This window comes from Corythoichthys intestinalis, chromosome 14 (assembly GCF_030265065.1).
Source record: "Corythoichthys intestinalis isolate RoL2023-P3 chromosome 14, ASM3026506v1, whole genome shotgun sequence".
NCBI classification, from domain to species: Eukaryota; Metazoa; Chordata; class Actinopteri; order Syngnathiformes; family Syngnathidae; genus Corythoichthys; species Corythoichthys intestinalis.
The window spans coordinates 54,155,100-54,227,188 of record NC_080408.1 but is presented as its reverse complement, the minus strand read 5'-3'; positions in this window follow the sequence as shown (position 1 = coordinate 54,227,188).

Sequence of the window (72,089 nt, the reverse complement as noted above, 5' to 3'; positions counted from 1 at the left end):
CATTTAAGCCTTTTCACAGTGAGATCTATGCGATATGGCCGAGAAATGTAATTTTGATGTTAACTCCCAAACCGCTGCGCAGAAGTCAACCAAACTTCACCCATTAGTGTATTGTATCACAATCTAGTAGTTACATGTGGAAATTTGGTTCTAGGACATTTGATTTGAGCGCAATCCTCAAACTTAGGTCAAAAAAGCTATTTAAGCCTTTTCACAGTGAGATCTATGCGATATGGCCGAGAAATGTAATTTTGATGTTAACTCCCAAACCGCTGCGCAGAAGTAAACCAAACTTCACCCATTAGTGTATTGTATCACAATCTAGTAGTTACATGTGGAAATTTGGTTCTAGGACATTTGATTTGAGCGCAATCCTCAAACTTAGGTCAAAAAAGCCATTTAAGCCTTTTCACAGTGAGATCTATGCGATATGGCCGAGAAATGTAATTTTGATGTTAACTCCCAAACCGCTGCGCAGAAGTCAACCAAACTTCACCCAATAGTGTATTGTATCACATTCTAGTACTTACATTTGGAAATTTGGTTCTAGGACATTTGATTTGAGCGCAATCCTCAAACTTAGGTCAAAAAAGCCATTTAAGCCTTTTCACAGTGAGATCTATGCGATATGGCCGAGAAATGTAATTTTGATGTTAACTCCCAAACCGCTGCGCAGAAGTAAACCAAACTTCACCCAATAGTGTATTGTATCACAATCTAGTAGTTACATGTGGAAATTTGGTTCTAGGACATTTGATTTGAGCGCAATCCTCAAACTTAGGTCAAAAAAGCCATTTAAGCCTTTTCACAGTGAGATCTATGCGATATGGCCGAGAAATGTAATTTTGATGTTAACTCCCAAACCGCTGCGCAGAAGTCAACCAAACTTCACCCAATAGTGTATTGTATCACAATCTAGTAGTTACATTTGAAAATTTTGTTCTAGGACATTTTGTTTGAACGCAATCATCAAACTTAATTAAAAAGTCATTTAAGCCTTTTCACAGTGAGATCTATGCGATATGGCCGAGAAATGTAATTTTGATGTTAACTCCCAAACCGCTGCGCAGAAGTCAACCAAACTTCACCCAATAGTGTATTGTATCACAATCTAGTAGTTACATTTGGAAATTTAGTTCTAGGACATTTGGTTTGAGCGCAATCTTCAAACAATTAAAAAAAGTCATTTAAGCCTTTTCACAGTGAGATCTATGCGATATGGCCGAGAAATGTAATTTTGATGTTAACTCCCAAACCGCTGCGCAGAAGTCAACCAAACTTCACCCAAGAGTGTATTTTATCACAATCTAGTAGTTACATTTGGAAATTTAGTTCTAGGACATTTGATTTGAGCGCAATCTTCAAACTTAATTAAAAAAAGTCATTTAAGCGTTTTCACAGTGAGATCTATGCGATATGGCCGAGAAATGTAATTTTGATGTTCACTCCCAAACCGCTGCGCAGAAGTCAACCAAACTTCACCCATTAGTGTATTGTATCACAATCTAGTAGTTACATGTGGAAATTTGGTTCTAGGACATTTGATTTGAGCGCAATCCTCAAACTTAGGTCAAAAAAGCCATTTAAGCCTTTTCACAGTGAGATCTATGCGATATGGCCGAGAAATGTAATTTTGATGTTAACTCCCAAACCACTGCGCAGAATTAAACCAAACTTCACCCATTAGTGTATTGTATCACAATCTAGTAGTTACATGTGGAAATTTGGTTCTAGGACATTTGATTTGAGCGCAATCCTCAAACTTAGGTCAAAAAAGCCATTTAAGCCTTTTCACAGTGAGATCTATGCGATATGGCCGAGAAATGTAATTTTGATGTTAACTCCCAAACCGCTGCGCAGAAGTCAACCAAACTTCACCCAATAGTGTATTGTATCACATTCTAGTACTTACATTTTGAAATTTGGTTCTAGGACATTTGATTTGAGCGCAATCCTCAAACTTAGGTCAAAAAAGCCATTTAAGCCTTTTCACAGTGAGATCTATGCGATATGGCCGAGAAATGTAATTTTGATGTTAACTCCCAAACCGCTGCGCAGAAGTAAACCAAACTTCACCCAATAGTGTATTGTATCACAATGTAGTAGTTACATGTGGAAATTTGATTCTAGGACATTTGATTTGAGCGCAATCCTCAAACTTAGGTCAAAAAAGCCATTTAAGCCTTTTCACAGTGAGATCTATGCGATATGGCCGAGAAATGTAATTTTGATGTTAACTCCCAAACCGCTGCGCAGAAGTCAACCAAACTTCACCCAATAGTGTATTGTATCACAATCTAGTAGTTACATTTGAAAATTTTGTTCTAGGACATTTTGTTTGAACGCAATCATCAAACTTAATTAAAAAAGTCATTTAAGCCTTTTCACAGTGAGATCTATGCGATATGGCCGAGAAATGTAATTTTGATGTTAACTCCCAAACGGCTGCGCAGAAGTCAACCAAACTTCACCCAATAGTGTATTGTATCACAATCTAGTAGTTACATTTGGAAATTTAGTTCTAGGACATTTGGTTTGAGCGCAATCTTCAAACAATTAAAAAAAGTCATTTAAGCCTTTTCACAGTGAGATCTATGCGATATGGCCGAGAAATGTAATTTTGATGTTAACTCCCAAACCGCTGCGCAGAAGTCAACCGAACTTCACCCAATAGTGTATTTTATCACAATCTAGTAGTTACATTTGGAAATTTAGTTCTAGGACATTTGGTTTGAGCGCAATCTTCAAACTTAATTAAAAAAAGTCATTTAAGGCTTTTCACAGTGAGATCTTCAAACTTAATTAAAAAAAGTCATTTAAGGCTTTTCACAGTGAGATCTATGCGATATGGCCGAGAAATGTAATTTTGATGTTAACTCCCAAACCGCTGCGCAGAAGTCAACCAAACTTCACCCAATAGTGTATTTTATCACAATCTAGTAGTTACATTTGGAAATTTAGTTCTAGGACATTTGATTTGAGCGCAATCTTCAAACTTAATTAAAAAAAGTCATTTAAGCGTTTTCACAGTGAGATCTATGCGATATGGCCGAGAAATGTAATTTTGATGTTCACTCCCAAACCGCTGCGCAGAAGTCAACCAAACTTCACCCAATAGTGTATTTTATCACAATCTAGTAGTTACATGTGGAAATTTGGTTCTAGGACATTTGATTTGAGCGCAATCCTCAAACTTAGGTCAAAAAAGCCATTTAAGCCTTTTCACAGTGAGATCTATGCGATATGGCCGAGAAATGCAATTTTGATGTTAACTCCCAAACCGCTGCGCAGAAGTAAACCAACCTTCACCCAATAGTGTATTGTATCACAATCTAGTAGTTACATTTGAAAATTTTGTTCTCGGACATTTTGTTTGAGCGCAATCATCAAACTTAATTAAAAAAGTCATTTAAGCCTTTTCACAGTGAGATCTATGCGATATGGCCGAGAAATGTAATTTTGATGTTAACTCCCAAACCGCTGCGCAGAAGTCAACCAAACTTCACCCAATAGTGTATTGTATCACAATCTAGTAGTTACATTTGAAAATTTTGTTCTAGGACATTTTGTTTGAGCGCAATCATCAAACTTTATTAAAAAAGTGATTTAAGCCTTTTCACAGTGAGATCTATGCGATATGGCCGAGAAATGTAAATTTGATGTTAACTCCCAAACCGCTGCGCAGAAGTCAACCAAACTTCACCCAATAGTGTATTGTATCACATTCTAGTAGTTACATTTAAAAATTTCGTTCTAGGACATTTGGTTTGAGCGCAATCATTAAACTTAATTAAAAAAGTCATTTAAGCCTTTTCACAGTGAGATCTATGCGATATGGCCGAGAAATGTAATTTTGATGTTAACTCCCAAACCGCTGCGCAGAAGTAAACCAAACTTCACCCATTAGTGTATTGTATCACAATCTAGTAGTTACATGTGGAAATTTGGTTCTAGGACATTTGATTTGAGCGCAATCCTCAAACTTAGGTCAAAAAAGCCATTTAAGCCTTTTCACAGTTAGATCTATGCGATATGGCCGAGAAATGTAATTTTGATGTTAACTCCCAAACCGCTGCGCAGAAGTAAACCAAACTTCACCCATTAGTGTATTGTATCACAATCTAGTAGTTACATGTGGAAATTTGGTTCTAGGACATTTGATTTGAGCGCAATCCTCAAACTTAGGTCAAAAAACCCATTTAAGCCTTTTCACAGTGAGATCTATGCGATATGGCCGAGAAATGTAATTTTGATGTTAACTCCCAAACCGCTGCGCAGAAGTAAACCAAACTTCACCCAATAGTGTATTGTATCACATTCTAGTAGTTACATTTAAAAATTTCGTTCTAGGACATTTGGTTTGAGCGCAATCATTAAACTTAATAAAAAAGTCATTTAAGCCTTTTCACAGTGAGATCTATGCGATATGGCCGAGAAATGTAATTTTGATGTTAACTCCCAAACCGCTGCGCAGAAGTCAACCAAACTTCACCCAATAGTGTATTGTATCACAATCTAGTAGTTACATTTCAAAATGTTGTTCTAGGACATTTTTTTTGAGCGCAATCATCAAACTTTATTAAAAAAGTCATTTAAGCCTTTTCACAGTGAGATCTATGCGATATGGCCGAGAAATGTAAATTTCATGTTAACTCCCAAACCGCTGCGCAGAAGTCAACCAAACTTCACCCAATAGTGTATTGTATCACATTCTAGTAGTTACATTTAAAAATTTCGTTCTAGGACATTTGGTTTGAGCGCAATCATTAAACTTAATTAAAAAAGTCATTTAAGCCTTTTCACAGTGAGATCTATGCGATATGGCCGAGAAATGTAATTTTGATGTTAACTCCCAAACCGCTGCGCAGAAGTCAACCAAACTTCACCCAATAGTGTATTGTATCACAATCTAGTAGTTACATGTGGAAATTTGGTTCTAGGACATTTGATTTGAGCGCAATCCTCAAACTTAGGTCAAAAAAGCCATTTAAGCCTTTTCACAGTGAGATCTATGCGATATGGCCGAGAAATGTAATTTTGATGTTAACTCCCAAACCGCTGCGCAGAAGTAAACCAAACTTCACCCATTAGTGTATTGTATCACAATCTAGTAGTTACATGTGGAAATTTGGTTCTAGGACATTTGATTTGAGCGCAATCCTCAAACTTAGGTCAAAAAAGCCATTTAAGCCTTTTCACAGTGAGATCTATGCGATATGGCCGAGAAATGTAATTTTGATGTTAACTCCCAAACCGCTGCGCAGAAGTAAACCAAACTTCACCCATTAGTGTATTGTATCACAATCTAGTAGTTACATGTGGAAATTTGGTTCTAGGACATTTGATTTGAGCGCAATCCTCAAACTTAGGTCAAAAAAGCCATTTAAGCCTTTTCACAGTGAGATCTATGCGATATGGCCGAGAAATGTAATTTTGATGTTAACTCCCAAACCGCTGCGCAGAAGTCAACCAAACTTCACCCAATAGTGTATTGTATCACAATCTAGTAGTTACATTTGAAAATTTTGTTCTAGGACATTTTTTTTTAGCGCAATCATCAAACTTTATTAAAAAAGTCATTTAAGCCTTTTCACAGTGAGATCTATGCGATATGGCCGAGAAATGTAAATTTCATGTTAACTCCCAAACCGCTGCGCAGAAGTCAACCAAACTTCACCCAATAGTGTATTGTATCACATTCTAGTAGTTACATTTAAAAATTTCGTTCTAGGACATTTGGTTTGAGCGCAATCATTAAACTTAATTAAAAAAGTCATTTAAGCCTTTTCACAGTGAGATCTATGCGATATGGCCGAGAAATGTAATTTTGATGTTAACTCCCAAACCGCTGCGCAGAAGTCAACCAAACTTCACCCAATAGTGTATTGTATCACAATCTAGTAGTTACATTTGAAAATTTCGTTCTAGGACATTTGGTTTGAGCGCAATCATCAAACTTAATTAAAAAAGCCATTTAAGCCTTTTCACAGTGAGATCTATGCGATATGGCCGAGAAATGTAATTTTGATGTTAACTCCCAAACCGCTGCGCAGAAGTCAACCAAACTTCACCCAATAGTGTATTGTATCACAATCTATTAGTTACATGTGGAAATTTGGTTCTAGGACATTTGGTTTGAGCGCAATCTTCAAACTTAATTAAAAAAAGTCATTTAAGCCTTTTCACAGTGAGATCTATGCGATATGGCTGAGTAATGTAATTTTGATGTTAACTCCCAAACCGCTGCGCAGAAGTCAACCAAACTTCACCCAATAGTGTATTTTATCACAATCTAGTAGTTACAATTGGAAATTTAGTTCTAGGACATTTGGTTTGAGCACAATAATCAAATTTAATTAAAAAAGTCATTTAAGCCTTTTCACAGTGAGATCTACGCGATATGGCCGAGAAATGTAATTTTGATGTTAACTCCCAAACCGCTGCGCACAAGTCAACCAAACGTCACCCAATAGTGTATTGTATCACAATCTAGTAGTTACATTTGAAAATTTCGTTCGAGGACATTTGGTTTGAGCGCAATCATCAAACTTAATTAAAAAAGTCATTTAAGCCTTTTCACAGTGAGATCTATGCGATATGGCCGAGAAATGTAATTTTGATGTTAACTCCCAAACCGCTGCGCAGAAGTCAACCAAACTTCACCCAATAGTGTATTTTATCACAATCTATTAGTTACATTTGGAAATTTAGTTCTAGGACATTTGGTTTGAGCGCAATCTTCAAACTTAATTAAAAAAAGTCATTTAAGCCTTTTCACAGTGAGATCTATGCGATATGGCTGAGTAATGTAATTTTGATGTTAACTCCCAAACCGCTGCGCAGAAGTCAACCAAACTTCACCCAATAGTGTATTTTATCACAATCTAGTAGTTACATTTGGAAATTTAGTTCTAGGACATTTGGTTTGAGCGCAATAATCAAACTTAATTAAAAAAGTCATTTAAGCCTTTTCACAGTGAGATCTACGCGATATGGCCGAGAAATGTAATTTTGATGTTAACTCCCAAACCGCTGCGCAGAAGTCAACCAAACTTCACCCAATAGTGTATTGTATCACAATCTAGTAGTTACATTTGAAAATTTCGTTCTAGGACATTTGGTTTGAGCGCAATCTTCAAACTTAATTAAAAAAAGTCATTTAAGCCTTTTCTAGTTCTATGCGATATGGCCGAGAAATGTAATTTTGATGTTCACTCCCAAACCGCTGCGCAGAAGTCAACCAAACTTCACCCAATAGTGTATTGTATCACAATCTAGTAGTTACATGTGGAAATTTGGTTCTAGGACATTTGATTTGAGCGCAATCCTCAAACTTAGGTCAAAAAAGCCATTTAAGCCTTTTCACAGTGAGATCTATGCGATATGGCCGAGAAATGTAATTTTGATGTTAACTCCCAAACCGCTGCGCAGAAGTCAACCAAACTTCACCCATTAGTGTATTGTATCACAATCTAGTAGTTACATGTGGAAATTTGGTTCTAGGACATTTGATTTGAGCGCAATCCTCAAACTTAGGTCAAAAAAGCTATTTAAGCCTTTTCACAGTGAGATCTATGCGATATGGCCGAGAAATGTAATTTTGATGTTAACTCCCAAACCGCTGCGCAGAAGTAAACCAAACTTCACCCATTAGTGTATTGTATCACAATCTAGTAGTTACATGTGGAAATTTGGTTCTAGGACATTTGATTTGAGCGCAATCCTCAAACTTAGGTCAAAAAAGCCATTTAAGCCTTTTCACAGTGAGATCTATGCGATATGGCCGAGAAATGTAATTTTGATGTTAACTCCCAAACCGCTGCGCAGAAGTCAACCAAACTTCACCCAATAGTGTATTGTATCACATTCTAGTACTTACATTTGGAAATTTGGTTCTAGGACATTTGATTTGAGCGCAATCCTCAAACTTAGGTCAAAAAAGCCATTTAAGCCTTTTCACAGTGAGATCTATGCGATATGGCCGAGAAATGTAATTTTGATGTTAACTCCCAAACCGCTGCGCAGAAGTAAACCAAACTTCACCCAATAGTGTATTGTATCACAATCTAGTAGTTACATGTGGAAATTTGGTTCTAGGACATTTGATTTGAGCGCAATCCTCAAACTTAGGTCAAAAAAGCCATTTAAGCCTTTTCACAGTGAGATCTATGCGATATGGCCGAGAAATGTAATTTTGATGTTAACTCCCAAACCGCTGCGCAGAAGTCAACCAAACTTCACCCAATAGTGTATTGTATCACAATCTAGTAGTTACATTTGAAAATTTTGTTCTAGGACATTTTGTTTGAACGCAATCATCAAACTTAATTAAAAAGTCATTTAAGCCTTTTCACAGTGAGATCTATGCGATATGGCCGAGAAATGTAATTTTGATGTTAACTCCCAAACCGCTGCGCAGAAGTCAACCAAACTTCACCCAATAGTGTATTGTATCACAATCTAGTAGTTACATTTGGAAATTTAGTTCTAGGACATTTGGTTTGAGCGCAATCTTCAAACAATTAAAAAAAGTCATTTAAGCCTTTTCACAGTGAGATCTATGCGATATGGCCGAGAAATGTAATTTTGATGTTAACTCCCAAACCGCTGCGCAGAAGTCAACCAAACTTCACCCAAGAGTGTATTTTATCACAATCTAGTAGTTACATTTGGAAATTTAGTTCTAGGACATTTGATTTGAGCGCAATCTTCAAACTTAATTAAAAAAAGTCATTTAAGCGTTTTCACAGTGAGATCTATGCGATATGGCCGAGAAATGTAATTTTGATGTTCACTCCCAAACCGCTGCGCAGAAGTCAACCAAACTTCACCCATTAGTGTATTGTATCACAATCTAGTAGTTACATGTGGAAATTTGGTTCTAGGACATTTGATTTGAGCGCAATCCTCAAACTTAGGTCAAAAAAGCCATTTAAGCCTTTTCACAGTGAGATCTATGCGATATGGCCGAGAAATGTAATTTTGATGTTAACTCCCAAACCACTGCGCAGAATTAAACCAAACTTCACCCATTAGTGTATTGTATCACAATCTAGTAGTTACATGTGGAAATTTGGTTCTAGGACATTTGATTTGAGCGCAATCCTCAAACTTAGGTCAAAAAAGCCATTTAAGCCTTTTCACAGTGAGATCTATGCGATATGGCCGAGAAATGTAATTTTGATGTTAACTCCCAAACCGCTGCGCAGAAGTCAACCAAACTTCACCCAATAGTGTATTGTATCACATTCTAGTACTTACATTTTGAAATTTGGTTCTAGGACATTTGATTTGAGCGCAATCCTCAAACTTAGGTCAAAAAAGCCATTTAAGCCTTTTCACAGTGAGATCTATGCGATATGGCCAAGAAATGTAATTTTGATGTTAACTCCCAAACCGCTGCGCAGAAGTAAACCAAACTTCACCCAATAGTGTATTGTATCACAATGTAGTAGTTACATGTGGAAATTTGATTCTAGGACATTTGATTTGAGCGCAATCCTCAAACTTAGGTCAAAAAAGCCATTTAAGCCTTTTCACAGTGAGATCTATGCGATATGGCCGAGAAATGTAATTTTGATGTTAACTCCCAAACCGCTGCGCAGAAGTCAACCAAACTTCACCCAATAGTGTATTGTATCACAATCTAGTAGTTACATTTGAAAATTTTGTTCTAGGACATTTTGTTTGAACGCAATCATCAAACTTAATTAAAAAAGTCATTTAAGCCTTTTCACAGTGAGATCTATGCGATATGGCCGAGAAATGTAATTTTGATGTTAACTCCCAAACGGCTGCGCAGAAGTCAACCAAACTTCACCCAATAGTGTATTGTATCACAATCTAGTAGTTACATTTGGAAATTTAGTTCTAGGACATTTGGTTTGAGCGCAATCTTCAAACAATTAAAAAAAGTCATTTAAGCCTTTTCACAGTGAGATCTATGCGATATGGCCGAGAAATGTAATTTTGATGTTAACTCCCAAACCGCTGCGCAGAAGTCAACCGAACTTCACCCAATAGTGTATTTTATCACAATCTAGTAGTTACATTTGGAAATTTAGTTCTAGGACATTTGGTTTGAGCGCAATCTTCAAACTTAATTAAAAAAAGTCATTTAAGGCTTTTCACAGTGAGATCTTCAAACTTAATTAAAAAAAGTCATTTAAGGCTTTTCACAGTGAGATCTATGCGATATGGCCGAGAAATGTAATTTTGATGTTAACTCCCAAACCGCTGCGCAGAAGTCAACCAAACTTCACCCAATAGTGTATTTTATCACAATCTAGTAGTTACATTTGGAAATTTAGTTCTAGGACATTTGATTTGAGCGCAATCTTCAAACTTAATTAAAAAAAGTCATTTAAGCGTTTTCACAGTGAGATCTATGCGATATGGCCGAGAAATGTAATTTTGATGTTCACTCCCAAACCGCTGCGCAGAAGTCAACCAAACTTCACCCAATAGTGTATTTTATCACAATCTAGTAGTTACATGTGGAAATTTGGTTCTAGGACATTTGATTTGAGCGCAATCCTCAAACTTAGGTCAAAAAAGCCATTTAAGCCTTTTCACAGTGAGATCTATGCGATATGGCCGAGAAATGCAATTTTGATGTTAACTCCCAAACCGCTGCGCAGAAGTAAACCAACCTTCACCCAATAGTGTATTGTATCACAATCTAGTAGTTACATTTGAAAATTTTGTTCTCGGACATTTTGTTTGAGCGCAATCATCAAACTTAATTAAAAAAGTCATTTAAGCCTTTTCACAGTGAGATCTATGCGATATGGCCGAGAAATGTAATTTTGATGTTAACTCCCAAACCGCTGCGCAGAAGTCAACCAAACTTCACCCAATAGTGTATTGTATCACAATCTAGTAGTTACATTTGAAAATTTTGTTCTAGGACATTTTGTTTGAGCGCAATCATCAAACTTTATTAAAAAAGTGATTTAAGCCTTTTCACAGTGAGATCTATGCGATATGGCCGAGAAATGTAAATTTGATGTTAACTCCCAAACCGCTGCGCAGAAGTCAACCAAACTTCACCCAATAGTGTATTGTATCACATTCTAGTAGTTACATTTAAAAATTTCGTTCTAGGACATTTGGTTTGAGCGCAATCATTAAACTTAATTAAAAAAGTCATTTAAGCCTTTTCACAGTGAGATCTATGCGATATGGCCGAGAAATGTAATTTTGATGTTAACTCCCAAACCGCTGCGCAGAAGTAAACCAAACTTCACCCATTAGTGTATTGTATCACAATCTAGTAGTTACATGTGGAAATTTGGTTCTAGGACATTTGATTTGAGCGCAATCCTCAAACTTAGGTCAAAAAAGCCATTTAAGCCTTTTCACAGTTAGATCTATGCGATATGGCCGAGAAATGTAATTTTGATGTTAACTCCCAAACCGCTGCGCAGAAGTAAACCAAACTTCACCCATTAGTGTATTGTATCACAATCTAGTAGTTACATGTGGAAATTTGGTTCTAGGACATTTGATTTGAGCGCAATCCTCAAACTTAGGTCAAAAAACCCATTTAAGCCTTTTCACAGTGAGATCTATGCGATATGGCCGAGAAATGTAATTTTGATGTTAACTCCCAAACCGCTGCGCAGAAGTAAACCAAACTTCACCCAATAGTGTATTGTATCACATTCTAGTAGTTACATTTAAAAATTTCGTTCTAGGACATTTGGTTTGAGCGCAATCATTAAACTTAATAAAAAAGTCATTTAAGCCTTTTCACAGTGAGATCTATGCGATATGGCCGAGAAATGTAATTTTGATGTTAACTCCCAAACCGCTGCGCAGAAGTCAACCAAACTTCACCCAATAGTGTATTGTATCACAATCTAGTAGTTACATTTCAAAATGTTGTTCTAGGACATTTTTTTTGAGCGCAATCATCAAACTTTATTAAAAAAGTCATTTAAGCCTTTTCACAGTGAGATCTATGCGATATGGCCGAGAAATGTAAATTTCATGTTAACTCCCAAACCGCTGCGCAGAAGTCAACCAAACTTCACCCAATAGTGTATTGTATCACATTCTAGTAGTTACATTTAAAAATTTCGTTCTAGGACATTTGGTTTGAGCGCAATCATTAAACTTAATTAAAAAAGTCATTTAAGCCTTTTCACAGTGAGATCTATGCGATATGGCCGAGAAATGTAATTTTGATGTTAACTCCCAAACCGCTGCGCAGAAGTCAACCAAACTTCACCCAATAGTGTATTGTATCACAATCTAGTAGTTACATGTGGAAATTTGGTTCTAGGACATTTGATTTGAGCGCAATCCTCAAACTTAGGTCAAAAAAGCCATTTAAGCCTTTTCACAGTGAGATCTATGCGATATGGCCGAGAAATGTAATTTTGATGTTAACTCCCAAACCGCTGCGCAGAAGTAAACCAAACTTCACCCATTAGTGTATTGTATCACAATCTAGTAGTTACATGTGGAAATTTGGTTCTAGGACATTTGATTTGAGCGCAATCCTCAAACTTAGGTCAAAAAAGCCATTTAAGCCTTTTCACAGTGAGATCTATGCGATATGGCCGAGAAATGTAATTTTGATGTTAACTCCCAAACCGCTGCGCAGAAGTAAACCAAACTTCACCCATTAGTGTATTGTATCACAATCTAGTAGTTACATGTGGAAATTTGGTTCTAGGACATTTGATTTGAGCGCAATCCTCAAACTTAGGTCAAAAAAGCCATTTAAGCCTTTTCACAGTGAGATCTATGCGATATGGCCGAGAAATGTAATTTTGATGTTAACTCCCAAACCGCTGCGCAGAAGTCAACCAAACTTCACCCAATAGTGTATTGTATCACAATCTAGTAGTTACATTTGAAAATTTTGTTCTAGGACATTTTTTTTTAGCGCAATCATCAAACTTTATTAAAAAAGTCATTTAAGCCTTTTCACAGTGAGATCTATGCGATATGGCCGAGAAATGTAAATTTCATGTTAACTCCCAAACCGCTGCGCAGAAGTCAACCAAACTTCACCCAATAGTGTATTGTATCACATTCTAGTAGTTACATTTAAAAATTTCGTTCTAGGACATTTGGTTTGAGCGCAATCATTAAACTTAATTAAAAAAGTCATTTAAGCCTTTTCACAGTGAGATCTATGCGATATGGCCGAGAAATGTAATTTTGATGTTAACTCCCAAACCGCTGCGCAGAAGTCAACCAAACTTCACCCAATAGTGTATTGTATCACAATCTAGTAGTTACATTTGAAAATTTCGTTCTAGGACATTTGGTTTGAGCGCAATCATCAAACTTAATTAAAAAAGCCATTTAAGCCTTTTCACAGTGAGATCTATGCGATATGGCCGAGAAATGTAATTTTGATGTTAACTCCCAAACCGCTGCGCAGAAGTCAACCAAACTTCACCCAATAGTGTATTGTATCACAATCTATTAGTTACATGTGGAAATTTGGTTCTAGGACATTTGGTTTGAGCGCAATCTTCAAACTTAATTAAAAAAAGTCATTTAAGCCTTTTCACAGTGAGATCTATGCGATATGGCTGAGTAATGTAATTTTGATGTTAACTCCCAAACCGCTGCGCAGAAGTCAACCAAACTTCACCCAATAGTGTATTTTATCACAATCTAGTAGTTACAATTGGAAATTTAGTTCTAGGACATTTGGTTTGAGCGCAATAATCAAATTTAATTAAAAAAGTCATTTAAGCCTTTTCACAGTGAGATCTACGCGATATGGCCGAGAAATGTAATTTTGATGTTAACTCCCAAACCGCTGCGCACAAGTCAACCAAACGTCACCCAATAGTGTATTGTATCACAATCTAGTAGTTACATTTGAAAATTTCGTTCGAGGACATTTGGTTTGAGCGCAATCATCAAACTTAATTAAAAAAGTCATTTAAGCCTTTTCACAGTGAGATCTATGCGATATGGCCGAGAAATGTAATTTTGATGTTAACTCCCAAACCGCTGCGCAGAAGTCAACCAAACTTCACCCAATAGTGTATTTTATCACAATCTATTAGTTACATTTGGAAATTTAGTTCTAGGACATTTGGTTTGAGCGCAATCTTCAAACTTAATTAAAAAAAGTCATTTAAGCCTTTTCACAGTGAGATCTATGCGATATGGCTGAGTAATGTAATTTTGATGTTAACTCCCAAACCGCTGCGCAGAAGTCAACCAAACTTCACCCAATAGTGTATTTTATCACAATCTAGTAGTTACATTTGGAAATTTAGTTCTAGGACATTTGGTTTGAGCGCAATAATCAAACTTAATTAAAAAAGTCATTTAAGCCTTTTCACAGTGAGATCTACGCGATATGGCCGAGAAATGTAATTTTGATGTTAAGTCCCAAACCGCTGCGCAGAAGTCAACCAAACTTCACCCAATAGTGTATTGTATCACAATCTAGTAGTTACATGTGGAAATTTGGTTCTAGGACATTTGATTTGAGCGCAATCCTCAAACTTAGGTTAAAAAAGCCATTTAAGCCTTATCACAGTGAGATCTATGCGATATGTAAGAGAAATGTAATGTTGATGTTAACTCCCAAACCGCTGCGCAGAAGTCAACCAAACTTCACCCAATAGTGTATTGTATCACAATCTAGTAGTTACATTTGGAAATTTAGTTCTAGGACATTTGGTTTGAGCGCAATCTTCAAACTTAATTAAAAAAAGTCATTTAAGCCTTTTCACAGTGAGATCTATGCGATATGGCCGAGAAATGTAATTTTGATGTTCACTCCCAAACCGCTGCGCAGAAGTCAACCAAACTTCACCCAATAGTGTATTGTATCACAATCTGGTAGTTACATGTGGAAATTTGGTTCTAGGACATTTGATTTGAGCGCAATCCTCAAACTTAGGTCAAAAAAGCCATTTAAGCCTTTTCACAGTGAGATCTATGCGATATGGCCGAGAAATGTAATTTTGATGTTAACTCCCAAACCGCTGCGCAGAAGTCAACCAAACTTCACCCAATAGTGTATTGTATCACAATCTAGTAGTTACATTTGGAAATTTCGTTCTAGGACATTTGGTTTGAGCGCAATCATCAAACTTAATTAAAAAAGTCATTTAAGCCTTTTCACAGTGAGATCTATGCGATATTTCCGAGAAATGTAATTTTGATGTTAACTCCCAAACCGCTGCGCAGAAGTCAACCAAACTTCACCCAATAGTGTATTTTATCACAATCTAGTAGTTACATTTAGAAATTTAGTTCTAGGACATTTGGTTTGAGCGCAATCTTCAAACTTAATTAAAAAAAGTCATTTAAGCCTTTTCACAGTGAGATCTATGCGATATTGCCTAGAAATGTAATTTTGATGTTCACTCCCAAACCGCTGCGCAGAAGTCAACCAAACTTCACCCAAGAGTGTATTGTATCACAATCTAGTAGTTAAATTTAGAAATTTGGTTCTAGGACATTTGGTTTGAGCGCAATCCTCAAACTTAGGTCAAAAAAGCCATTTAAGCCTTTTCACAGTGAGATCTATGCGATATGGCCGAGAAATGTAATTTTGATGTTAACTCCCAAACCGCTGCGCAGAAGTCAACCAAACTTCACCCAATAGTGTATTGTATCACAATCTAGTAGTTACATGTAAAAATTTGGTTCTAGGACATTTGATTTGAGCGCAATCCTCAAACTTAGGTCAAAAAAGCCATTTAAGCCTTTTCACAGTGAGATCTACGCGATATGGACGAGAAATGTAATTTTGATGTTAACTCCCAAACCGCTGCGCAGAAGTCAACCAAACTTCACCCAATAGTGTATTGTATCACAATCTAGTAGTTACATGTGGAAATTTGGTTCTAGGACATTTGATTTGAGCGCAATCCTCAAACTTAGGTCAAAAAAGCCATTTAAGCCTTTTCACAGTGAGATCTATGCGATATGGCCGAGAAATGTAATTTTGATGTTAACTCCCAAACCGCTGCGCAGAAGTCAACCAAACTTCACCCAATAGTGTATTGTATCACAATCTAGTAGTTACATTTGGAAATTTGGTTCTAGGACATTTGGTTTGAGCGCAATCATCAAACTTAATTAAAAAAGTCATTTAAGCCTTTTCACAGTGAGATCTACGCGATATGGCCGAGAAATGTAATTTTGATGTTAACTCCCAAACCGCTGCGCAGAAGTCAACCAAACTTCACCCAATAGTGTATTGTATCACAATCTAGTAGTTACATGTGGAAATTTGGTTCTAGAACATTTGATTTGAGCGCAATCCTCAAACTTAGGTCAAAAAAGCCATTTAAGCCTTTTCACAGTGAGATCTATGCGATATGGCCGAGAAATGTAATTTTGATGTTAACTCCCAAACCGCTGCGCAGAAGTAAACCAAACTTCACCCAATAGTGTATTGTATCACAATCTAGTAGTTACATGTGGAAATTTGGTTCTAGGACATTTGATTTGAGCGCAATCCTCAAATTTAGGTCAAAAAAGCCATTTAAGCCTTTTCACAGTGAGATCTACGCGATATGGCCGAGAAATGTAATTTTGATGTTAACTCCCAAACCGCTGCGCAGAAGTCAACCAAGCTTCACCCAATAGTGTATTTTATCACAATCTATTAGTTACATTTGGAAATTTAGTTCTAGGACATTTGGTTTGAGCGCAATCTTCAAACTTAATTAAAAAAAGTCATTTAAGCCTTTTCACAGTGAGATCTATGCGATATGGCTGAGTAATGTAATTTTGATGTTAACTCCCAAACCGCTGCGCAGAAGTCAACCAAACTTCACCCAATAGTGTATTTTATCACAATCTAGTAGTTACATTTGGAAATTTAGTTCTAGGACATTTGGTTTGAGCGCAATAATCAAACTTAGGTCAAAAAAGCCATTTAAGCCTTTTCACAGTGAGATCTATGCGATATGGCCGAGAAATGTAATTTTGATGTTAAGTCCCAAACCGCTGTGCAGAAGTCAACCAAACTTCACCCAATAGTGTATTGTATCACAATCTAGTAGTTACATGTGGAAATTTGTTTCTAGGACATTTGATTTGAGCGCAATCCTCAAACTTAGGTTAAAAAAGCCATTTAAGCCTTATCACAGTGAGATCTATGCGATATGTCCGAGAAATGTAATTTTGATGTTAACTCCCAAACCGCTGCGCAGAAGTCAACCAAACTTCACCCAATAGTGTATTGTATCACAATCTAGTAGTTACATTTGGAAATTTAGTTCTAGGACATTTGGTTTGAGCGCAATCTTCAAACTTAATTAAAAAAAGTCATTTAAGCCTTTTCACAGTGAGATCTATGCGATATGGCCGAGAAATGTAATTTTGATGTTCACTCCCAAACCGCTGCGCAGAAGTCAACCAAACTTCACCCAATAGTGTATTGTATCACAATCTGGTAGTTACATGTGGAAATTTGGTTCTAGGACATTTGATTTGAGCGCAATCCTCAAACTTAGGTCAAAAAAGCCATTTAAAGGGGATGTTTCGGCAAAGGGGGTGTGAGACATCAATAGAACCGTTATGCGCCAGGATAACAAATATTGATAAAGTTAACAAAAAAATCAATCACATTAATGAGCAATTATCGAAAATAGATCGAAAATGACGAACACTACTGAAAGTGTTCCGGAAACAGCCGAATGGGGCGGCGACGTCACGACAAGTGATTGAAAGTCGAGGCGGAGCTAGGTGCCATTGTTTTTTAACGACGAGAGAGTAGCGTTGGGGTTTGTTTGACCAAAACATCACAACAATGGTTCAAAACTGCTGTGCTATGTGGTGTACAAATAGTTGTTTATCGGAATATAGTATCCATGAGTTCCTGAACGCGAAAAAAAAAGCTGGACTACACAGAAAATGGGTAAAGTTCGTCCGTGCAAAGAGGGTTAATTTTCTAGACACAGCCTCCGGCACGCTTTTCTGTGGTGCGCATTTTCCAACTGAAAGCTTCTCGAACTATGGACAAGAGAAATCGGGTTTTGCTAAAAGATTGCTGCTCAAAGGAGATGCGGTGCCGACCATAGATGCACAGCCACCTAAATGTCCCGAGATATCAAGAGAGAGACGATGACTGCTAAAGGAGGCTAAAGCTACGCAAAGAAGGGAGCAGCCAAGCTTGAAATGGCCAGAGTGAGTACTCTTTTATAATTAATAAAAAAAAATGTCACGCCTTTGGATACAGGACTCGACACATGTATAAATGATCGTTCGTAAAATATATAGAACAAATCCTCTGATCCCGTTCATATTTGTGTCTGTTGGCAGAGCGAAAAGCTATGATAGCGCAATAAATTATAATTATTCTATGCATTCCTTTATTTTGCAGTCACGGTGTATCAGCTTCACAAAAAGAAATGCTAAACAAATCATTGGTGTTTCCCACACGATCTGCTGCCGATGTTTCATCAGTGTCATTGCTCCCCTCAATGACCGTTTCATTACGCTGCATTGGCGTTCGTTTGGGCTCAAATTGGTCACCTATAACACCGATTAAAGCTTTGCAACTCTCCTCGTCACCATTAGATGAACATTCGTTACGTCCTTCTACGTCGGATTCGTCGCTGAAACTAGAAACGAAATTGTCTGCCATCATCGCCGCCATTCAGTATTAAAGCACTGAGCCTTTTTCTTGTTGAAGAAACAGCCCTCACTGCCAACTCTGAATTCTCTTTTATTGACAACGAGCGGTGTTTCTTCATGAGGGAACCTGGAATATGTGCAGGACGAACACAATGCATCAGCATAAACAGCTCAAAACACCCCTAATTCTCCCCACACTAGAAGGAATTATATTGATGCAGACAGGCGCTGCCCCCCTAGTGGCCGGTGGCACTCTCTTCACTTGACGTGACGTCACGCACACAATCTGCCAGATCTCGGGCGCCGGTCGTTTTAGCTTGACAATCGAGCCAAATTTCTCTCATTTTCTTGTGTGTAATTACACGAAGTGGCATGATATGAATACAAAAGGCATGCGTTTATGGATAAATGATGGAATATCAAAATTTTCCCAGGGCGCTACATCCCCTTTAAGCCTTTTCACAGTGAGATCTATGCGATATGGCCGAGAAATGTAATTTTGATGTTAACTCCCAAACCGCTGCGCAGAAGTCAACAAAACTTCACGCAATAGTGTATTGTATCACAATCTAGTAGTTACATTTGGAAATTTCGTTCTAGGACATTTGGTTTGAGCGCAATCATCAAACTTAATTAAAAAAGTCATTTAAGCCTTTTCACAGTGAGATCTATGCGATATGGCCGAGAAATGTAATTTTGATGTTAACTCCCAAACCGCTGCGCAGAAGTCAACCAAACTTCACCCAATAGTGTATTTTATCACAATCTAGTAGTTACATTTAGAAATTTAGTTCTAGGACATTTGGTTTGAGCGCAATCTTCAAACTTAATTAAAAAAAGTCATTTAAGCCTTTTCACAGTGAGATCTATGCGATATTGCCTAGAAATGTAATTTTGATGTTCACTCCCAAACCGCTGCGCAGAAGTCAACCAAACTTCACCCAATAGTGTATTGTATCACAATCTAGTAGTTAAATTTAGAAATTTGGTTCTAGGACATTTGGTTTGAGCGCAATCCTCAAACTTAGGTCAAAAAAGCCATTTAAGCCTTTTCACAGTGAGATCTATGCGATATGGCCGAGAAATGTAATTTTGATGTTAACTCCCAAACCGCTGCGCAGAAGTCAACCAAACTTCACCCAATATTGTATTGTATCACAATCTAGTAGTTACATGTAAAAATTTGGTTCTAGGACATTTGATTTGAGCGCAATCCTCAAACTTAGGTCAAAAAAGCCATTTAAGCCTTTTCACAGTGAGATCTACGCGATATGGCCGAGAAATGTAATTTTGATGTTAACTCCCAAACCGCTGCGCAGAAGTCAACCAAACTTCACCCAATAGTGTATTGTATCACAATCTAGTAGTTACATGTGGAAATTTGGTTCTAGGACATTTGATTTGAGCGCAATCCTCAAACTTAGGTCAAAAAAGCCATTTAAGCCTTTTCACAGTGAGATCTATGCGATATGGCCGAGAAATGTAATTTTGATGTTAACTCCCAAACCGCTGCGCAGAAGTCAACCAAACTTCACCCAATAGTGTATTGTATCACAATCTAGTAGTTACATTTGGAAATTTGGTTCTAGGACATTTGGTTTGAGCGCAATCATCAAACTTAATTAAAAAAGTCATTTAAGCCTTTTCACAGTGAGATCTACGCGATATGGCCGAGAAATGTAATTTTGATGTTAACCCCCAAACCGCTGCGCAGAAGTCAACCAAACTTCACCCAATAGTGTATTGTATCACAATCTAGTAGTTACATGTGGAAATTTGGTTCTAGAACATTTGATTTGAGCGCAATCCTCAAACTTAGGTCAAAAAAGCCATTTAAGCCTTTTCACAGTGAGATCTATGCGATATGGCCGAGAAATGTAATTTTGATGTTAACTCCCAAACCGCTGCGCAGAAGTAAACCAAACTTCACCCAATAGTGTATTGTATCACAATCTAGTAGTTACATGTGGAAATTTGGTTCTAGGACATTTGATTTGAGCGCAATCCTCAAATTTAGGTCAAAAAAGCCATTTAAGCCTTTTCACAGTGAGATCTACGCGATATGGCCGAGAAATGTAATTTTGATGTTAACTCCCAAACCGCTGCGCAGAAGTCAACCAAGCTTCACCCAATAGTGTATTGTATCACAATCTAGTAGTTACATTTGGAAATTTGGTTCTAGGACATTTGATTTGAGCGCAATCCTCAAACTTAGGTCAAAAAAGCCATTTAAGCCTTTTCACAGTGAGATCTACGCGATATGGCTGAGAAATGTAATTTTGATGTTAACTCCCAAACCGCTGCGCAGAAGTCAACCAAACTTCACCCAATAGTGTATTGTATCACAATCTAGTAGTTACATTTGGAAATTTCGTTCTAGGACATTTGGTTTGAGCGCAATCATCAAACTTAATTAAAAAAGTCATTTAAGCCTTTTCACAGTGAGATCTATGCGATATGGCCGAGAAATGTAATTTTGATGTTAACTCCCAAACCGCTGCGCAGAAGTCAACCAAACTTCACCCAATAGTGTATTTTATCACAATCTAGTAGTTACATTTAGAAATTTAGTTCTAGGACATTTGGTTTGAGCGCAATCTTCAAACTTAATTAAAAAAAGTCATTTAAGCCTTTTCACAGTGAGATCTATGCGATATTGCCTAGAAATGTAATTTTGATGTTCACTCCCAAACCGCTGCGCAGAAGTCAACCAAACTTCACCCAATAGTGTATTGTATCACAATCTAGTAGTTAAATTTAGAAATTTGGTTCTAGGACATTTGGTTTGAGCGCAATCCTCAAACTTAGGTCAAAAAAGCCATTTAAGCCTTTTCACAGTGAGATCTATGCGATATGGCCGAGAAATGTAATTTTGATGTTAACTCCCAAACCGCTGCGCAGAAGTCAACCAAACTTCACCCAATAGTGTATTGTATCACAATCTAGTAGTTACATGTAAAAATTTGGTTCTAGGACATTTGATTTGAGCGCAATCCTCAAACTTAGGTCAAAAAAGCCATTTAAGCCTTTTCACAGTGAGATCTACGCGATATGGCTGAGAAATGTAATTTTGATGTTAACTCCCAAACCGCTGCGCAGAAGTCAACCAAACTTCACCCAATAGTGTATTGTATCACAATCTAGTAGTTACATTTGGAAATTTCGTTCTAGGACATTTGGTTTGAGCGCAATCATCAAACTTAATTAAAAAAGTCATTTAAGCCTTTTCACAGTGAGATCTATGCGATATGGCCGAGAAATGTAATTTTGATGTTAACTCCCAAACCGCTGCGCAGAAGTCAACCAAACTTCACCCAATAGTGTATTTTATCACAATCTAGTAGTTACATTTAGAAATTTAGTTCTAGGACATTTGGTTTGAGCGCAATCTTCAAACTTAATTAAAAAAAGTCATTTAAGCCTTTTCACAGTGAGATCTATGCGATATTGCCTAGAAATGTAATTTTGATGTTCACTCCCAAACCGCTGCGCAGAAGTCAACCAAACTTCACCCAATAGTGTATTGTATCACAATCTAGTAGTTAAATTTAGAAATTTGGTTCTAGGACATTTGGTTTGAGCGCAATCCTCAAACTTAGGTCAAAAAAGCCATTTAAGCCTTTTCACAGTGAGATCTATGCGATATGGCCGAGAAATGTAATTTTGATGTTAACTCCCAAACCGCTGCGCAGAAGTCAACCAAACTTCACCCAATAGTGTATTGTATCACAATCTAGTAGTTACATGTAAAAATTTGGTTCTAGGACATTTGATTTGAGCGCAATCCTCAAACTTAGGTCAAAAAAGCCATTTAAGCCTTTTCACAGTGAGATCTACGCGATATGGCCGAGAAATGTAATTTTGATGTTAACTCCCAAACCGCTGCGCAGAAGTAAACCAAACTTCACCCAATAGTGTATTGTATCACAATCTAGTAGTTACATGTGGAAATTTGGTTCTAGAACATTTGATTTGAGCGCAATCCTCAAACTTAGGTCAAAAAAGCCATTTAAGCCTTTTCACAGTGAGATCTATGCGATATGGCCGAGAAATGTAATTTTGATGTTAACTCCCAAACCGCTGCGCAGAAGTAAACCAAACTTCACCCAATAGTGTATTGTATCACAATCTAGTAGTTACATGTGGAAATTTGGTTCTAGGACATTTGATTTGAGCGCAATCCTCAAATTTAGGTCAAAAAAGCCATTTAAGCCTTTTCACAGTGAGATCTACGCGATATGGCCGAGAAATGTAATTTTGATGTTAACTCCCAAACCGCTGCGCAGAAGTGAACCAAGATTCACCCAATAGTGTATTTTATCACAATCTATTAGTTACATTTGGAAATTTAGTTCTAGGACATTTGGTTTGAGCGCAATCTTCAAACTTAATTAAAAAAAGTCATTTAAGCCTTTTCACAGTGAGATCTATGCGATATGGCTGAGTAATGTAATTTTAATGTTAACTCCCAAACCGCTGCGCAGAAGTCAACCAAACTTCACCCAATAGTGTATTGTATCACAATCTAGTAGTTACATGTGGAAATTTGGTTCTAGGACATTTGATTTGAGCGCAATCCTCAAACTTAGGTTAAAAAAGCCATTTAAGCCTTATCACAGTGAGATCTATGCGCTATGTCCGAGAAATGTAATTTTGATGTTAACTCCCAAACCGCTGCGCAGAAGTCAACCAAACTTCACCCAATAGTGTATTGTATCACAATCTAGTAGTTACATTTGGAAATTTAGTTCTAGGACATTTGGTTTGAGCGCAATCTTCAAACTTAATTAAAAAAAGTCATTTAAGCCTTTTCACAGTGAGATCTATGCGATATGGCCGAGAAATGTAATTTTGATGTTCACTCCCAAACCGCTGCGCAGAAGTCAACCAAACTTCACCCAATAGTGTATTGTATCACAATCTGGTAGTTACATGTGGAAATTTGGTTCTAGGACATTTGATTTGAGCGCAATCCTCAAACTTAGGTCAAAAAAGCCATTTAAGCCTTTTCACAGTGAGATCTATGCGATATGGCCGAGAAATGTAATTTTGATGTTAACTCCCAAACCGCTGCGCAGAAGTCAACCAAACTTCACCCAATAGTGTATTGTATCACAATCTAGTAGTTACATTTGGAAATTTCGTTCTAGGACATTTGGTTTGAGCGCAATCATCAAACTTAATTAAAAAAGTCATTTAAGCCTTTTCACAGTGAGATCTATGCGATATGGCCGAGAAATGTAATTTTGATGTTAACTCCCAAACCGCTGCGCAGAAGTCAACCAAACTTCACCCAATAGTGTATTTTATCACAATCTAGTAGTTACATTTAGAAATTTAGTTCTAGGACATTTGGTTTGAGCGCAATCTTCAAACTTAATTAAAAAAAGTCATTTAAGCCTTTTCACAGTGAGATCTATGCGATATTGCCTAGAAATGTAATTTTGATGTTCACTCCCAAACCGCTGCGCAGAAGTCAACCAAACTTCACCCAATAGTGTATTGTATCACAATCTAGTAGTTACATGTGGAAATTTGGTTCTAGGACATTTGATTTGAGCGCAATCCTCAAACTTAGGTCAAAAAAGCCATTTAAGCCTTTTCACAGTGAGATCTATGCGATATGGCCGAGAAATGTAATTTTGATGTTAACTCCCAAACCGCTGCGCAGAAGTCAACCAAACTTCACCCAATAGTGTATTGTATCACAATCTAGTAGTTACATTTGGAAATTTGGTTCTAGGACATTTGGTTTGAGCGCAATCCTCAAACTTAGGTCAAAAAAGCCATTTAAGCCTTTTCACAGTGAGATCTATGCGATATGGCCGAGAAATGTAATTTTGATGTTAACTCCCAAACCGCTGCGCAGAAGTAAACCAAACTTCACCCAATAGTGTATTGTATCACAATCTAGTAGTTACATGTGGAAATTTCGTTCTAGGACATTTGATTTGAGCGCAATCCTCAAATTTAGGTCAAAAAAGCCATTTAAGCCTTTTCACAGTGAGATCTACGCGATATGGCCGAGAAATGTAATTTTGATGTTAACTCCCAAACCGCTGCGCAGAAGTCAACCAAGCTTCACCCAATAGTGTATTGTATCACAATCTAGTAGTTACATTTGGAAATTTGGTTCTAGGACATTTGATTTGAGCGCAATCCTCAAACTTAGGTCAAAAAAGCCATTTAAGCCTTTTCACAGTGAGATCTACGCGATATGGCTGAGAAATGTAATTTTGATGTTAACTCCCAAACCGCTGCGCAGAAGTCAACCAAACTTCACCCAATAGTGTATTTTATCACAATCTAGTAGTTACATTTGGAAATTTAGTTCTAGGACATTTGGTTTGAGCGCAATCATCAAACTTAATTAAAAAAGTCATTTAAGCTTTTTCACAGTGAGATCTACGCGATATGGCCGAGAAATGTAATTTTGATGTTAACTCCCAAACCGCTGCGCAGAAGTCAACCAAACTTCACCCAATAGTGTATTGTATCACAATCTAGTAGTTACATGTGGAAATTTTGTTCTAGGACATTTGATTTGAGCGCAATCCTCAAACTTAGGTAAAAAAAGCCATTTAAGCCTTTTCACAGTGAGATCTATGCGATATGGCCGAGAAATGTAATTTTGATGTTAACTCCCAAATCGCTGCGCAGAAGTCAACCAAACTTCACTCAATAGTGTATTGTATCACAATCTAGTAGTTACATGTAAAAATTTGGTTCTAGGACATTTGATTTGAGCGCAATCCTCAAACTTAGGTCAAAAAAGCCATTTAAGCCTTTTCACAGTGAGATCTACGCGATATGGCCGAGAAATGTAATTTTGATGTTAACTCCCAAACCGCTGCGCAGAAGTCAACCAAACTTCACCCAATAGTGTATTGTATCACAATCTAGTAGTTACATGTGGAAATTTGGTTCTAGGACATTTGATTTGAGCGCAATCCTCAAACTTAGGTCAAAAAAGCCATTTAAGCCTTTTCACAGTGAGATCTACGCGATATGGCCGAGAAATGTAATTTTGATGTTAACTCCCAAACCGCTGCGCAGAAGTCAACCAAACTTCACCCAATAGTGTATTGTATCACAATCTAGTAGTTACATGTGGAAATTTGGTTCTAGGACATTTGATTTGAGCGCAATCCTCAAACTTAGGTCAAAAAAGCCATTTAAGCCTTTTCACAGTGAGATCTATGCGATATGGCCGAGAAATGTAATTTTGATGTTAACTCCCAAACCGCTGCGCAGAAGTCAACCAAACTTCACCCAATAGTGTATTGTATCACAATCTAGTAGTTACATTTGGAAATTTGGTTCTAGGACATTTGGTTTGAGCGCAATCATCAAACTTAATTAAAAAAGTCATTTAAGCCTTTTCACAGTGAGATCTACGCGATATGGCCGAGAAATGTAATTTTGATGTTAACCCCCAAACCGCTGCGCAGAAGTCAACCAAACTTCACCCAATAGTGTATTGTATCACAATCTAGTAGTTACATGTGGAAATTTGGTTCTAGAACATTTGATTTGAGCGCAATCCTCAAACTTAGGTCAAAAAAGCCATTTAAGCCTTTTCACAGTGAGATCTATGCGATATGGCCGAGAAATGTAATTTTGATGTTAACTCCCAAACCGCTGCGCAGAAGTAAACCAAACTTCACCCAATAGTGTATTGTATCACAATCTAGTAGTTACATGTGGAAATTTGGTTCTAGGACATTTGATTTGAGCGCAATCCTCAAATTTAGGTCAAAAAAGCCATTTAAGCCTTTTCACAGTGAGATCTACGCGATATGGCCGAGAAATGTAATTTTGATGTTAACTCCCAAACCGCTGCGCAGAAGTCAACCAAGCTTCACCCAATAGTGTATTGTATCACAATCTAGTAGTTACATTTGGAAATTTGGTTCTAGGACATTTGATTTGAGCGCAATCCTCAAACTTAGGTCAAAAAAGCCATTTAAGCCTTTTCACAGTGAGATCTACGCGATATGGCTGAGAAATGTAATTTTGATGTTAACTCCCAAACCGCTGCGCAGAAGTCAACCAAACTTCACCCAATAGTGTATTGTATCACAATCTAGTAGTTACATTTGGAAATTTCGTTCTAGGACATTTGGTTTGAGCGCAATCATCAAACTTAATTAAAAAAGTCATTTAAGCCTTTTCACAGTGAGATCTATGCGATATGGCCGAGAAATGTAATTTTGATGTTAACTCCCAAACCGCTGCGCAGAAGTCAACCAAACTTCACCCAATAGTGTATTTTATCACAATCTAGTAGTTACATTTAGAAATTTAGTTCTAGGACATTTGGTTTGAGCGCAATCTTCAAACTTAATTAAAAAAAGTCATTTAAGCCTTTTCACAGTGAGATCTATGCGATATTGCCTAGAAATGTAATTTTGATGTTCACTCCCAAACCGCTGCGCAGAAGTCAACCAAACTTCACCCAATAGTGTATTGTATCACAATCTAGTAGTTAAATTTAGAAATTTGGTTCTAGGACATTTGGTTTGAGCGCAATCCTCAAACTTAGGTCAAAAAAGCCATTTAAGCCTTTTCACAGTGAGATCTATGCGATATGGCCGAGAAATGTAATTTTGATGTTAACTCCCAAACCGCTGCGCAGAAGTCAACCAAACTTCACCCAATAGTGTATTGTATCACAATCTAGTAGTTACATGTAAAAATTTGGTTCTAGGACATTTGATTTGAGCGCAATCCTCAAACTTAGGTCAAAAAAGCCATTTAAGCCTTTTCACAGTGAGATCTACGCGATATGGCTGAGAAATGTAATTTTGATGTTAACTCCCAAACCGCTGCGCAGAAGTCAACCAAACTTCACCCAATAGTGTATTGTATCACAATCTAGTAGTTACATTTGGAAATTTCGTTCTAGGACATTTGGTTTGAGCGCAATCATCAAACTTAATTAAAAAAGTCATTTAAGCCTTTTCACAGTGAGATCTATGCGATATGGCCGAGAAATGTAATTTTGATGTTAACTCCCAAACCGCTGCGCAGAAGTCAACCAAACTTCACCCAATAGTGTATTTTATCACAATCTAGTAGTTACATTTAGAAATTTAGTTCTAGGACATTTGGTTTGAGCGCAATCTTCAAACTTAATTAAAAAAAGTCATTTAAGCCTTTTCACAGTGAGATCTATGCGATATTGCCTAGAAATGTAATTTTGATGTTCACTCCCAAACCGCTGCGCAGAAGTCAACCAAACTTCACCCAATAGTGTATTGTATCACAATCTAGTAGTTAAATTTAGAAATTTGGTTCTAGGACATTTGGTTTGAGCGCAATCCTCAAACTTAGGTCAAAAAAGCCATTTAAGCCTTTTCACAGTGAGATCTATGCGATATGGCCGAGAAATGTAATTTTGATGTTAACTCCCAAACCGCTGCGCAGAAGTCAACCAAACTTCACCCAATAGTGTATTGTATCACAATCTAGTAGTTACATGTAAAAATTTGGTTCTAGGACATTTGATTTGAGCGCAATCCTCAAACTTAGGTCAAAAAAGCCATTTAAGCCTTTTCACAGTGAGATCTACGCGATATGGCCGAGAAATGTAATTTTGATGTTAACTCCCAAACCGCTGCGCAGAAGTAAACCAAACTTCACCCAATAGTGTATTGTATCACAATCTAGTAGTTACATGTGGAAATTTGGTTCTAGAACATTTGATTTGAGCGCAATCCTCAAACTTAGGTCAAAAAAGCCATTTAAGCCTTTTCACAGTGAGATCTATGCGATATGGCCGAGAAATGTAATTTTGATGTTAACTCCCAAACCGCTGCGCAGAAGTAAACCAAACTTCACCCAATAGTGTATTGTATCACAATCTAGTAGTTACATGTGGAAATTTGGTTCTAGGACATTTGATTTGAGCGCAATCCTCAAATTTAGGTCAAAAAAGCCATTTAAGCCTTTTCACAGTGAGATCTACGCGATATGGCCGAGAAATGTAATTTTGATGTTAACTCCCAAACCGCTGCGCAGAAGTGAACCAAGATTCACCCAATAGTGTATTTTATCACAATCTATTAGTTACATTTGGAAATTTAGTTCTAGGACATTTGGTTTGAGCGCAATCTTCAAACTTAATTAAAAAAAGTCATTTAAGCCTTTTCACAGTGAGATCTATGCGATATGGCTGAGTAATGTAATTTTAATGTTAACTCCCAAACCGCTGCGCAGAAGTCAACCAAACTTCACCCAATAGTGTATTGTATCACAATCTAGTAGTTACATGTGGAAATTTGGTTCTAGGACATTTGATTTGAGCGCAATCCTCAAACTTAGGTTAAAAAAGCCATTTAAGCCTTATCACAGTGAGATCTATGCGCTATGTCCGAGAAATGTAATTTTGATGTTAACTCCCAAACCGCTGCGCAGAAGTCAACCAAACTTCACCCAATAGTGTATTGTATCACAATCTAGTAGTTACATTTGGAAATTTAGTTCTAGGACATTTGGTTTGAGCGCAATCTTCAAACTTAATTAAAAAAAGTCATTTAAGCCTTTTCACAGTGAGATCTATGCGATATGGCCGAGAAATGTAATTTTGATGTTCACTCCCAAACCGCTGCGCAGAAGTCAACCAAACTTCACCCAATAGTGTATTGTATCACAATCTGGTAGTTACATGTGGAAATTTGGTTCTAGGACATTTGATTTGAGCGCAATCCTCAAACTTAGGTCAAAAAAGCCATTTAAGCCTTTTCACAGTGAGATCTATGCGATATGGCCGAGAAATGTAATTTTGATGTTAACTCCCAAACCGCTGCGCAGAAGTCAACCAAACTTCACCCAATAGTGTATTGTATCACAATCTAGTAGTTACATTTGGAAATTTCGTTCTAGGACATTTGGTTTGAGCGCAATCATCAAACTTAATTAAAAAAGTCATTTAAGCCTTTTCACAGTGAGATCTATGCGATATGGCCGAGAAATGTAATTTTGATGTTAACTCCCAAACCGCTGCGCAGAAGTCAACCAAACTTCACCCAATAGTGTATTTTATCACAATCTAGTAGTTACATTTAGAAATTTAGTTCTAGGACATTTGGTTTGAGCGCAATCTTCAAACTTAATTAAAAAAAGTCATTTAAGCCTTTTCACAGTGAGATCTATGCGATATTGCCTAGAAATGTAATTTTGATGTTCACTCCCAAACCGCTGCGCAGAAGTCAACCAAACTTCACCCAATAGTGTATTGTATCACAATCTAGTAGTTACATGTGGAAATTTGGTTCTAGGACATTTGATTTGAGCGCAATCCTCAAACTTAGGTCAAAAAAGCCATTTAAGCCTTTTCACAGTGAGATCTATGCGATATGGCCGAGAAATGTAATTTTGATGTTAACTCCCAAACCGCTGCGCAGAAGTCAACCAAACTTCACCCAATAGTGTATTGTATCACAATCTAGTAGTTACATTTGGAAATTTGGTTCTAGGACATTTGGTTTGAGCGCAATCCTCAAACTTAGGTCAAAAAAGCCATTTAAGCCTTTTCACAGTGAGATCTATGCGATATGGCCGAGAAATGTAATTTTGATGTTAACTCCCAAACCGCTGCGCAGAAGTAAACCAAACTTCACCCAATAGTGTATTGTATCACAATCTAGTAGTTACATGTGGAAATTTCGTTCTAGGACATTTGATTTGAGCGCAATCCTCAAATTTAGGTCAAAAAAGCCATTTAAGCCTTTTCACAGTGAGATCTACGCGATATGGCCGAGAAATGTAATTTTGATGTTAACTCCCAAACCGCTGCGCAGAAGTCAACCAAGCTTCACCCAATAGTGTATTGTATCACAATCTAGTAGTTACATTTGGAAATTTGGTTCTAGGACATTTGATTTGAGCGCAATCCTCAAACTTAGGTCAAAAAAGCCATTTAAGCCTTTTCACAGTGAGATCTACGCGATATGGCTGAGAAATGTAATTTTGATGTTAACTCCCAAACCGCTGCGCAGAAGTCAACCAAACTTCACCCAATAGTGTATTTTATCACAATCTAGTAGTTACATTTGGAAATTTAGTTCTAGGACATTTGGTTTGAGCGCAATCATCAAACTTAATTAAAAAAGTCATTTAAGCTTTTTCACAGTGAGATCTACGCGATATGGCCGAGAAATGTAATTTTGATGTTAACTCCCAAACCGCTGCGCAGAAGTCAACCAAACTTCACCCAATAGTGTATTGTATCACAATCTAGTAGTTACATGTGGAAATTTTGTTCTAGGACATTTGATTTGAGCGCAATCCTCAAACTTAGGTAAAAAAAGCCATTTAAGCCTTTTCACAGTGAGATCTATGCGATATGGCCGAGAAATGTAATTTTGATGTTAACTCCCAAATCGCTGCGCAGAAGTCAACCAAACTTCACTCAATAGTGTATTGTATCACAATCTAGTAGTTACATGTAAAAATTTGGTTCTAGGACATTTGATTTGAGCGCAATCCTCAAACTTAGGTCAAAAAAGCCATTTAAGCCTTTTCACAGTGAGATCTACGCGATATGGCCGAGAAATGTAATTTTGATGTTAACTCCCAAACCGCTGCGCAGAAGTCAACCAAACTTCACCCAATAGTGTATTGTATCACAATCTAGTAGTTACATGTGGAAATTTGGTTCTAGGACATTTGATTTGAGCGCAATCCTCAAACTTAGGTCAAAAAAGCCATTTAAGCCTTTTCACAGTGAGATCTATGCGATATGGCCGAGAAATGTAATTTTGATGTTAACTCCCAAACCGCTGCGCAGAAGTAAACCAAACTTCACCCAATAGTGTATTTTATCACAATCTAGTAGTTACATTTGAAAATTTCGTTCTAGGACATTTGGTTTGAGCGCAATCATCAAACTTAATTAAAAAAGTCATTTAAGCCTTTTCACAGTGAGATCTATGCGATATGGCCGAGAAATGTAATTTTGATGTTAACTCCCAAACCGCTGCGCAGAAGTCAACCAAACTTCACCCAATAGTGTATTTTATCACAATCTATTAGTTACATTTGGAAATTTAGTTCTAGGACATTTGGTTTGAGCGCAATCTTCAAACTTAATTAAAAAAAGTCATTTAAGCCTTTTCACAGTGAGATCTATGCGATATGGCTGAGTAATGTAATTTTGATGTTAACTCCCAAACCGCTGCGCAGAAGTCAACCAAACTTCACCCAATAGTGTATTTTATCACAATCTAGTAGTTACATTTGGAAATTTAGTTCTAGGACATTTGGTTTGAGCGCAATAATCAAACTTAATTAAAAAAGTCATTTAAGCCTTTTCACAGTGAGATCTACGCGATATGGCTGAGAAATGTAATTTTGATGTTAACTCCCAAACCGCTGCGCAGAAGTCAACCAAACTTCACCCAATAGTGTATTGTATCACAATCTAGTAGTTACATGTGGAAATTTGGTTCTAGGACATTTGATTTGAGCGCAATCCTCAAACTTAGGTCAAAAAAGCCATTTAAGCCTTTTCACAGTGAGATCTACGCGATATGGCTGAGAAATGTAATTTTGATGTTAACTCCCAAACCGCTGCGCAGAAGTCAACCAAACTTCACCCAATAGTGTATTTTATCACAATCTAGTAGTTACATTTGGAAATTTAGTTCTAGGACATTTGGTTTGAGCGCAATCATCAAACTTAATTAAAAAAGTCATTTAAGCTTTTTCACAGTGAGATCTACGCGATATGGCCGAGAAATGTAATTTTGATGTTAACTCCCAAACCGCTGCGCAGAAGTCAACCAAACTTCACCCAATAGTGTATTTTATCACAATCTAGTAGTTACATTTGGAAATTTAGTTCTAGGACATTTGGTTTGAGCGCAATCATCAAACTTAATTAAAAAAGTCATTTAAGCTTTTTCACAGTGAGATCTACGCGATATGGCCGAGAAATGTAATTTTAATGTTAACTCCCAAACCGCTGCGCAGAAGTCAACCAAACTTCACCCAATAGTGTATTGTATCACAATCTAGTAGTTACATGTGGAAATTTGGTTCTAGGACATTTGATTTGAGCGCAATCCTCAAACTTAGGTTAAAAAAGCCATTTAAGCCTTATCACAGTGAGATCTATGCGCTATGTCCGAGAAATGTAATTTTGATGTTAACTCCCAAACCGCTGCGCAGAAGTCAACCAAACTTCACCCAATAGTGTATTGTATCACAATCTAGTAGTTAAATTTAGAAATTTGGTTCTAGGACATTTGGTTTGAGCGCAATCCTCAAACTTAGGTCAAAAAAGCCATTTAAGCCTTTTCACAGTGAGATCTATGCGATATGGCCGAGAAATGTAATTTTGATGTTAACTCCCAAACCGCTGCGCAGAAGTCAACCAAACTTCACCCAATAGTGTATTGTATCACAATCTAGTAGTTACATGTAAAAATTTGGTTCTAGGACATTTGATTTGAGCGCAATCCTCAAACTTAGGTCAAAAAAGCCATTTAAGCCTTTTCACAGTGAGATCTACGCGATATGGCTGAGAAATGTAATTTTGATGTTAACTCCCAAACCGCTGCGCAGAAGTCAACCAAACTTCACCCAATAGTGTATTGTATCACAATCTAGTAGTTACATTTGGAAATTTCGTTCTAGGACATTTGGTTTGAGCGCAATCATCAAACTTAATTAAAAAAGTCATTTAAGCCTTTTCACAGTGAGATCTATGCGATATGGCCGAGAAATGTAATTTTGATGTTAACTCCCAAACCGCTGCGCAGAAGTCAACCAAACTTCACCCAATAGTGTATTTTATCACAATCTAGTAGTTACATTTGGAAATTTAGTTCTAGGACATTTGGTTTGAGCGCAATCATCAAACTTAATTAAAAAAGTCATTTAAGCTTTTTCACAGTGAGATCTACGCGATATGGCCGAGAAATGTAATTTTGATGTTAACTCCCAAACCGCTGCGCAGAAGTCAACCAAACTTCACCCAATAGTGTATTGTATCACAATCTAGTAGTTACATGTAAAAATTTGGTTCTAGGACATTTGATTTGAGCGCAATCCTCAAACTTAGGTCAAAAAAGCCATTTAAGCCTTTTCACAGTGAGATCTACGCGATATGGCCGAGAAATGTAATTTTGATGTTAACTCCCAAACCGCTGCGCAGAAGTCAACCAAACTTCACCCAATAGTGTATTGTATCACAATCTAGTAGTTACATGTGGAAATTTGGTTCTAGGACATTTGATTTGAGCGCAATCCTCAAACTTAGGTCAAAAAAGCCATTTAAGCCTTTTCACAGTGAGATCTATGCGATATGGCCGAGAAATGTAATTTTGATGTTAACTCCCAAACCGCTGCGCAGAAGTCAACCAAACTTCACCCAATAGTGTATTGTATCACAATCTAGTAGTTACATTTGGAAATTTGGTTCTAGGACATTTGGTTTGAGCGCAATCATCAAACTTAATTAAAAAAGTCATTTAAGCCTTTTCACAGTGAGATCTACGCGATATGGCCGAGAAATGTAATTTTGATGTTAACCCACAAACCGCTGCGCAGAAGTCAACCAAACTTCACCCAATAGTGTATTGTATCACAATCTAGTAGTTACATGTGGAAATTTGGTTCTAGAACATTTGATTTGAGCGCAATCCTCAAACTTAGGTCAAAAAAGCCATTTAAGCCTTTTCACAGTGAGATCTATGCGATATGGCCGAGAAATGTAATTTTGATGTTAACTCCCAAACCGCTGCGCAGAAGTAAACCAAACTTCACCCAATAGTGTATTGTATCACAATCTAGTAGTTACATGTGGAAATTTGGTTCTAGGACATTTGATTTGAGCGCAATCCTCAAATTTAGGTCAAAAAAGCCATTTAAGCCTTTTCACAGTGAGATCTACGCGATATGGCCGAGAAATGTAATTTTGATGTTAACTCCCAAACCGCTGCGCAGAAGTCAACCAAGCTTCACCCAATAGTGTATTGTATCACAATCTAGTAGTTACATTTGGAAATTTGGTTCTAGGACATTTGATTTGAGCGCAATCCTCAAACTTAGGTCAAAAAAGCCATTTAAGCCTTTTCACAGTGAGATCTACGCGATATGGCTGAGAAATGTAATTTTGATGTTAACTCCCAAACCGCTGCGCAGAAGTCAACCAAACTTCACCCAATAGTGTATTGTATCACAATCTAGTAGTTACATTTGGAAATTTCGTTCTAGGACATTTGGTTTGAGCGCAATCATCAAACTTAATTAAAAAAGTCATTTAAGCCTTTTCACAGTGAGATCTATGCGATATGGCCGAGAAATGTAATTTTGATGTTAACTCCCAAACCGCTGCGCAGAAGTCAACCAAACTTCACCCAATAGTGTATTTTATCACAATCTAGTAGTTACATTTAGAAATTTAGTTCTAGGACATTTGGTTTGAGCGCAATCTTCAAACTTAATTAAAAAAAGTCATTTAAGCCTTTTCACAGTGAGATCTATGCGATATTGCCTAGAAATGTAATTTTGATGTTCACTCCCAAACCGCTGCGCAGAAGTCAACCAAACTTCACCCAATAGTGTATTGTATCACAATCTAGTAGTTAAATTTAGAAATTTGGTTCTAGGACATTTGGTTTGAGCGCAATCCTCAAACTTAGGTCAAAAAAGCCATTTAAGCCTTTTCACAGTGAGATCTATGCGATATGGCCGAGAAATGTAATTTTGATGTTAACTCCCAAACCGCTGCGCAGAAGTCAACCAAACTTCACCCAATAGTGTATTGTATCACAATCTAGTAGTTACATGTAAAAATTTGGTTCTAGGACATTTGATTTGAGCGCAATCCTCAAACTTAGGTCAAAAAAGCCATTTAAGCCTTTTCACAGTGAGATCTACGCGATATGGCCGAGAAATGTAATTTTGATGTTAACTCCCAAACCGCTGCGCAGAAGTCAACCAAACTTCACCCAATAGTGTATTGTATCACAATCTAGTAGTTACATGTGGAAATTTGGTTCTAGGACATTTGATTTGAGCGCAATCCTCAAACTTAGGTCAAAAAAGCCATTTAAGCCTTTTCACAGTGAGATCTATGCGATATGGCCGAGAAATGTAATTTTGATGTTAACTCCCAAACCGCTGCGCAGAAGTCAACCAAACTTCACCCAATAGTGTATTGTATCACAATCTAGTAGTTACATTTGGAAATTTGGTTCTAGGACATTTGGTTTGAGCGCAATCATCAAACTTAATTAAAAAAGTCATTTAAGCCTTTTCACAGTGAGATCTACGCGATATGGCCGAGAAATGTAATTTTGATGTTAACTCCCAAACCGCTGCGCAGAAGTCAACCAAACTTCACCCAATAGTGTATTGTATCACAATCTAGTAGTTACATGTGGAAATTTGGTTCTAGAACATTTGATTTGAGCGCAATCCTCAAACTTAGGTCAAAAAAGCCATTTAAGCCTTTTCACAGTGAGATCTATGCGATATGGCCGAGAAATGTAATTTTGATGTTAACTCCCAAACCGCTGCGCAGAAGTAAACCAAACTTCACCCAATAGTGTATTGTATCACAATCTAGTAGTTACATGTGGAAATTTGGTTCTAGGACATTTGATTTGAGCGCAATCCTCAAATTTAGGTCAAAAAAGCCATTTAAGCCTTTTCACAGTGAGATCTACGCGATATGGCCGAGAAATGTAATTTTGATGTTAACTCCCAAACCGCTGCGCAGAAGTCAACCAAGCTTCACCCAATAGTGTATTGTATCACAATCTAGTAGTTACATTTGGAAATTTGGTTCTAGGACATTTGATTTGAGCGCAATCCTCAAACTTAGGTCAAAAAAGCCATTTAAGCCTTTTCACAGTGAGATCTACGCGATATGGCTGAGAAATGTAATTTTGATGTTAACTCCCAAACCGCTGCGCAGAAGTCAACCAAACTTCACCCAATAGTGTATTTTATCACAATCTAGTAGTTACATTTGGAAATTTAGTTCTAGGACATTTGGTTTGAGCGCAATCATCAAACTTAATTAAAAAAGTCATTTAAGCTTTTTCACAGTGAGATCTACGCGATATGGCCGAGAAATGTAATTTTGATGTTAACTCCCAAACCGCTGCGCAGAAGTCAACCAAACTTCACCCAATAGTGTATTTTATCACAATCTAGTAGTTACATTTGGAAATTTAGTTCTAGGACATTTGGTTTGAGCGCAATCATCAAACTTAATTAAAAAAGTCATTTAAGCTTTTTCACAGTGAGATCTACGCGATATGGCCGAGAAATGTAATTTTGATGTTAACTCCCAAACCGCTGCGCAGAAGTCAACCAAACTTCACCCAATAGTGTATTGTATCACAATCTAGTAGTTACATGTGGAAATTTGGTTCTAGAACATTTGATTTGAGCGCAATCCTCAAACTTAGGTCAAAAAAGCCATTTAAGCCTTTTCACAGTGAGATCTATGCGATATGGCCGAGAAATGTAATTTTGATGTTAACTCCCAAACCGCTGCGCAGAAGTAAACCAAACTTCACCCAATAGTGTATTGTATCACAATCTAGTAGTTACATGTGGAAATTTGGTTCTAGGACATTTGATTTGAGCGCAATCCTCAAATTTAGGTCAAAAAAGCCATTTAAGCCTTTTCACAGTGAGATCTACGCGATATGGCCGAGAAATGTAATTTTGATGTTAACTCCCAAACCGCTGCGCAGAAGTCAACCAAGATTCACCCAATAGTGTATTTTATCACAATCTATTAGTTACATTTGGAAATTTAGTTCTAGGACATTTGGTTTGAGCGCAATCTTCAAACTTAATTAAAAAAAGTCATTTAAGCCTTTTCACAGTGAGATCTATGCGATATGGCTGAGTAATGTAATTTTAATGTTAACTCCCAAACCGCTGCGCAGAAGTCAACCAAACTTCACCCAATAGTGTATTGTATCACAATCTAGTAGTTACATGTGGAAATTTGGTTCTAGGACATTTGATTTGAGCGCAATCCTCAAACTTAGGTTAAAAAAGCCATTTAAGCCTTATCACAGTGAGATCTATGCGCTATGTCCGAGAAATGTAATTTTGATGTTAACTCCCAAACCGCTGCGCAGAAGTCAACCAAACTTCACCCAATAGTGTATTGTATCACAATCTAGTAGTTACATTTGGAAATTTAGTTCTAGGACATTTGGTTTGAGCGCAATCTTCAAACTTAATTAAAAAAAGTCATTTAAGCCTTTTCACAGTGAGATCTATGCGATATGGCCGAGAAATGTAATTTTGATGTTCACTCCCAAACCGCTGCGCAGAAGTCAACCAAACTTCACCCAATAGTGTATTGTATCACAATCTGGTAGTTACATGTGGAAATTTGGTTCTAGGACATTTGATTTGAGCGCAATCCTCAAACTTAGGTCAAAAAAGCCATTTAAGCCTTTTCACAGTGAGATCTATGCGATATGGCCGAGAAATGTAATTTTGATGTTAACTCCCAAACCGCTGCGCAGAAGTCAACCAAACTTCACCCAATAGTGTATTGTATCACAATCTAGTAGTTACATTTGGAAATTTCGTTCTAGGACATTTGGTTTGAGCGCAATCATCAAACTTAATTAAAAAAGTCATTTAAGCCTTTTCACAGTGAGATCTATGCGATATGGCCGAGAAATGTAATTTTGATGTTAACTCCCAAACCGCTGCGCAGAAGTCAACCAAACTTCACCCAATAGTGTATTTTATCACAATCTAGTAGTTACATTTAGAAATTTAGTTCTAGGACATTTGGTTTGAGCGCAATCTTCAAACTTAATTAAAAAAAGTCATTTAAGCCTTTTCACAGTGAGATCTATGCGATATTGCCTAGAAATGTAATTTTGATGTTCACTCCCAAACCGCTGCGCAGAAGTCAACCAAACTTCACCCAATAGTGTATTGTATCACAATCTAGTAGTTAAATTTAGAAATTTGGTTCTAGGACATTTGGTTTGAGCGCAATCCTCAAACTTAGGTCAAAAAAGCCATTTAAGCCTTTTCACAGTGAGATCTATGCGATATGGCCGAGAAATGTAATTTTGATGTTAACTCCCAAACCGCTGCGCAGAAGTCAACCAAACTTCACCCAATAGTGTATTGTATCACAATCTAGTAGTTACATGTAAAAATTTGGTTCTAGGACATTTGATTTGAGCGCAATCCTCAAACTTAGGTCAAAAAAGCCATTTAAGCCTTTTCACAGTGAGATCTACGCGATATGGCCGAGAAATGTAATTTTGATGTTAACTCCCAAACCGCTGCGCAGAAGTCAACCAAACTTCACCCAATAGTGTATTGTATCACAATCTAGTAGTTACATGTGGAAATTTGGTTCTAGGACATTTGATTTGAGCGCAATCCTCAAACTTAGGTCAAAAAAGCCATTTAAGCCTTTTCACAGTGAGATCTATGCGATATGGCCTAGAAATGTAATTTTGATGTTAACTCCCAAACCGCTGCGCAGAAGTCAACCAAACTTCACCCAATAGTGTATTGTATCACAATCTAGTAGTTACATTTGGAAATTTGGTTCTAGGACATTTGGTTTGAGCGCAATCCTCAAACTTAGGTCAAAAAAGCCATTTAAGCCTTTTCACAGTGAGATCTATGCGATATGGCCGAGAAATGTAATTTTGATGTTAACTCCCAAACCGCTGCGCAGAAGTAAACCAAACTTCACCCAATAGTGTATTGTATCACAATCTAGTAGTTACATGTGGAAATTTGGTTCTAGGACATTTGATTTGAGCGCAATCCTCAAATTTAGGTCAAAAAAGCCATTTAAGCCTTTTCACAGTGAGATCTACGCGATATGGCCGAGAAATGTAATTTTGATGTTAACTCCCAAACCGCTGCGCAGAAGTCAACCAAGCTTCACCCAATAGTGTATTGTATCACAATCTAGTAGTTACATTTGGAAATTTGGTTCTAGGACATTTGATTTGAGCGCAATCCTCAAACTTAGGTCAAAAAAGCCATTTAAGCCTTTTCACAGTGAGATCTACGCGATATGGCTGAGAAATGAAATTTTGATGTTAACTCCCAAACCGCTGCGCAGAAGTCAACCAAACTTCACCCAATAGTGTATTTTATCACAATCTAGTAGTTACATTTGGAAATTTAGTTCTAGGACATTTGGTTTGAGCGCAATCATCAAACTTAATTAAAAAAGTCATTTAAGCTTTTTCACAGTGAGATCTACGCGATATGGCCGAGAAATGTAATTTTGATGTTAACTCCCAAACCGCTGCGCAGAAGACAACCAAACTTCACCCAATAGTGTATTGTATCACAATCTAGTAGTTACATGTGGAAATTTGGTTCTAGAACATTTGATTTGAGCGCAATCCTCAAACTTAGGTCAAAAAAGCCATTTAAGCCTTTTCACAGTGAGATCTATGCGATATGGCCGAGAAATGTAATTTTGATGTTAACTCCCAAACCGCTGCGCAGAAGTCAACCAAACTTCACCCAATAGTGTATTGTATCACAATCTAGTAGTTACATTTGGAAATTTCGTTCTAGGACATTTGGTTTGAGCGCAATCATCAAACTTAATTAAAAAAGTCATTTAAGCCTTTTCACAGTGAGATCTATGCGATATGGCCGAGAAATGTAATTTTGATGTTAACTCCCAAAGCGCTGCGCAGAAGTCAACCAAACTTCACCCAATAGTGTATTTTATCACAATCTAGTAGTTACATTTAGAAATTTAGTTCTAGGACATTTGGTTTGAGCGCAATCTTCAAACTTAATTAAAAAAAGTCATTTAAGCCTTTTCACAGTGAGATCTATGCGATATTGCCTAGAAATGTAATTTTGATGTTCACTCCCAAACCGCTGCGCAGAAGTCAACCAAACTTCACCCAATAGTGTATTGTATCACAATCTAGTAGTTAAATTTAGAAATTTGGTTCTAGGACATTTGGTTTGAGCGCAATCCTCAAACTAAGGTCAAAAAAGCCATTTAAGCCTTTTCACAGTGAGATCTATGCGATATGGCCGAGAAATGTAATTTTGATGTTAACTCCCAAACCGCTGCGCAGAAGTCAACCAAACTTCACCCAATAGTGTATTGTATCACAATCTAGTAGTTACATGTAAAAATTTGGTTCTAGGACATTTGATTTGAGCGCAATCCTCAAACTTAGGTCAAAAAAGCCATTTAAGCCTTTTCACAGTGAGATCTACGCGATATGGCCGAGAAATGTAATTTTGATGTTAACTCCCAAACCGCTGCGCAGAAGTCAACCAAACTTCACCCAATAGTGTATTGTATCACAATCTAGTAGTTACATGTGGAAATTTGGTTCTAGGACATTTGATTTGAGCGCAATCCTCAAACTTAGGTCAAAAAAGCCATTTAAGCCTTTTCACAGTGAGATCTATGCGATATGGCCGAGAAATGTAATTTTGATGTTAACTCCCAAACCGCTGCGCAGAAGTCAACCAAACTTCACCCAATAGTGTATTGTATCACAATCTAGTAGTTACATTTGGAAATTTGGTTCTAGGACATTTGGTTTGAGCGCAATCATCAAACTTAATTAAAAAAGTCATTTAAGCCTTTTCACAGTGAGATCTACGCGATATGGCCGAGAAATGTAATTTTGATGTTAACTCCCAAACCGCTGCGCAGAAGTCAACCAAACTTCACCCAATAGTGTATTGTATCACAATCTAGTAGTTACATGTGGAAATTTGGTTCTAGAACATTTGATTTCAGCGCAATCCTCAAACTTAGGTCAAAAAAGCCATTTAAGCCTTTTCACAGTGAGATCTATGCGATATGGCCGAGAAATGTAATTTTGATGTTAACTCCCAAACCGCTGCGCAGAAGTCAACCAAACTTCACCCAATAGTGTATTTTATCACAATCTAGTAGTTACATTTGGAAATTTAGTTCTAGGACATTTGGTTTGAGCGCAATCATCAAACTTAATTAAAAAAGTCATTTAAGCTTTTTCACAGTGAGATCTACGCGATATGGCCGAGAAATGTAATTTTGATGTTAACTCCCAAACCGCTGCGCAGAAGTCAACCAAACTTCACCCAATAGTGTATTGTATCACAATCTAGTAGTTACATGTGGAAATTCTGTTCTAGGACATTTGATTTGAGCGCAATCCTCAAACTTAGGTCAAAAAAGCCATTTAAGCCTTTTCACAGTGAGATCTATGCGATATGGCCGAGAAATGTAATTTTGATGTTAACTCCCAAACCGCTGCGCAGAAGTCAACCAAACTTCACCCAATAGTGTATTGTATCACAATCTAGTAGTTACATGTAAAAATTTGGTTCTAGGACATTTGATTTGAGCGCAATCCTCAAACTTAGGTCAAAAAAGCCATTTAAGCCTTTTCACAGTGAGATCTACGCGATATGGCCGAGAAATGTAATTTTGATGTTAACTCCCAAACCGCTGCGCAGAAGTCAACCAAACTTCACCCAATAGTGTATTGTATCACAATCTAGTAGTTACATGTGGAAATTTGGTTCTAGGACATTTGATTTGAGCGCAATCCTCAAACTTAGGTCAAAAAAGCCATTTAAGCCTTTTCACAGTGAGATCTATGCGATATGGCCGAGAAATGTAATTTTGATGTTAACTCCCAAACCGCTGCGCAGAAGTAAACCAAACTTCACCCAATAGTGTATTGTATCACAATCTAGTAGTTACATGTGGAAATTTCGTTCTAGGACATTTGATTTGAGCGCAATCCTCAAACTTAGGTCAAAAAAGCCATTTAAGCCTTTTCACAGTGAGATCTACGCGATATGGCCGAGAAATGTAATTTTGATGTTAACTCCCAAACCGCTGCGCAGAAGTCAACCAAACTTCACCCAATAGTGTATTGTATCACAATCTAGTAGTTACATTTGGAAATTTGGTTCTAGGACATTTGATTTGAGCGCAATCCTCAAACTTAGGTCAAAAAAGCCATTTAAGCCTTTTCACAGTGAGATCTACGCGATATGGCCGAGAAATGTAATTTTGATGTTAACTCCCAAACCGCTGCGCAGAAATCAACCAAACTTCACCCAATAGTGTATTGTATCACAATCTAGTAGTTACATGTGGAAATTTGGTTCTAGGACATTTGATTTGAGCGCAATCCTCAAACTTAGGTCAAAAAAGCCATTTAAGCCTTTTCACAGTGAGATCCACGCGATATGGCCGAGAAATGTAATTTTGATGTTAACTCCCAAACCGCTGCGCAGAAGTCAACCAAGCTTCACCCAATAGTGTATTGTATCACAATCTAGTAGTTACATTTGGAAATTTGGTTCTAGGACATTTGATTTGAGCGCAATCCTCAAACTTAGGTCAAAAAAGCCATTTAAGCCTTTTCACAGTGAGATCTACGCGATATGGCTGAGAAATGAAATTTTGATGTTAACTCCCAAACCGCTGCGCAGAAGTCAACCAAACTTCACCCAATAGTGTATTGTATCACAATCTAGTAGTTACATTTGGAAATTTCGTTCTAGGACATTTGGTTTGAGCGCAATCATCAAACTTAATTAAAAAAGTCATTTAAGCCTTTTCACAGTGAGATCTATGCGATATGGCCGAGAAATGTAATTTTGATGTTAACTCCCAAAGCGCTGCGCAGAAGTCAACCAAACTTCACCCAATAGTGTATTTTATCACAATCTAGTAGTTACATTTAGAAATTTGGTTCTAGGACATTTGGTTTGAGCGCAATCCTCAAACTAAGGTCAAAAAAGCCATTTAAGCCTTTTCACAGTGAGATCTATGCGATATGGCCGAGAAATGTAATTTTGATGTTAACTCCCAAACCGCTGCGCAGAAGTCAACCAAACTTCACCCAATAGTGTATTGTATCACAATCTAGTAGTTACATGTAAAAATTTGGTTCTAGGACATTTGATTTGAGCGCAATCCTCAAACTTAGGTCAAAAAAGCCATTTAAGCCTTTTCACAGTGAGATCTACGCGATATGGCCGAGAAATGTAATTTTGATGTTAACTCCCAAACCGCTGCGCAGAAGTCAACCAAACTTCACCCAATAGTGTATTGTATCACAATCTAGTAGTTACATGTGGAAATTTGGTTCTAGGACATTTGATTTGAGCGCAATCCTCAAACTTAGGTCAAAAAAGCCATTTAAGCCTTTTCACAGTGAGATCTATGCGATATGGCCGAGAAATGTAATTTTGATGTTAACTCCCAAACCGCTGCGCAGAAGTCAACCAAACTTCACCCAATAGTGTATTGTATCACAATCTAGTAGTTACATTTGGAAATTTGGTTCTAGGACATTTGGTTTGAGCGCAATCATCAAACTTAATTAAAAAAGTCATTTAAGCCTTTTCACAGTGAGATCTACGCGATATGGCCGAGAAATGTAATTTTGATGTTAACTCCCAAACCGCTGCGCAGAAGTCAACCAAACTTCACCCAATAGTGTATTGTATCACAATCTAGTAGTTACATGTGGAAATTTGGTTCTAGAACATTTGATTTCAGCGCAATCCTCAAACTTAGGTCAAAAAAGCCATTTAAGCCTTTTCACAGTGAGATCTATGCGATATGGCCGAGAAATGTAATTTTGATGTTAACTCCCAAACCGCTGCGCAGAAGTCAACCAAACTTCACCCAATAGTGTATTTTATCACAATCTAGTAGTTACATTTGGAAATTTAGTTCTAGGACATTTGGTTTGAGCGCAATCATCAAACTTAATTAAAAAAGTCATTTAAGCTTTTTCACAGTGAGATCTACGCGATATGGCCGAGAAATGTAATTTTGATGTTAACTCCCAAACCGCTGCGCAGAAGTCAACCAAACTTCACCCAATAGTGTATTGTATCACAATCTAGTAGTTACATGTGGAAATTTGGTTCTAGGACATTTGATTTGAGCGCAATCCTCAAACTTAGGTCAAAAAAGCCATTTAAGCCTTTTCACAGTGAGATCTATGCGATATGGCCGAGAAATGTAATTTTGATGTTAACTCCCAAACCGCTGCGCAGAAGTCAACCAAACTTCACCCAATAGTGTATTGTATCACAATCTAGTAGTTACATGTAAAAATTTGGTTCTAGGACATTTGATTTGAGCGCAATCCTCAAACTTAGGTCAAAAAAGCCATTTAAGCCTTTTCACAGTGAGATCTACGCGATATGGCCGAGAAATGTAATTTTGATGTTAACTCCCAAACCGCTGCGCAGAAGTCAACCAAACTTCACCCAATAGTGTATTGTATCACAATCTAGTAGTTACATGTGGAAATTTGGTTCTAGGACATTTGATTTGAGCGCAATCCTCAAACTTAGGTCAAAAAAGCCATTTAAGCCTTTTCACAGTGAGATCTATGCGATATGGCCGAGAAATGTAATTTTGATGTTAACTCCCAAACCGCTGCGCAGAAGTAAACCAAACTTCACCCAATAGTTTATTGTATCACAATCTAGTAGTTACATGTGGAAATTTCGTTCTAGGACATTTGATTTGAGCGCAATCCTCAAACTTAGGTCAAAAAAGCCATTTAAGCCTTTTCACAGTGAGATCTACGCGATATGGCCGAGAAATGTAATTTTGATGTTAACTCCCAAACCGCTGCGCAGAAGTCAACCAAACTTCACCCAATAGTGTATTGTATCACAATCTAGTAGTTACATTTGGAAATTTGGTTCTAGGACATTTGATTTGAGCGCAATCCTCAAACTTAGGTCAAAAAAGCCATTTAAGCCTTTTCACAGTGAGATCTACGCGATATGGCCGAGAAATGTAATTTTGATGTTAACTCCCAAACCGCTGCGCAGAAATCAACCAAACTTCACCCAATAGTGTATTGTATCACAATCTAGTAGTTACATGTGGAAATTTGGTTCTAGGACATTTGATTTGAGCGCAATCCTCAAACTTAGGTCAAAAAAGCCATTTAAGCCTTTTCACAGTGAGATCCACGCGATATGGCCGAGAAATGTAATTTTGATGTTAACTCCCAAACCGCTGCGCAGAAGTCAACCAAACTTCACCCAATAGTGTATTGTATCACAATCTAGTAGTTACATTTGAAATTTTCGTTCTAGGACATTTGGTTTGAGCGCAATCATCAAACTTAATTAAAAAAGTCATTTAAGCCTTTTCACAGTGAGATCTATGCGATATGGCCGAGAAATGTAATTTTGATGTTAACTCCCAAACCGCTGCGCAGAAGTCAACCAAACTTCACCCAATTGTGTATTTTATCACAATCTATTAGTTACATTTGGAAATTTAGTTCTAGGACATTTGGTTTGAGCGCAATAATCAAACTTAATTAAAAAAGTCATTTAATCCTTTTCACAGTGAGATCTACGCGATATGGCCGAGAAATGTAATTTTGATGTTAACTCCCAAACCGCTGCGCAGAAGTCAACCAAACTTCACCCAATAGTGTATTGTATCACAATCTAGTAGTTACATGTGGAAATTTGGTTCTAGGACATTTGATTTGAGCGCAATCCTCAAACTTAGGTCAAAAAAGCCTTTTAAGCCTTTTCACAGTGAGATCTATGCGATATGGCCGAGAAATGTAATTTTGATGTTAACTCCCAAACCGCTGCGCAGAAGTCAACCAAACTTCACCCAATAGTGTATTGTATCACAATCTAGTAGTTACATTTGGAAATTTCGTTCTAGGACATTTGGTTTGAGCGCAATCATCAAACTTAATTAAAACAGTCATTTAAGCCTTTTCACAGTGAGATCTATGCGATATGGCCGAGAAATGTAATTTTGATGTTAACTCCCAAACCGCTGCGCAGAAGTCAACCAAACTTCACCCAATAGTGTATTTTATCATAATCTAGTAGTTACATTTAGAAATTTAGTTCTAGGACATTTGGTTTGAGCGCAATCTTCAAACTTAATTAAAAAAAGTCATTTAAGCCTTTTCACAGTGAGATCTATGCGATATTGCCTAGAAATGTAATTTTGATGTTCACTCCCAAACCGCTGCGCAGAAGTCAACCAAACTTCACCCAATAGTGTATTGTATCACAATCTAGTAGTTAAATTTAGAAATTTGGTTCTAGGACATTTGGTTTGAGCGCAATCCTCAAACTTAGGTCAAAAAAGCCATTTAAGCCTTTTCACAGTGAGATCTATGCGATATGGCCGAGAAATGTAATTTTGATGTTAACTCCCAAACCGCTGCGCAGAAGTCAACCAAACTTCACCCAATAGTGTATTGTATCACAATCTAGTAGTTACATGTAAAAATTTGGTTCTAGGACATTTGATTTGAGCGCAATCCTCAAACTTAGGTCAAAAAAGCCATTTAAGCCTTTTCACAGTGAGATCTACGCGATATGGCTGAGAAATGTAATTTTGATGTTAACTCCCAAACCGCTGCGCAGAAGTCAACCAAACTTCACCCAATAGTGTATTGTATCACAATCTAGTAGTTACATTTGGAAATTTGGTTCTAGGACATTTGGTTTGAGCGCAATCATCAAACTTAATTAAAAAAGTCATTTAAGCCTTTTCACAGTGAGATCTACGCGATATGGCCGAGAAATGTATTTTTGATGTTAACTCCCAAACCGCTGCGCAGAAGTCAACCAAACTTCACCCAATAGTGTATTGTATCACAATCTAGTAGTTACATGTAAAAATTTGGTTCTAGGACATTTGATTTGAGCGCAATCCTCAAACTTAGGTCAAAAAAGCCATTTAAGCCTTTTCACAGTGAGATCTACGCGATATGGCTGAGAAATGTAATTTTGATGTTAACTCCCAAACCGCTGCGCAGAAGTCAACCAAACTTCACCCAATAGTGTATTGTATCACAATCTAGTAGTTACATTTGGAAATTTCGTTCTAGGACATTTGGTTTGAGCGCAATCATCAAACTTAATTAAAAAAGTCATTTAAGCCTTTTCACAGTGAGATCTATGCGATATGGCCGAGAAATGTAATTTTGATGTTAACTCCCAAACCGCTGCGCAGAAGTCAACCAAACTTCACCCAATAGTGTATTTTATCACAATCTAGTAGTTACATTTAGAAATTTAGTTCTAGGACATTTGGTTTGAGCGCAATCTTCAAACTTAATTAAAAAAAGTCATTTAAGCCTTTTCACAGTGAGATCTATGCGATATTGCCTAGAAATGTAATTTTGATGTTCACTCCCAAACCGCTGCGCAGAAGTCAACCAAACTTCACCCAATAGTGTATTGTATCACAATCTAGTAGTTAAATTTAGAAATTTGGTTCTAGGACATTTGGTTTGAGCGCAATCCTCAAACTTAGGTCAAAAAAGCCATTTAAGCCTTTTCACAGTGAGATCTATGCGATATGGCCGAGAAATGTAATTTTGATGTTAACTCCCAAACCGCTGCGCAGAAGTCAACCAAACTTCACCCAATAGTGTATTGTATCACAATCTAGTAGTTACATGTAAAAATTTGGTTCTAGGACATTTGATTTGAGCGCAATCCTCAAACTTAGGTCAAAAAAGCCATTTAAGCCTTTTCACAGTGAGATCTACGCGATATGGCCGAGAAATGTAATTTTGATGTTAACTCCCAAACCGCTGCGCAGAAGTCAACCAAACTTCACCCAATAGTGTATTGTATCACAATCTAGTAGTTACATGTGGAAATTTGGTTCTAGGACATTTGATTTGAGCGCAATCCTCAAACTTAGGTCAAAAAAGCCATTTAAGCCTTTTCACAGTGAGATCTATGCGATATGGCCGAGAAATGTAATTTTGATGTTAACTCCCAAACCGCTGCGCAGAAGTCAACCAAACTTCACCCAATAGTGTATTGTATCACAATCTAGTAGTTACATTTGGAAATTTGGTTCTAGGACATTTGGTTTGAGCGCAATCATCAAACTTAATTAAAAAAGTCATTTAAGCCTTTTCACAGTGAGATCTACGCGATATGGCCGAGAAATGTAATTTTGATGTTAACCCACAAACCGCTGCGCAGAAGTCAACCAAACTTCACCCAATAGTGTATTGTATCACAATCTAGTAGTTACATGTGGAAATTTGGTTCTAGAACATTTGATTTGAGCGCAATCCTCAAACTTAGGTCAAAAAAGCCATTTAAGCCTTTTCACAGTGAGATCTATGCGATATGGCCGAGAAATGTAATTTTGATGTTAACTCCCAAACCGCTGCGCAGAAGTAAACCAAACTTCACCCAATAGTGTATTGTATCACAATCTAGTAGTTACATGTGGAAATTTGGTTCTAGGACATTTGATTTGAGCGCAATCCTCAAATTTAGGTCAAAAAAGCCATTTAAGCCTTTTCACAGTGAGATCTACGCGATATGGCCGAGAAATGTAATTTTGATGTTAACTCCCAAACCGCTGCGCAGAAGTCAACCAAGCTTCACCCAATAGTGTATTGTATCACAATCTAGTAGTTACATTTGGAAATTTGGTTCTAGGACATTTGATTTGAGCGCAATCCTCAAACTTAGGTCAAAAAAGCCATTTAAGCCTTTTCACAGTGAGATCTACGCGATATGGCTGAGAAATGTAATTTTGATGTTAACTCCCAAACCGCTGCGCAGAAGTCAACCAAACTTCACCCAATAGTGTATTGTATCACAATCTAGTAGTTACATTTGGAAATTTCGTTCTAGGACATTTGGTTTGAGCGCAATCATCAAACTTAATTAAAAAAGTCATTTAAGCCTTTTCACAGTGAGATCTATGCGATATGGCCGAGAAATGTAATTTTGATGTTAACTCCCAAACCGCTGCGCAGAAGTCAACCAAACTTCACCCAATAGTGTATTTTATCACAATCTAGTAGTTACATTTAGAAATTTAGTTCTAGGACATTTGGTTTGAGCGCAATCTTCAAACTTAATTAAAAAAAGTCATTTAAGCCTTTTCACAGTGAGATCTATGCGATATTGCCTAGAAATGTAATTTTGATGTTCACTCCCAAACCGCTGCGCAGAAGTCAACCAAACTTCACCCAATAGTGTATTGTATCACAATCTAGTAGTTAAATTTAGAAATTTGGTTCTAGGACATTTGGTTTGAGCGCAATCCTCAAACTTAGGTCAAAAAAGCCATTTAAGCCTTTTCACAGTGAGATCTATGCGATATGGCCGAGAAATGTAATTTTGATGTTAACTCCCAAACCGCTGCGCAGAAGTCAACCAAACTTCACCCAATAGTGTATTGTATCACAATCTAGTAGTTACATGTAAAAATTTGGTTCTAGGACATTTGATTTGAGCGCAATCCTCAAACTTAGGTCAAAAAAGCCATTTAAGCCTTTTCACAGTGAGATCTACGCGATATGGCCGAGAAATGTAATTTTGATGTTAACTCCCAAACCGCTGCGCAGAAGTCAACCAAACTTCACCCAATAGTGTATTGTATCACAATCTAGTAGTTACATGTGGAAATTTGGTTCTAGGACATTTGATTTGAGCGCAATCCTCAAACTTAGGTCAAAAAAGCCATTTAAGCCTTTTCACAGTGAGATCTATGCGATATGGCCGAGAAATGTAATTTTGATGTTAACTCCCAAACCGCTGCGCAGAAGTCAACCAAACTTCACCCAATAGTGTATTGTATCACAATCTAGTAGTTACATTTGGAAATTTGGTTCTAGGACATTTGGTTTGAGCGCAATCATCAAACTTAATTAAAAAAGTCATTTAAGCCTTTTCACAGTGAGATCTACGCGATATGGCCGAGAAATGTAATTTTGATGTTAACTCCCAAACCGCTGCGCAGAAGTCAACCAAACTTCACCCAATAGTGTATTGTATCACAATCTAGTAGTTACATGTGGAAATTTGGTTCTAGAACATTTGATTTGAGCGCAATCCTCAAACTTAGGTCAAAAAAGCCATTTAAGCCTTTTCACAGTGAGATCTATGCGATATGGCCGAGAAATGTAATTTTGATGTTAACTCCCAAACCGCTGCGCAGAAGTAAACCAAACTTCACCCAATAGTGTATTGTATCACAATCTAGTAGTTACATGTGGAAATTTGGTTCTAGGACATTTGATTTGAGCGCAATCCTCAAATTTAGGTCAAAAAAGCCATTTAAGCCTTTTCACAGTGAGATCTACGCGATATGGCCGAGAAATGTAATTTTGATGTTAACTCCCAAACCGCTGCGCAGAAGTCAACCAAGCTTCACCCAATAGTGTATTGTATCACAATCTAGTAGTTACATTTGGAAATTTGGTTCTAGGACATTTGATTTGAGCGCAATCCTCAAACTTAGGTCAAAAAAGCCATTTAAGCCTTTTCACAGTGAGATCTACGCGATATGGCTGAGAAATGTAATTTTGATGTTAACTCCCAAACCGCTGCGCAGAAGTCAACCAAACTTCACCCAATAGTGTATTTTATCACAATCTAGTAGTTACATTTGGAAATTTAGTTCTAGGACATTTGGTTTGAGCGCAATCATCAAACTTAATTAAAAAAGTCATTTAAGCTTTTTCACAGTGAGATCTACGCGATATGGCCGAGAAATGTAATTTTGATGTTAACTCCCAAACCGCTGCGCAGAAGTCAACCAAACTTCACCCAATAGTGTATTTTATCACAATCTAGTAGTTACATTTGGAAATTTAGTTCTAGGACATTTGGTTTGAGCGCAATCATCAAACTTAATTAAAAAAGTCATTTAAGCTTTTTCACAGTGAGATCTACGCGATATGGCCGAGAAATGTAATTTTGATGTTAACTCCCAAACCGCTGCGCAGAAGTCAACCAAACTTCACCCAATAGTGTATTGTATCACAATCTAGTAGTTACATGTGGAAATTTGGTTCTAGAACATTTGATTTGAGCGCAATCCTCAAACTTAGGTCAAAAAAGCCATTTAAGCCTTTTCACAGTGAGATCTATGCGATATGGCCGAGAAATGTAATTTTGATGTTAACTCCCAAACCGCTGCGCAGAAGTAAACCAAACTTCACCCAATAGTGTATTGTATCACAATCTAGTAGTTACATGTGGAAATTTGGTTCTAGGACATTTGATTTGAGCGCAATCCTCAAATTTAGGTCAAAAAAGCCATTTAAGCCTTTTCACAGTGAGATCTACGCGATATGGCCGAGAAATGTAATTTTGATGTTAACTCCCAAACCGCTGCGCAGAAGTCAACCAAGATTCACCCAATAGTGTATTTTATCACAATCTATTAGTTACATTTGGAAATTTAGTTCTAGGACATTTGGTTTGAGCGCAATCTTCAAACTTAATTAAAAAAAGTCATTTAAGCCTTTTCACAGTGAGATCTATGCGATATGGCTGAGTAATGTAATTTTAATGTTAACTCCCAAACCGCTGCGCAGAAGTCAACCAAACTTCACCCAATAGTGTATTGTATCACAATCTAGTAGTTACATGTGGAAATTTGGTTCTAGGACATTTGATTTGAGCGCAATCCTCAAACTTAGGTTAAAAAAGCCATTTAAGCCTTATCACAGTGAGATCTATGCGCTATGTCCGAGAAATGTAATTTTGATGTTAACTCCCAAACCGCTGCGCAGAAGTCAACCAAACTTCACCCAATAGTGTATTGTATCACAATCTAGTAGTTACATTTGGAAATTTAGTTCTAGGACATTTGGTTTGAGCGCAATCTTCAAACTTAATTAAAAAAAGTCATTTAAGCCTTTTCACAGTGAGATCTATGCGATATGGCCGAGAAATGTAATTTTGATGTTCACTCCCAAACCGCTGCGCAGAAGTCAACCAAACTTCACCCAATAGTGTATTGTATCACAATCTGGTAGTTACATGTGGAAATTTGGTTCTAGGACATTTGATTTGAGCGCAATCCTCAAACTTAGGTCAAAAAAGCCATTTAAGCCTTTTCACAGTGAGATCTATGCGATATGGCCGAGAAATGTAATTTTGATGTTAACTCCCAAACCGCTGCGCAGAAGTCAACCAAACTTCACCCAATAGTGTATTGTATCACAATCTAGTAGTTACATTTGGAAATTTCGTTCTAGGACATTTGGTTTGAGCGCAATCATCAAACTTAATTAAAAAAGTCATTTAAGCCTTTTCACAGTGAGATCTATGCGATATGGCCGAGAAATGTAATTTTGATGTTAACTCCCAAACCGCTGCGCAGAAGTCAACCAAACTTCACCCAATAGTGTATTTTATCACAATCTAGTAGTTACATTTAGAAATTTAGTTCTAGGACATTTGGTTTGAGCGCAATCTTCAAACTTAATTAAAAAAAGTCATTTAAGCCTTTTCACAGTGAGATCTATGCGATATTGCCTAGAAATGTAATTTTGATGTTCACTCCCAAACCGCTGCGCAGAAGTCAACCAAACTTCACCCAATAGTGTATTGTATCACAATCTAGTAGTTAAATTTAGAAATTTGGTTCTAGGACATTTGGTTTGAGCGCAATCCTCAAACTTAGGTCAAAAAAGCCATTTAAGCCTTTTCACAGTGAGATCTATGCGATATGGCCGAGAAATGTAATTTTGATGTTAACTCCCAAACCGCTGCGCAGAAGTCAACCAAACTTCACCCAATAGTGTATTGTATCACAATCTAGTAGTTACATGTAAAAATTTGGTTCTAGGACATTTGATTTGAGCGCAATCCTCAAACTTAGGTCAAAAAAGCCATTTAAGCCTTTTCACAGTGAGATCTACGCGATATGGCCGAGAAATGTAATTTTGATGTTAACTCCCAAACCGCTGCGCAGAAGTCAACCAAACTTCACCCAATAGTGTATTGTATCACAATCTAGTAGTTACATGTGGAAATTTGGTTCTAGGACATTTGATTTGAGCGCAATCCTCAAACTTAGGTCAAAAAAGCCATTTAAGCCTTTTCACAGTGAGATCTATGCGATATGGCCGAGAAATGTAATTTTGATGTTAACTCCCAAACCGCTGCGCAGAAGTCAACCAAACTTCACCCAATAGTGTATTGTATCACAATCTAGTAGTTACATTTGGAAATTTGGTTCTAGGACATTTGGTTTGAGCGCAATCCTCAAACTTAGGTCAAAAAAGCCATTTAAGCCTTTTCACAGTGAGATCTATGCGATATGGCCGAGAAATGTAATTTTGATGTTAACTCCCAAACCGCTGCGCAGAAGTAAACCAAACTTCACCCAATAGTGTATTGTATCACAATCTAGTAGTTACATGTGGAAATTTCGTTCTAGGACATTTGATTTGAGCGCAATCCTCAAATTTAGGTCAAAAAAGCCATTTAAGCCTTTTCACAGTGAGATCTACGCGATATGGCCGAGAAATGTAATTTTGATGTTAACTCCCAAACCGCTGCGCAGAAGTCAACCAAGCTTCACCCAATAGTGTATTGTATCACAATCTAGTAGTTACATTTGGAAATTTGGTTCTAGGACATTTGATTTGAGCGCAATCCTCAAACTTAGGTCAAAAAAGCCATTTAAGCCTTTTCACAGTGAGATCTACGCGATATGGCTGAGAAATGTAATTTTGATGTTAACTCCCAAACCGCTGCGCAGAAGTCAACCAAACTTCACCCAATAGTGTATTTTATCACAATCTAGTAGTTACATTTGGAAATTTAGTTCTAGGACATTTGGTTTGAGCGCAATCATCAAACTTAATTAAAAAAGTCATTTAAGCTTTTTCACAGTGAGATCTACGCGATATGGCCGAGAAATGTAATTTTGATGTTAACTCCCAAACCGCTGCGCAGAAGTCAACCAAACTTCACCCAATAGTGTATTGTATCACAATCTAGTAGTTACATGTGGAAATTTTGTTCTAGGACATTTGATTTGAGCGCAATCCTCAAACTTAGGTAAAAAAAGCCATTTAAGCCTTTTCACAGTGAGATCTATGCGATATGGCCGAGAAATGTAATTTTGATGTTAACTCCCAAATCGCTGCGCAGAAGTCAACCAAACTTCACTCAATAGTGTATTGTATCACAATCTAGTAGTTACATGTAAAAATTTGGTTCTAGGACATTTGATTTGAGCGCAATCCTCAAACTTAGGTCAAAAAAGCCATTTAAGCCTTTTCACAGTGAGATCTACGCGATATGGCCGAGAAATGTAATTTTGATGTTAACTCCCAAACCGCTGCGCAGAAGTCAACCAAACTTCACCCAATAGTGTATTGTATCACAATCTAGTAGTTACATGTGGAAATTTGGTTCTAGGACATTTGATTTGAGCGCAATCCTCAAACTTAGGTCAAAAAAGCCATTTAAGCCTTTTCACAGTGAGATCTATGCGATATGGCCGAGAAATGTAATTTTGATGTTAACTCCCAAACCGCTGCGCAGAAGTAAACCAAACTTCACCCAATAGTGTATTTTATCACAATCTAGTAGTTACATTTGAAAATTTCGTTCTAGGACATTTGGTTTGAGCGCAATCATCAAACTTAATTAAAAAAGTCATTTAAGCCTTTTCACAGTGAGATCTATGCGATATGGCCGAGAAATGTAATTTTGATGTTAACTCCCAAACCGCTGCGCAGAAGTCAACCAAACTTCACCCAATAGTGTATTTTATCACAATCTATTAGTTACATTTGGAAATTTAGTTCTAGGACATTTGGTTTGAGCGCAATCTTCAAACTTAATTAAAAAAAGTCATTTAAGCCTTTTCACAGTGAGATCTATGCGATATGGCTGAGTAATGTAATTTTGATGTTAACTCCCAAACCGCTGCGCAGAAGTCAACCAAACTTCACCCAATAGTGTATTTTATCACAATCTAGTAGTTACATTTGGAAATTTAGTTCTAGGACATTTGGTTTGAGCGCAATAATCAAACTTAATTAAAAAAGTCATTTAAGCCTTTTCACAGTGAGATCTACGCGATATGGCTGAGAAATGTAATTTTGATGTTAACTCCCAAACCGCTGCGCAGAAGTCAACCAAACTTCACCCAATAGTGTATTGTATCACAATCTAGTAGTTACATGTGGAAATTTGGTTCTAGGACATTTGATTTGAGCGCAATCCTCAAACTTAGGTCAAAAAAGCCATTTAAGCCTTTTCACAGTGAGATCTACGCGATATGGCTGAGAAATGTAATTTTGATGTTAACTCCCAAACCGCTGCGCAGAAGTCAACCAAACTTCACCCAATAGTGTATTTTATCACAATCTAGTAGTTACATTTGGAAATTTAGTTCTAGGACATTTGGTTTGAGCGCAATCATCAAACTTAATTAAAAAAGTCATTTAAGCTTTTTCACAGTGAGATCTACGCGATATGGCCGAGAAATGTAATTTTGATGTTAACTCCCAAACCGCTGCGCAGAAGTCAACCAAACTTCACCCAATAGTGTATTTTATCACAATCTAGTAGTTACATTTGGAAATTTAGTTCTAGGACATTTGGTTTGAGCGCAATCATCAAACTTAATTAAAAAAGTCATTTAAGCTTTTTCACAGTGAGATCTACGCGATATGGCCGAGAAATGTAATTTTGATGTTAACTCCCAAACCGCTGCGCAGAAGTCAACCAAACTTCACCCAATAGTGTATTGTATCACAATCTAGTAGTTACATGTGGAAATTTGGTTCTAGGACATTTGATTTGAGCGCAATCCTCAAACTTAGGTCAAAAAAGCCATTTAAGCCTTTTCACAGTGAGATCTATGCGATATGGCCGAGAAATGTAATTTTGATGTTAACTCCCAAACCGCTGCGCAGAAGTCAACCAAACTTCACCCAATAGTGTATTGTATCACAATCTAGTAGTTACATGTAAAAATTTGGTTCTAGGACATTTGATTTGAGCGCAATCCTCAAACTTAGGTCAAAAAAGCCATTTAAGCCTTTTCACAGTGAGATCTACGCGATATGGCCGAGAAATGTAATTTTGATGTTAACCCCCAAACCGCTGCGCAGAAGTCAACCAAACTTCACCCAATAGTGTATTGTATCACAATCTAGTAGTTACATGTGGAAATTTGGTTCTAGAACATTTGATTTGAGCGCAATCCTCAAACTTAGGTCAAAAAAGCCATTTAAGCCTTTTCACAGTGAGATCTATGCGATATGGCCGAGAAATGTAATTTTGATGTTAACTCCCAAACCGCTGCGCAGAAGTAAACCAAACTTCACCCAATAGTGTATTGTATCACAATCTAGTAGTTACATGTGGAAATTTGGTTCTAGGACATTTGATTTGAGCGCAATCCTCAAATTTAGGTCAAAAAAGCCATTTAAGCCTTTTCACAGTGAGATCTACGCGATATGGCCGAGAAATGTAATTTTGATGTTAACTCCCAAACCGCTGCGCAGAAGTCAACCAAGCTTCACCCAATAGTGTATTGTATCACAATCTAGTAGTTACATTTGGAAATTTGGTTCTAGGACATTTGATTTGAGCGCAATCCTCAAACTTAGGTCAAAAAAGCCATTTAAGCCTTTTCACAGTGAGATCTACGCGATATGGCTGAGAAATGTAATTTTGATGTTAACTCCCAAACCGCTGCGCAGAAGTCAACCAAACTTCACCCAATAGTGTATTGTATCACAATCTAGTAGTTACATTTGGAAATTTGGTTCTAGGACATTTGGTTTGAGCGCAATCATCAAACTTAATTAAAAAAGTCATTTAAGCCTTTTCACAGTGAGATCTATGCGATATGGCCGAGAAATGTAATTTTGATGTTAACTCCCAAACCGCTGCGCAGAAGTCAACCAAACTTCACCCAATAGTGTATTTTATCACAATCTAGTAGTTACATTTAGAAATTTAGTTCTAGGACATTTGGTTTGAGCGCAATCTTCAAACTTAATTAAAAAAAGTCATTTAAGCCTTTTCACAGTGAGATCTATGCGATATTGCCTAGAAATGTAATTTTGATGTTCACTCCCAAACCGCTGCGCAGAAGTCAACCAAACTTCACCCAATAGTGTATTGTATCACAATCTAGTAGTTAAATTTAGAAATTTGGTTCTAGGACATTTGGTTTGAGCGCAATCCTCAAACTTAGGTCAAAAAAGCCATTTAAGCCTTTTCACAGTGAGATCTATGCGATATGGCCGAGAAATGTAATTTTGATGTTAACTCCCAAACCGCTGCGCAGAAGTCAACCAAACTTCACCCAATAGTGTATTGTATCACAATCTAGTAGTTACATGTAAAAATTTGGTTCTAGGACATTTGATTTGAGCGCAATCCTCAAACTTAGGTCAAAAAAGCCATTTAAGCCTTTTCACAGTGAGATCTACGCGATATGGCTGAGAAATGTAATTTTGATGTTAACTCCCAAACCGCTGCGCAGAAGTCAACCAAACTTCACCCAATAGTGTATTGTATCACAATCTAGTAGTTACATTTGGAAATTTCGTTCTAGGACATTTGGTTTGAGCGCAATCATCAAACTTAATTAAAAAAGTCATTTAAGCCTTTTCACAGTGAGATCTATGCGATATGGCCGAGAAATGTAATTTTGATGTTAACTCCCAAACCGCTGCGCAGAAGTCAACCAAACTTCACCCAATAGTGTATTTTATCACAATCTAGTAGTTACATTTAGAAATTTAGTTCTAGGACATTTGGTTTGAGCGCAATCTTCAAACTTAATTAAAAAAAGTCATTTAAGCCTTTTCACAGTGAGATCTATGCGATATTGCCTAGAAATGTAATTTTGATGTTCACTCCCAAACCGCTGCGCAGAAGTCAACCAAACTTCACCCAATAGTGTATTGTATCACAATCTAGTAGTTAAATTTAGAAATTTGGTTCTAGGACATTTGGTTTGAGCGCAATCCTCAAACTTAGGTCAAAAAAGCCATTTAAGCCTTTTCACAGTGAGATCTATGCGATATGGCCGAGAAATGTAATTTTGATGTTAACTCCCAAACCGCTGCGCAGAAGTCAACCAAACTTCACCCAATAGTGTATTGTATCACAATCTAGTAGTTACATGTAAAAATTTGGTTCTAGGACATTTGATTTGAGCGCAATCCTCAAACTTAGGTCAAAAAAGCCATTTAAGCCTTTTCACAGTGAGATCTACGCGATATGGCCGAGAAATGTAATTTTGATGTTAACTCCCAAACCGCTGCGCAGAAGTCAACCAAACTTCACCCAATAGTGTATTGTATCACAATCTAGTAGTTACATGTGGAAATTTGGTTCTAGGACATTTGATTTGAGCGCAATCCTCAAACTTAGGTCAAAAAAGCCATTTAAGCCTTTTCACAGTGAGATCTATGCGATATGGCCGAGAAATGTAATTTTGATGTTAACTCCCAAACCGCTGCGCAGAAGTCAACCAAACTTCACCCAATAGTGTATTGTATCACAATCTAGTAGTTACATTTGGAAATTTGGTTCTAGGACATTTGGTTTGAGCGCAATCATCAAACTTAATTAAAAAAGTCATTTAAGCCTTTTCACAGTGAGATCTACGCGATATGGCCGAGAAATGTAATTTTGATGTTAACCCACAAACCGCTGCGCAGAAGTCAACCAAACTTCACCCAATAGTGTATTGTATCACAATCTAGTAGTTACATGTGGAAATTTGGTTCTAGAACATTTGATTTGAGCGCAATCCTCAAACTTAGGTCAAAAAAGCCATTTAAGCCTTTTCACAGTGAGATCTATGCGATATGGCCGAGAAATGTAATTTTGATGTTAACTCCCAAACCGCTGCGCAGAAGTAAACCAAACTTCACCCAATAGTGTATTGTATCACAATCTAGTAGTTACATGTGGAAATTTGGTTCTAGGACATTTGATTTGAGCGCAATCCTCAAATTTAGGTCAAAAAAGCCATTTAAGCCTTTTCACAGTGAGATCTACGCGATATGGCCGAGAAATGTAATTTTGATGTTAACTCCCAAACCGCTGCGCAGAAGTCAACCAAGCTTCACCCAATAGTGTATTGTATCACAATCTAGTAGTTACATTTGGAAATTTGGTTCTAGGACATTTGATTTGAGCGCAATCCTCAAACTTAGGTCAAAAAAGCCATTTAAGCCTTTTCACAGTGAGATCTACGCGATATGGCTGAGAAATGTAATTTTGATGTTAACTCCCAAACCGCTGCGCAGAAGTCAACCAAACTTCACCCAATAGTGTATTGTATCACAATCTAGTAGTTACATTTGGAAATTTCGTTCTAGGACATTTGGTTTGAGCGCAATCATCAAACTTAATTAAAAAAGTCATTTAAGCCTTTTCACAGTGAGATCTATGCGATATGGCCGAGAAATGTAATTTTGATGTTAACTCCCAAACCGCTGCGCAGAAGTCAACCAAACTTCACCCAATAGTGTATTTTATCACAATCTAGTAGTTACATTTAGAAATTTAGTTCTAGGACATTTGGTTTGAGCGCAATCTTCAAACTTAATTAAAAAAAGTCATTTAAGCCTTTTCACAGTGAGATCTATGCGATATTGCCTAGAAATGTAATTTTGATGTTCACTCCCAAACCGCTGCGCAGAAGTCAACCAAACTTCACCCAATAGTGTATTGTATCACAATCTAGTAGTTAAATTTAGAAATTTGGTTCTAGGACATTTGGTTTGAGCGCAATCCTCAAACTTAGGTCAAAAAAGCCATTTAAGCCTTTTCACAGTGAGATCTATGCGATATGGCCGAGAAATGTAATTTTGATGTTAACTCCCAAACCGCTGCGCAGAAGTCAACCAAACTTCACCCAATAGTGTATTGTATCACAATCTAGTAGTTACATGTAAAAATTTGGTTCTAGGACATTTGATTTGAGCGCAATCCTCAAACTTAGGTCAAAAAAGCCATTTAAGCCTTTTCACAGTGAGATCTACGCGATATGGCCGAGAAATGTAATTTTGATGTTAACTCCCAAACCGCTGCGCAGAAGTCAACCAAACTTCACCCAATAGTGTATTGTATCACAATCTAGTAGTTACATGTGGAAATTTGGTTCTAGGACATTTGATTTGAGCGCAATCCTCAAACTTAGGTCAAAAAAGCCATTTAAGCCTTTTCACAGTGAGATCTATGCGATATGGCCGAGAAATGTAATTTTGATGTTAACTCCCAAACCGCTGCGCAGAAGTCAACCAAACTTCACCCAATAGTGTATTGTATCACAATCTAGTAGTTACATTTGGAAATTTGGTTCTAGGACATTTGGTTTGAGCGCAATCATCAAACTTAATTAAAAAAGTCATTTAAGCCTTTTCACAGTGAGATCTACGCGATATGGCCGAGAAATGTAATTTTGATGTTAACTCCCAAACCGCTGCGCAGAAGTCAACCAAACTTCACCCAATAGTGTATTGTATCACAATCTAGTAGTTACATGTGGAAATTTGGTTCTAGAACATTTGATTTGAGCGCAATCCTCAAACTTAGGTCAAAAAAGCCATTTAAGCCTTTTCACAGTGAGATCTATGCGATATGGCCGAGAAATGTAATTTTGATGTTAACTCCCAAACCGCTGCGCAGAAGTAAACCAAACTTCACCCAATAGTGTATTGTATCACAATCTAGTAGTTACATGTGGAAATTTGGTTCTAGGACATTTGATTTGAGCGCAATCCTCAAATTTAGGTCAAAAAAGCCATTTAAGCCTTTTCACAGTGAGATCTACGCGATATGGCCGAGAAATGTAATTTTGATGTTAACTCCAAAACCGCTGCGCAGAAGTCAACCAAGCTTCACCCAATAGTGTATTGTATCACAATCTAGTAGTTACATTTGGAAATTTGGTTCTAGGACATTTGATTTGAGCGCAATCCTCAAACTTAGGTCAAAAAAGCCATTTAAGCCTTTTCACAGTGAGATCTACGCGATATGGCTGAGAAATGTAATTTTGATGTTAACTCCCAAACCGCTGCGCAGAAGTCAACCAAACTTCACCCAATAGTGTATTTTATCACAATCTAGTAGTTACATTTGGAAATTTAGTTCTAGGACATTTGGTTTGAGCGCAATCATCAAACTTAATTAAAAAAGTCATTTAAGCTTTTTCACAGTGAGATCTACGCGATATGGCCGAGAAATGTAATTTTGATGTTAACTCCCAAACCGCTGCGCAGAAGTCAACCAAACTTCACCCAATAGTGTATTTTATCACAATCTAGTAGTTACATTTGGAAATTTAGTTCTAGGACATTTGGTTTGAGCGCAATCATCAAACTTAATTAAAAAAGTCATTTAAGCTTTTTCACAGTGAGATCTACGCGATATGGCCGAGAAATGTAATTTTGATGTTAACTCCCAAACCGCTGCGCAGAAGTCAACCAAACTTCACCCAATAGTGTATTGTATCACAATCTAGTAGTTACATGTGGAAATTTGGTTCTAGAACATTTGATTTGAGCGCAATCCTCAAACTTAGGTCAAAAAAGCCATTTAAGCCTTTTCACAGTGAGATCTATGCGATATGGCCGAGAAATGTAATTTTGATGTTAACTCCCAAACCGCTGCGCAGAAGTAAACCAAACTTCACCCAATAGTGTATTGTATCACAATCTAGTAGTTACATGTGGAAATTTGGTTCTAGGACATTTGATTTGAGCGCAATCCTCAAATTTAGGTCAAAAAAGCCATTTAAGCCTTTTCACAGTGAGATCTACGCGATATGGCCGAGAAATGTAATTTTGATGTTAACTCCAAAACCGCTGCGCAGAAGTCAACCAAGCTTCACCCAATAGTGTATTGTATCACAATCTAGTAGTTACATTTGGAAATTTGGTTCTAGGACATTTGATTTGAGCGCAATCCTCAAACTTAGGTCAAAAAAGCCATTTAAGCCTTTTCACAGTGAGATCTACGCGATATGGCTGAGAAATGTAATTTTGATGTTAACTCCCAAACCGCTGCGCAGAAGTCAACCAAACTTCACCCAATAGTGTATTTTATCACAATCTAGTAGTTACATTTGGAAATTTAGTTCTAGGACATTTGGTTTGAGCGCAATCATCAAACTTAATTAAAAAAGTCATTTAAGCTTTTTCACAGTGAGATCTACGCGATATGGCCGAGAAATGTAATTTTGATGTTAACTCCCAAACCGCTGCGCAGAAGTCAACCAAACTTCACCCAATAGTGTATTTTATCACAATCTAGTAGTTACATTTGGAAATTTAGTTCTAGGACATTTGGTTTGAGCGCAATCATCAAACTTAATTAAAAAAGTCATTTAAGCTTTTTCACAGTGAGATCTACGCGATATGGCCGAGAAATGTAATTTTGATGTTAACTCCCAAACCGCTGCGCAGAAGTCAACCAAACTTCACCCAATAGTGTATTGTATCACAATCTAGTAGTTACATGTAAAAATTTGGTTCTAGGACATTTGATTTGAGCGCAATCCTCAAACTTAGGTCAAAAAAGCCATTTAAGCCTTTTCACAGTGAGATCTACGCGATATGGCTGAGAAATGTAATTTTGATGTTAACTCCCAAACCGCTGCGCAGAAGTCAACCAAACTTCACCCAATAGTGTATTTTATCACAATCTAGTAGTTACATTTGGAAATTTAGTTCTAGGACATTTGGTTTGAGCGCAATCATCAAACTTAATTAAAAAAGTCATTTAAGCTTTTTCACAGTGAGATCTACGCGATATGGCCGAGAAATGTAATTTTGATGTTAACTCCCAAACCGCTGCGCAGAAGTCAACCAAACTTCACCCAATAGTGTATTTTATCACAATCTAGTAGTTACATTTGGAAATTTAGTTCTAGGACATTTGGTTTGAGCGCAATCATCAAACTTAATTAAAAAAGTCATTTAAGCTTTTTCACAGTGAGATCTACGCGATATGGCCGAGAAATGTAATTTTGATGTTAACTCCCAAACCGCTGCGCAGAAGTCAACCAAACTTCACCCAATAGTGTATTGTATCACAATCTAGTAGTTACATGTAAAAATTTGGTTCTAGGACATTTGATTTGAGCGCAATCCTCAAACTTAGGTCAAAAAAGCCATTTAAGCCTTTTCACAGTGAGATCTACGCGATATGGCCGAGAAATGTAATTTTGATGTTAACTCCCAAACCGCTGCGCAGAAGTCAACCAAACTTCACCCAATAGTGTATTGTATCACAATCTAGTAGTTACATGTGGAAATTTGGTTCTAGGACATTTGATTTGAGCGCAATCCTCAAACTTAGGTCAAAAAAGCCATTTAAGCCTTTTCACAGTGAGATCTATGCGATATGGCCGAGAAATGTAATTTTGATGTTAACTCCCAAACCGCTGCGCAGAAGTCAACCAAACTTCACCCAATAGTGTATTGTATCACAATCTAGTAGTTACATTTGGAAATTTGGTTCTAGGACATTTGGTTTGAGCGCAATCATCAAACTTAATTAAAAAAGTCATTTAAGCCTTTTCACAGTGAGATCTACGCGATATGGCCGAGAAATGTAATTTTGATGTTAACCCACAAACCGCTGCGCAGAAGTCAACCAAACTTCACCCAATAGTGTATTGTATCACAATCTAGTAGTTACATGTGGAAATTTGGTTCTAGAACATTTGATTTGAGCGCAATCCTCAAACTTAGGTCAAAAAAGCCATTTAAGCCTTTTCACAGTGAGATCTATGCGATATGGCCGAGAAATGTAATTTTGATGTTAACTCCCAAACCGCTGCGCAGAAGTAAACCAAACTTCACCCAATAGTGTATTGTATCACAATCTAGTAGTTACATGTGGAAATTTGGTTCTAGGACATTTGATTTGAGCGCAATCCTCAAATTTAGGTCAAAAAAGCCATTTAAGCCTTTTCACAGTGAGATCTACGCGATATGGCCGAGAAATGTAATTTTGATGTTAACTCCCAAACCGCTGCGCAGAAGTCAACCAAGCTTCACCCAATAGTGTATTGTATCACAATCTAGTAGTTACATTTGGAAATTTGGTTCTAGGACATTTGATTTGAGCGCAATCCTCAAACTTAGGTCAAAAAAGCCATTTAAGCCTTTTCACAGTGAGATCTACGCGATATGGCTGAGAAATGTAATTTTGATGTTAACTCCCAAACCGCTGCGCAGAAGTCAACCAAACTTCACCCAATAGTGTATTGTATCACAATCTAGTAGTTACATTTGGAAATTTCGTTCTAGGACATTTGGTTTGAGCGCAATCATCAAACTTAATTAAAAAAGTCATTTAAGCCTTTTCACAGTGAGATCTATGCGATATGGCCGAGAAATGTAATTTTGATGTTAACTCCCAAACCGCTGCGCAGAAGTCAACCAAACTTCACCCAATAGTGTATTTTATCACAATCTAGTAGTTACATTTAGAAATTTCGTTCTAGGACATTTGATTTGAGCGCAATCTTCAAACTTAATTAAAAAAAGTCATTTAAGCCTTTTCACAGTGAGATCTATGCGATATTGCCTAGAAATGTAATTTTGATGTTCACTCCCAAACCGCTGCGCAGAAGTCAACCAAACTTCACCCAATAGTGTATTGTATCACAATCTAGTAGTTAAATTTAGAAATTTGGTTCTAGGACATTTGGTTTGAGCGCAATCCTCAAACTTAGGTCAAAAAAGCCATTTAAGCCTTTTCACAGTGAGATCTATGCGATATGGCCGAGAAATGTAATTTTGATGTTAACTCCCAAACCGCTGCGCAGAAGTCAACCAAACTTCACCCAATAGTGTATTGTATCACAATCTAGTAGTTACATGTAAAAATTTGGTTCTAGGACATTTGATTTGAGCGCAATCCTCAAACTTAGGTCAAAAAAGCCATTTAAGCCTTTTCACAGTGAGATCTACGCGATATGGCCGAGAAATGTAATTTTGATGTTAACTCCCAAACCGCTGCGCAGAAGTCAACCAAACTTCACCCAATAGTGTATTGTATCACAATCTAGTAGTTACATGTGGAAATTTGGTTCTAGGACATTTGATTTGAGCGCAATCCTCAAACTTAGGTCAAAAAAGCCATTTAAGCCTTTTCACAGTGAGATCTATGCGATATGGCCGAGAAATGTAATTTTGATGTTAACTCCCAAACCGCTGCGCAGAAGTCAACCAAACTTCACCCAATAGTGTATTGTATCACAATCTAGTAGTTACATTTGGAAATTTGGTTCTAGGACATTTGGTTTGAGCGCAATCATCAAACTTAATTAAAAAAGTCATTTAAGCCTTTTCACAGTGAGATCTACGCGATATGGCCGAGAAATGTAATTTTGATGTTAACTCCCAAACCGCTGCGCAGAAGTCAACCAAACTTCACCCAATAGTGTATTGTATCACAATCTAGTAGTTACATGTGGAAATTTGGTTCTAGAACATTTGATTTGAGCGCAATCCTCAAACTTAGGTCAAAAAAGCCATTTAAGCCTTTTCACAGTGAGATCTATGCGATATGGCCGAGAAATGTAATTTTGATGTTAACTCCCAAACCGCTGCGCAGAAGTAAACCAAACTTCACCCAATAGTGTATTGTATCACAATCTAGTAGTTACATGTGGAAATTTGGTTCTAGGACATTTGATTTGAGCGCAATCCTCAAATTTAGGTCAAAAAAGCCATTTAAGCCTTTTCACAGTGAGATCTACGCGATATGGCCGAGAAATGTAATTTTGATGTTAACTCCCAAACCGCTGCGCAGAAGTCAACCAAGCTTCACCCAATAGTGTATTGTATCACAATCTAGTAGTTACATTTGGAAATTTGGTTCTAGGACATTTGATTTGAGCGCAATCCTCAAACTTAGGTCAAAAAAGCCATTTAAGCCTTTTCACAGTGAGATCTACGCGATATGGCTGAGAAATGTAATTTTGATGTTAACTCCCAAACCGCTGCGCAGAAGTCAACCAAACTTCACCCAATAGTGTATTTTATCACAATCTAGTAGTTACATTTGGAAATTTAGTTCTAGGACATTTGGTTTGAGCGCAATCATCAAACTTAATTAAAAAAGTCATTTAAGCTTTTTCACAGTGAGATCTACGCGATATGGCCGAGAAATGTAATTTTGATGTTAACTCCCAAACCGCTGCGCAGAAGTCAACCAAACTTCACCCAATAGTGTATTTTATCACAATCTAGTAGTTACATTTGGAAATTTAGTTCTAGGACATTTGGTTTGAGCGCAATCATCAAACTTAATTAAAAAAGTCATTTAAGCTTTTTCACAGTGAGATCTACGCGATATGGCCGAGAAATGTAATTTTGATGTTAACTCCCAAACCGCTGCGCAGAAGTCAACCAAACTTCACCCAATAGTGTATTGTATCACAATCTAGTAGTTACATGTGGAAATTTGGTTCTAGAACATTTGATTTGAGCGCAATCCTCAAACTTAGGTCAAAAAAGCCATTTAAGCCTTTTCACAGTGAGATCTATGCGATATGGCCGAGAAATGTAATTTTGATGTTAACTCCCAAACCGCTGCGCAGAAGTAAACCAAACTTCACCCAATAGTGTATTGTATCACAATCTAGTAGTTACATGTGGAAATTTGGTTCTAGGACATTTGATTTGAGCGCAATCCTCAAATTTAGGTCAAAAAAGCCATTTAAGCCTTTTCACAGTGAGATCTACGCGATATGGCCGAGAAATGTAATTTTGATGTTAACTCCCAAACCGCTGCGCAGAAGTCAACCAAGATTCACCCAATAGTGTATTTTATCACAATCTATTAGTTACATTTGGAAATTTAGTTCTAGGACATTTGGTTTGAGCGCAATCTTCAAACTTAATTAAAAAAAGTCATTTAAGCCTTTTCACAGTGAGATCTATGCGATATGGCTGAGTAATGTAATTTTAATGTTAACTCCCAAACCGCTGCGCAGAAGTCAACCAAACTTCACCCAATAGTGTATTGTATCACAATCTAGTAGTTACATGTGGAAATTTGGTTCTAGGACATTTGATTTGAGCGCAATCCTCAAACTTAGGTTAAAAAAGCCATTTAAGCCTTATCACAGTGAGATCTATGCGCTATGTCCGAGAAATGTAATTTTGATGTTAACTCCCAAACCGCTGCGCAGAAGTCAACCAAACTTCACCCAATAGTGTATTGTATCACAATCTAGTAGTTACATTTGGAAATTTAGTTCTAGGACATTTGGTTTGAGCGCAATCTTCAAACTTAATTAAAAAAAGTCATTTAAGCCTTTTCACAGTGAGATCTATGCGATATGGCCGAGAAATGTAATTTTGATGTTCACTCCCAAACCGCTGCGCAGAAGTCAACCAAACTTCACCCAATAGTGTATTGTATCACAATCTGGTAGTTACATGTGGAAATTTGGTTCTAGGACATTTGATTTGAGCGCAATCCTCAAACTTAGGTCAAAAAAGCCATTTAAGCCTTTTCACAGTGAGATCTATGCGATATGGCCGAGAAATGTAATTTTGATGTTAACTCCCAAACCGCTGCGCAGAAGTCAACCAAACTTCACCCAATAGTGTATTGTATCACAATCTAGTAGTTACATTTGGAAATTTCGTTCTAGGACATTTGGTTTGAGCGCAATCATCAAACTTAATTAAAAAAGTCATTTAAGCCTTTTCACAGTGAGATCTATGCGATATGGCCGAGAAATGTAATTTTGATGTTAACTCCCAAACCGCTGCGCAGAAGTCAACCAAACTTCACCCAATAGTGTATTTTATCACAATCTAGTAGTTACATTTAGAAATTTAGTTCTAGGACATTTGGTTTGAGCGCAATCTTCAAACTTAATTAAAAAAAGTCATTTAAGCCTTTTCACAGTGAGATCTATGCGATATTGCCTAGAAATGTAATTTTGATGTTCACTCCCAAACCGCTGCGCAGAAGTCAACCAAACTTCACCCAATAGTGTATTGTATCACAATCTAGTAGTTAAATTTAGAAATTTGGTTCTAGGACATTTGGTTTGAGCGCAATCCTCAAACTTAGGTCAAAAAAGCCATTTAAGCCTTTTCACAGTGAGATCTATGCGATATGGCCGAGAAATGTAATTTTGATGTTAACTCCCAAACCGCTGCGCAGAAGTCAACCAAACTTCACCCAATAGTGTATTGTATCACAATCTAGTAGTTACATGTAAAAATTTGGTTCTAGGACATTTGATTTGAGCGCAATCCTCAAACTTAGGTCAAAAAAGCCATTTAAGCCTTTTCACAGTGAGATCTACGCGATATGGCCGAGAAATGTAATTTTGATGTTAACTCCCAAACCGCTGCGCAGAAGTCAACCAAACTTCACCCAATAGTGTATTGTATCACAATCTAGTAGTTACATGTGGAAATTTGGTTCTAGGACATTTGATTTGAGCGCAATCCTCAAACTTAGGTCAAAAAAGCCATTTAAGCCTTTTCACAGTGAGATCTATGCGATATGGCCGAGAAATGTAATTTTGATGTTAACTCCCAAACCGCTGCGCAGAAGTCAACCAAACTTCACCCAATAGTGTATTGTATCACAATCTAGTAGTTACATTTGGAAATTTGGTTCTAGGACATTTGGTTTGAGCGCAATCCTCAAACTTAGGTCAAAAAAGCCATTTAAGCCTTTTCACAGTGAGATCTATGCGATATGGCCGAGAAATGTAATTTTGATGTTAACTCCCAAACCGCTGCGCAGAAGTAAACCAAACTTCACCCAATAGTGTATTGTATCACAATCTAGTAGTTACATGTGGAAATTTGGTTCTAGGACATTTGATTTGAGCGCAATCCTCAAATTTAGGTCAAAAAAGCCATTTAAGCCTTTTCACAGTGAGATCTACGCGATATGGCCGAGAAATGTAATTTTGATGTTAACTCCCAAACCGCTGCGCAGAAGTCAACCAAGCTTCACCCAATAGTGTATTGTATCACAATCTAGTAGTTACATTTGGAAATTTGGTTCTAGGACATTTGATTTGAGCGCAATCCTCAAACTTAGGTCAAAAAAGCCATTTAAGCCTTTTCACAGTGAGATCTACGCGATATGGCTGAGAAATGTAATTTTGATGTTAACTCCCAAACCGCTGCGCAGAAGTCAACCAAACTTCACCCAATAGTGTATTTTATCACAATCTAGTAGTTACATTTGGAAATTTAGTTCTAGGACATTTGGTTTGAGCGCAATCATCAAACTTAATTAAAAAAGTCATTTAAGCTTTTTCACAGTGAGATCTACGCGATATGGCCGAGAAATGTAATTTTGATGTTAACTCCCAAACCGCTGCGCAGAAGTCAACCAAACTTCACCCAATAGTGTATTGTATCACAATCTAGTAGTTACATGTGGAAATTTTGTTCTAGGACATTTGATTTGAGCGCAATCCTCAAACTTAGGTAAAAAAAGCCATTTAAGCCTTTTCACAGTGAGATCTATGCGATATGGCCGAGAAATGTAATTTTGATGTTAACTCCCAAATCGCTGCGCAGAAGTCAACCAAACTTCACTCAATAGTGTATTGTATCACAATCTAGTAGTTACATGTAAAAATTTGGTTCTAGGACATTTGATTTGAGCGCAATCCTCAAACTTAGGTCAAAAAAGCCATTTAAGCCTTTTCACAGTGAGATCTACGCGATATGGCCGAGAAATGTAATTTTGATGTTAACTCCCAAACCGCTGCGCAGAAGTCAACCAAACTTCACCCAATAGTGTATTGTATCACAATCTAGTAGTTACATATGGAAATTTGGTTCTAGGACATTTGATTTGAGCGCAATCCTCAAACTTAGGTCAAAAAAGCCATTTAAGCCTTTTCACAGTGAGATCTATGCGATATGGCCGAGAAATGTAATTTTGATGTTAACTCCCAAACCGCTGCGCAGAAGTAAACCAAACTTCACCCAATAGTGTATTTTATCACAATCTAGTAGTTACATTTGAAAATTTCGTTCTAGGACATTTGGTTTGAGCGCAATCATCAAACTTAATTAAAAAAGTCATTTAAGCCTTTTCACAGTGAGATCTATGCGATATGGCCGAGAAATGTAATTTTGATGTTAACTCCCAAACCGCTGCGCAGAAGTCAACCAAACTTCACCCAATAGTGTATTTTATCACAATCTATTAGTTACATTTGGAAATTTAGTTCTAGGACATTTGGTTTGAGCGCAATCTTCAAACTTAATTAAAAAAAGTCATTTAAGCCTTTTCACAGTGAGATCTATGCGATATGGCTGAGTAATGTAATTTTGATGTTAACTCCCAAACCGCTGCGCAGAAGTCAACCAAACTTCACCCAATAGTGTATTTTATCACAATCTAGTAGTTACATTTGGAAATTTAGTTCTAGGACATTTGGTTTGAGCGCAATAATCAAACTTAATTAAAAAAGTCATTTAAGCCTTTTCACAGTGAGATCTACGCGATATGGCCGAGAAATGTAATTTTGATGTTAACTCCCAAACCGCTGCGCAGAAGTCAACCAAACTTCACCCAATAGTGTATTGTATCACAATCTAGTAGTTACATGTGGAAATTTGGTTCTAGGACATTTGATTTGAGCGCAATCCTCAAACTTAGGTCAAAAAAGCCATTTAAGCCTTTTCACAGTGAGATCTACGCGATATGGCTGAGAAATGTAATTTTGATGTTAACTCCCAAACCGCTGCGCAGAAGTCAACCAAACTTCACCCAATAGTGTATTTTATCACAATCTAGTAGTTACATTTGGAAATTTAGTTCTAGGACATTTGGTTTGAGCGCAATCATCAAACTTAATTAAAAAAGTCATTTAAGCTTTTTCACAGTGAGATCTACGCGATATGGCCGAGAAATGTAATTTTGATGTTAACTCCCAAACCGCTGCGCAGAAGTCAACCAAGCTTCACCCAATAGTGTATTGTATCACAATCTAGTAGTTACATTTGGAAATTTGGTTCTAGGACATTTGATTTGAGCGCAATCCTCAAACTTAGGTCAAAAAAGCCATTTAAGCCTTTTCACAGTGAGATCTACGCGATATGGCTGAGAAATGTAATTTTGATGTTAACTCCCAAACCGCTGCGCAGAAGTCAACCAAACTTCACCCAATAGTGTATTTTATCACAATCTAGTAGTTACATTTGGAAATTTAGTTCTAGGACATTTGGTTTGAGCGCAATCATCAAACTTAATTAAAAAAGTCATTTAAGCTTTTTCACAGTGAGATCTACGCGATATGGCCGAGAAATGTAATTTTGATGTTAACTCCCAAACCGCTGCGCAGAAGTCAACCAAACTTCACCCAATAGTGTATTGTATCACAATCTAGTAGTTACATGTGGAAATTTTGTTCTAGGACATTTGATTTGAGCGCAATCCTCAAACTTAGGTAAAAAAAGCCATTTAAGCCTTTTCACAGTGAGATCTATGCGATATGGCCGAGAAATGTAATTTTGATGTTAACTCCCAAATCGCTGCGCAGAAGTCAACCAAACTTCACTCAATAGTGTATTGTATCACAATCTAGTAGTTACATGTAAAAATTTGGTTCTAGGACATTTGATTTGAGCGCAATCCTCAAACTTAGGTCAAAAAAGCCATTTAAGCCTTTTCACAGTGAGATCTACGCGATATGGCCGAGAAATGTAATTTTGATGTTA